This window comes from Anguilla anguilla, chromosome 5 (assembly GCF_013347855.1).
Source record: "Anguilla anguilla isolate fAngAng1 chromosome 5, fAngAng1.pri, whole genome shotgun sequence".
In the NCBI taxonomy this organism is placed as follows: domain Eukaryota; kingdom Metazoa; phylum Chordata; class Actinopteri; order Anguilliformes; family Anguillidae; genus Anguilla; species Anguilla anguilla.
The window spans coordinates 6,607,547-6,666,133 of NC_049205.1; the positions used below are offsets into that span (position 1 = coordinate 6,607,547).

Consider the following 58,587-nt stretch of genomic DNA (forward strand, 5'->3'; position numbering starts at 1 on the left):
CCGTACCGGGCTGTGCGCGGCTGGTCTGAGCAAGCTCACGCGGAACCTCATCACCAGGGAAACAGGCGGTAGGCAACATCGGCTTTCGCGTCCAAAAAAAGGTGCGCAGGACTCATGGGAGCATGTGATTGGCCGTGACGTGGAGGAGCAGTCATGTGATTACGTGCGCAACACAAAGAGCCAGATCGGGGGTTGTGCGTGTCTCCTGTGACCCTTTGGAAAGGAATCGGGGGTGGCGACCTCGTGACCTTGCGACCTCGGGTATTACAGTTGCCCCAGGCAACATAAAGTGCGGTTTATTGCTTTGCGAAAGAGAATGTGTTCCAGCTTTCCTAAGGCTTGGGACCCTGGGTTAACAGCTGTACAGAGGCCTGCACACTCTACTGTCCCTATCAGTGTATCAGAGTAAATGTGTTCGGCATTACTGTTGTCTTTTAATAATCTGTGTTTTCATGAACACGCTGTAGCAACAAGAATAGATGTCAACGAAGTGAACTGAACTGCATTAATTCAAGAGAGAGGGAGCGAGCGAGAGACAGAGAGAGAGAGAGAGAGAGAGAGAGACTTCCCCCGTACACAAGGAGAATGTCAGGTCTGATTATAGTACACTTTTCTAGGGTAGTCTGTGCCCTGCAGGGGCCTTCCTTAGACTCAAATCTGTGGAATGGGGAGATCCTTACTGTATTTATAGAACAGGCATTCAAATACTCTCTGCCACGCGTACACACACGCACACACCACACAATCATAATAATGATAATAATAATGATAATAACAATAACAACAACAATAATAATAATAATAATAATAATAACAATAATAATGCAGTCATGTGTCGGCACATTGGAGTCTGCACAGATGAACCAGTTGGGTGTGGGTAAGAGGGCTTGTTCTTCAGCCCTGAACTGCTGAACGATTGTCAGTGGCGCTGTTTATCAAATTTAACTGGCCCTGTCTCCACGGGCAACCACTCCATTCACGGAAATCAATAAAATAAAGACGGACGAAATTTAAATCGAGACCTAACCGAGACAACGTCTCACCAGGAAGGACGCAGTCTCTGATGTCAGCCGAGCACTGCAGGCTCAGCGAGTGGCCTGTTGCCGTGGCAACCTCTCTGCCATCAGTCGTACGACCTGTTAGTCATTCTGAAAGCTGGACGGGAGAGACATGCTCAGGACCACGGAACAGCTGGAGTCCCGAAGCCCTTTCCTCTCTAGGTATCGGAAGAAAATAAGCAGTATGTTTTAGACCCGTGACAAAATCTGCATGTGTTGACACAAGGTTTTAAAGAAGTTTGAAGGCAGACATTTGCAGATGGCCCCCTTACGCTATTACTTCAGCTTTCTAAAGTGGCTTTGCCTGTCATAAGAATGGCTTTTGCCTCTTGCGTTTCTTCTCCTGTCTTTCTTCCTTGACATCCCAAATAGAGACTCAGCAACCTTGTCTACTGGCGCTCATGATTCCAACCGATGTTCTCATGCGTCACACATTCGTGAATGCAACCCACAGCGCTGCCTTTCAGAGAAAGAATCTTATTTTCTGTGGAAATCACTATGTCTGAACTTTGTCTCTTTCTAAACCAAATTGAGAAACTTCACAGAGAATGTGTTGGTATAGCAGGCTCTCTTCCATGTTGTCCTTTCATGTCGAGATGAATTTCCCTTTTGTGCTAAGATCGTCGGCTCGGCCTTGTGCAAACAAGCCAGGGCACCGGACTGCATTGGTACCCCCGCAGTGAAAGCTGTGGTATGTCCCTGTCCCAGGGAGATGTATAAAATCTCCAATATTTCAAACACCCATCTGCTGTCCTGTCAAAGCTTGCAGATTTATAGACTGCACAAGAAAGGAATCAAGTTGGATTTACAGATCATTTGCCACCTCTGACACTGAGTTCACTTTTATTGCAGTTAATTAACTGTGAATGAGTGTTTGACTGTAATACACGGCCTATTAAATATGTACTGCAATGCATTAAGTATTTACATGGCAGTAATGCACTGTCGGTAAATTAGAAATTATCTGCGATGTATTGAACATAAATACTAATTTACAGCAAATACTTTGAATCCCCGGGTGTGTAAAACTGACTTGATCTATACGCATTCCTTTATGATCATGCTATACTGTATGAAGGTTCAGTATGCTGCACTATCAATACCGACCAGTAGAGGCCGATCTGCCCACACTACCTCTCATAAACTCGCGTGAGAGTCAATCGTGCGAGTTCACGAGTCCCTTTTAAAGGTCTTTACTCCTGTTCTGTATTTACTCGTGTTCTCTTCAATATGTAGGTGTCCTGTGTGATTCTATGTATAGAATGCTTTCAGTTCCGTTTGGAAACGCCTCTCATTGGAGATGGGCAGCGTGTCAACTCTACACATTAAAATTCCCTCAAGGGACAAGTTTAGATCAGAGGCAGACATTAATACCCTGCAGGCGGCCATGGAAATCTTTAAACCCAGAATAAACGTGGACATTCTGTAGATTGGAAAATTTCCACTTGAGAGTAAATGTTGGAGGTCTTTGTAAAACCCACAGCCGAATTTAAATGAACTGCGTTTATTGTAATTCCAGTGCTTGGTCCTCTGAGTATAATTACTGGTAAGTTTTTCTGTTTTTTTTTTTTTTGAGGATAATTCTATTTATTGATTTTATCTAACATGAGCCAATGTAACTGGAAAGGGAGTCTGTTTGATCACACTTGAGCAGTTTGTTCATGAAAATGGTGTTATACACACATACACACACAAATGGGCAAGCAGTCAGTCATGCGCGCACACACAAGTGCACAGATGGAAACATTTGATTATTTCCAGAATTATGAATCAGGAGAAATGACTTCCTTTGAGTTTCCTGTATGACACTGCTATTGAAATGGCATTAAAATAAATACAACAGGTCTGTATTAGAACTTCCTGAGCTCAGCAACGCAGGTGTGGTCAAGCGATTAGTACTAAAGGCTAGACTTGCTAGCCTTTGGGCGCATTTGAGCCTTTCAGGGGGCTGTTACAATACCCTGCTGGGCAGGGTAAACTTCACTGTCCACCAAAATCCATCTTTTATGCTTTCTCCCCAGCTCTTTGCTCAGGGGGGGCTAAATGATCAATTAGCCCTTATCATTTGCTTTGGCCTGGCCTGCGTCTGCTACAATCGATACTCTGGGAGAGACCCAGCAGAACCACAGGCTGTTAGGTGCTCAGCCAACCAGGGCCAGAAGGATGGACTGACGGACATGATGGATCGGTCCCACAGGGCTGGTGGAGGAGATACCTGATTGGCCCTGTCTGCCCCTACCTGATTAGAGCAGGACAGGGGTGCAGAGAATCTCTGCTTAACATACAATATCTGAGCAGGTCTGCTGGCCAGACTGTTCGAGAGATGAGAGAAGCCATTCCTCAGGAGCGGGGGAGGGGAATAATGAGCTGAGTAGTCTGAGGGACACAGAATGAGTGAACACGACAACTAGCAGAGGGAGCGTCCATCAAATACACACACACACACAAACATGCACGCTCGCGCACACACACACACCCACATGCACACGCGCACACGCGCACACACACACACGCTACTCCTCCCTGGTCTAAAGGAGAGGGAACATGTTAACGCACAATCGGCCCCCGAAGTTAGCGCTGTGCTGTCTCGTTATTTACGCGTGGGGGGCAAGTTTTTGGATTTTCGAAATACTAAATAGGCAGCTGTATTTAATTTTTATTCATTTTGTTTGAGTTTAGTTTTTAGTCTAAAAAGAGGATTCCCCATGGCTGCAGGTTCACTCATTATTTATGCAAATGACATCTCAGCATGCCTAGGGCCATTTATAAAAACACTGCCGAGGACAGGTTGCCTATGATCATGGCCGCCTGGCTACAAGAGGCCAGCTTAAAGACCCTGAATGTGGGTTATTGTTTGGGGGCCCTAGACAGAAGCTTCAGTGACTGACACAGCTCAAGCTTGCCGATGTTCCACAAGCAATAGTGTCTCAGATGGGTTAATACTAGACCTGGACTCGGAGGACAAAAACATCGTCACTTAACCAGGCAGAGGCGCATTGTCCTGGACTGTGATTTAACGATCCAATATTTAACTCCAACTGTAAGGGGAATACAGGTGAGCACCCACAGAGCAGATGAATTGACTACAAATTTCAACCGAAGGCGATAACAGCCAGTTTCATTATAATCTGTGGAAGGTCCAGGATGACATTTGTGGAAGGTCTGGCACACCATTAGGAGAATTAATGTTGACATTTCCTTTTTTTTTTGTCCACTACTTGTAGACTCAAACCGGTGAAACCAAACCCCAAGTAACATAGCTCAGTTTTACTGCCATCAATACTCACTGTAGACATACTGTACATGAATACAGAACTGCATGGATTGTAATTTATGGCGGAGGTTCATATCCCATGAATAGGAATATTATTACGTAACACGGGCATGACTTCCCGGAGCCTTACAGTGCTGACAGATTTCCCTGCCACTCTCGGTTAGTAGTCATTGAATAATGTGTCAACGGTGAAGACATTATCTTGAGTGATAGCTTCTCACAGGCAGTGAGGAGCATTCAAACTCGCCTGGAATTCAGCATTTGGCACCAATGAGAGAGTTTAAGGGACAGAATAAGTGCATCTTTTTATATTCACTTTTATTTTTACATTTTTGCAGAATTCCTTCCTGCAGCTGCAGCAACCTGTAGTCACATGGTGCATGTATGTTTGCTTAGTTATAGTTATAACCCACTGTGACTGATGATGGTCACAGTCACACACACACTTGTCTGCAGTAGTGAAACGATAAAAATAGAGGTGGTAATCATACATTGGTGTAGTGCCTCAAGGTGCACACTGGGAAATTCCAATTTGTGGAAGTAAAAATAAAAGAAATAAATTGTATTCTGGATCAATTAGACGACATACAAATGAACAGACTGGAGAGTTTGCCATGCCATGTCCAAGCTTTGAGGATTCAGAGGTATTTATGATTTCTGCTACAAATTTGACAGGAATCTCTCTCAAAGGAACCACTCCAAATATTTATTTATTTGCAAAATTCCAGCAAGTGCTTCAATGCCTGTAACCTTTCGTTGAAGGTTTAAAATCCATCCACATGTAGGACCGTTGGGGATTACATTGACAGGGAAAATTGGTTAGGTTAAGACTGTCGCATCCCATGAATTGATTAACACTGATGGACAGGCATTGATGGGGAAGCTTATAAGGTGAAAATGAAGGTGGAGTCAAAATCAAGTAGCCTTCAATTAAAACAAAACAAAAAAACACATATCCTAGATAAGAAATGAAATATTGGAAATAAAGCAGCCGGGTGATTGGAGGGAACTCCCTTTAGAGCCGTAGACCTCACACGCATTCTCACAATCGCGGCTCTATGCAACGGTTTCACACGTGCGAATCCATCACAGTCGCACATAATTTAATAAAGTACACCGGAGGTACGGTGGGTCCCCAGAGAACATCCGTCACATGATCGCGCACGCTATTCGGGCGGAGTTATTCCGCAGTATTTTGTCTGGGGGAACGAAGGAGCAGATTATTGCGGGTGAAACGGGTCGCGTCTGTTGTTTATGGGAAGCAGACCCAGTCAGAAAGAACATCATGCTGCACGTGTCATTGGTCACTGTCCTATGGTGGTGGGCAAGGCCAAACAGGCCATTCATCATGCTAATAGCATTACTTGGCCTAGCTTTAGGTTCAGATAAACTATCGTATGCTGCAAAACGTATTGTGACAAATGCATTTTTTATTAAAAAAAAAAAAAAATAATAAAAATAAAAAATTCATTTATACGCTATATAAATGAATTGGATTTGGTTCACAGCACCAGCATTTTTGGTATGAGCGCTGCAAAATGTTACGCATCTCTGTTGTTTTTACGGCCATGAAAATACAGCAAACGTTTCCCAGCTGGTGGGGGAAATGTTCAGAAAGGTCTGGGGATAATACACCTCTAATTACAAAGTGCTTCCGACTGGAATCAAGAGATTGCTAAAAAAATTACCGCGGTCTCTCAAACTGAAACGCTGTTGGCTCCGAAAATCTATCCTGAAATGCTTGGTAAATATGTGGGTGCCAGTCTGTGGATTTTAGGGCGCGGTATCCAAAGGAGGAAAACAGAGGCTTAATCGATAGCCATGCTGTCATATCAATAAGATTTTAATGCTTCCTTTCTAAGTGCAATCTAATTTTTTCCCCCTCATCTTTCTCTTTTTCTCCTGGGGAGACACTCCAATTGCTTATGGCTTTTAGCATGGTTTATTCACAATTGCCTACATTGACCATTAAATATTTATGGCTGTAGAGGCAATTCAGACCACACCATAAATACCAGCAGAGACACGCATCGTACAAGCTGAGAAAATACATTTAGAAAATATTTTTTTTTAAAGAAAAATTTTGTAAGGAATGCATGTGAAAACCAGAGAAGATGGCTTCTTAGATTTCAGTACAATTTCTACCGCATCCTGCTTTGGTGTACGCACAGAACTAACAAACCCATTTTTTTCTCCAGAATTTTGGGGAAGATTTTCACTAGATTACCATTTGATGTTTCACTGTGTTATCTGTGCTTCAGCTCAATAGCGATATAAGCGTGTAAAGCCTCACTCTGTGACCTGTGCTCCTGCTCTGTACTGGTAATCTAAAGCACATGATGAATGCCTCAGCATTACTCAATTAAAAAGCAGCATCATTAGTTAGCAAGCAGGACAACATTCACCCATGCTAATTAAATGGATATGCTAATGTTCTCCCTGCACTGTCGTTGCATCTCCATGCCAACCTGCTTTGATAGATACAACGTTCCCCAAGTTATGCTCTGCGCAAACTGAATCTACCCTGAACTGTGCCCTCCCCCCCGTGCACGCTTGTAATTGCTGATGGAGTTCATTTGTTACTAATAAGTGCCAAAGCGACAGCTCGCACAAGAAGGGGGTTGCAGGGTCGGATTAAATCTGATGAGAAAATGGTTCGTGACAAAACGTGAATGACATTTACGTGACTGAATGCCATCGGTGTTGGAACCCCTGTTGTAACTTTCGGGATTTTTTTTACAGTTGCTCTTATGTATTTTTATCTGACTGTATTTATTTATTACCTAATCAAATAAGTGCTTATTAATCAGACACTTGGTTATTTAAAGTACGTAAAATATAGAGCACGTTCTGTATCATTTGGCTCGCTGAAGCTGAAATGTCTCCTTCCCTCACTGTTTCAGCAAAAAGGCTGTTGCAAGACCAGACCTGAAACCGCCATATTTTTGTGCAAATGAACTCTTTTGGGCATCATAGACAGTTTGAGCTTAATGGTTCTAATCGCTCGAGCACTGCGTGTGCTGAATTAAAGAATCCCACGGTAGTATACAAACTGGATGGGGAAAAAAAAAAAGCGAAAATCAAATGTCAAAACCACAGCAACATTGGCTCCTGCAGACACGTTGCAGCAGTGGTGCTGACTATCTGGCTCTGCTGTAGAATTGGCTTTGACGTGCTCACAACAGCGTGAACCTGACACCTGAGGTGCTGCTCGGAGAGCGCCTCCCCACAGGGGACTCTGCTCCATCTTCTCCTCAAAGGCATTAACGACACTATCACAAATGCATTATTATTATTTTATTTATTTTATTATATTAATTATATATATATTTTTTTTTTCACATCGTTACATTTATTTGAACAGCTAGGTCAACCATGAACTGAAATCTAACTTGCAGCGAAGGCCTGGGGAGAATCAACGTGGGTGGAGAGAAGCAAGGGATTTGTGCAGCCAATCAGATGTACCGATTGAGGTTGCCAGATAACGAGAGCCAGTTTTAGTGGGGAATTTTGACTAGGAGACTGGGGTCACCAGCCCCTGAAATTTATAAACAGGTGCCATTTGAGCACGGGGGTTAATCTGGCCGGTAGGGACGAGACTCGCACTTCCAGTTCCACAAACACAAGTCAGCTCTCGTTTGTCCTTAACTCTGCCTTTTTTTTATGCGCTCTTCCATTTCCATGACTCATTCATTTTAGCAATCCCATTAACTCACAAAAACTGCAGTTATGAAGAAAACAACAACCCCATTGCATTCAACTGAGAGGTAAAGTTAAGGACAAGGAGATTGAATCCAGACCAACAACATAATTTGTTTGATGGCTCCTGATATAATGGATATAATGTGAAAACAACCGAGGCGTATTGTTATTAGTTACAAGCACAGGGCAGAAGTTACTGCTATCTTGTAGAAGCACAAACCCTCGGAAATAAACACCTGGTGTTATTTTTTCCATCTATAAACATAGCCGTGAAGGAAGCCAGGGTAATGAAAGGTTATATCCTTTCAGACACACATTATCAAAACAATTACAGGAGCCTTTAACACATTTAAATTATTTACAGGTACGTAGATGAAGAGGTGGCCTACCAAAAACAAGGGGGGTCTGATCAGTTACTCTCTTTTCACCTACGTAACCGAAACCGAAAATTTAATTTTTTTATAGAGGAAAACACAAACGTATTACCACAGCCAGGAAGTCATGTATGTTGAAATGAGGGTCTTGCTCTCTCGTCTAATTTTAGACCGCGATTTGAGTGACAGCAGGGTAGCAAAGCACGTCTGAAGCCAGCGCACGTAAACATCTCGGCCGGAGGCGGTTCGTCACGGAGCCAAATTTGAAACGGCGAAGGAAAACCGTCGGCCCGTCCGTTTATTTCAGCGGCGTCCATACATTTAGAAGAGCACGGACTGCCTGGCCCTGCTCCTTTTCATCCGGCGGTTCACCGGAGACGCAACACGTCTATGCCTCGGCATCTGGGGCAGGATGTGTAAATTTTATAAGGCACAGTTCCTGCCGCGGTCGCTGATTGGTCGACTGGAACCCCAAGCAGTGCCAGCATTCATAACTCAGAATGTTTGCACGGTCTAATCGGTTTAATTTCATTGCACTTTCTGTTAACATAAATATTCCAGCTATTTGAAACCACGATGAAATGAGTCTTTGAACCTCCTCAGCTGGAAGTCCAGATGTTCAAAGAGAGCTGTGTGCCGTTTCATTTTTGGTATGGAGAGAGGAAAATAGTAAAAGCAATTACAACAGTAAAAGCAATTACAAGTTTCAACATGAATGTCAGAAATGGAACTTTTCTTGTTTAGGCAGAAATACTTTGGTGAAGGACAGATTTAATAGTCCATTACATTTTTCTGTTCAAAAATATTTGCCATACTTTTCAGAGTCAATAAGTATATCCGTAGATCAAATGCATACAAGTGTTCTGAAACTCAAACCCATGTCATCCATGATTACATGACATCATGAATATTGCAATAAATTTATGTTTCTAGTAGTCTGCAATGTGTCATAACTGACAGCACCCCCTAACTGTGCTGATATCCATGGTAACACAGATTCCATATCACTTAATCACCATTGTGATGTCACTATAGAATCTATGTAATCTATGTAGTTCCTGTGATGTCACTCCTGTAACATTAACATCGGACGAGTGGCAGTTTCTCAGCACGAGCATGTATTGACACGGTGACCTTTTACCTCCTGAATTCACCAGAGAGTAAATTTATCCCCGGGGCGGCTGCTATGACTGTACAGCCGCTTCCTCGAGCTTACTCTAATATGCGCCGCGTGATCGCACAAAGCACGTGCCAGTGAGTCTCCAAATTGCTGAAGATTCCTTTCGCGTCTTGATGAAACGCTCAAGTAGAACTTTTGTTCATCTAGAAATTTCAAAACTCCAGTCCCGGCCGATAACCTATTTATAATGTATTACAAACACGTATTTTAATATTATAATAATTAGCGACTCAGTTATGGATAGTTGGCGCCCATTCATTTTCACTATGAAATTCTGAGAATGGAGACCTATCGACAGATGCATTAAAAACAGGTTAAAAATAGCTAAATAAGCGAAATAACAGGGACTTGTTTTTGTCTAATATTATTGCCGCCATGTGTTAGGCAAATATCTATGGTTTATCCTTAATGTCGGCTGAGCGTGCATGTGTGAGTGTGTTTGTGTATGCATAGCGTAGGCTACATGTGACAAAGGTCTGGCCCTGAGTCTACGTGTGGTGCTGAACGGACAGCTCCTTTCATTCAAACGAGACACTGCTTCAGTGCGGCAGCAGGTCGCCTTGACTCAAAACTGGCCACATTCAATTTGTGTAAAGTTCCAGACAGCGTCGTATAGCCTATATTTTAGCTCAGAAACCGAAATAAAGCGGCTTTCTCTCCGCCGACACCCTGGCCTGTTTCACCTTACCAATGTGTCATAGAGTTCTTAATTGGTGCAATGACAAATCCAAGATCGGTCAGATAAATAATGTCGTAGGGGGCAGAGTTGAAACACCACACAGAAGACATTTACATTCTGATCTGAACCTTATTGTACCGCTGGCATTTATGGATGCATTTCGCTGCAAAGGTTGCGTCCATATTAAAGTACTCAGCGTTAAAGTTAACCGATGAAGTTTAACTGAGCCATATAGGGGTCATTATATCACAGTAGAGTATACTCAGAGTATTTATTTATTTATTTTACACTGAACAACTCACAGTGTATCAGTTGGCACCAACCCTGCCATTTGCACGGTGCCAGTCTTTCTTTCTGAAAATGATAGCTTAGAGTTACCCTCCATCTAGAGAGCGAGGGGTTATTTATGAATGCCATAATCAGAAATTAACTATATTTTGCGTTCCAACCTTCCCCGGAATTCATTTATTAATACATGTTTTCCCTTTGACGCAAGCCCTATGCCCATGTAGCGACAGTAAAACAATATGCATGGCCCATTTCCCATTCATACTTTAGTGGATGAAGGATAGCCTAATTATATAGTAACTCACAATTAACTCTCGTCAACATAAGGGGACTCTAGCTCTGGCATTGTTGGAATTATGTAACGTCGGTGAGGAGAAAGGTTTGCCTCAAACTTTACTGAATACGTATGTCATTTAAAATAATTTAAAAAAAAATAACCTCCGAAGACTAGGCAAGCTCATTGGAGGAAACACACCCAGCATCCTGAGCAGGCTTTAGGACCCAGCATTGGTTTTTCCCTCTCCGTACTTTTGTTTCTTTGGCGTGAGCCACGGAAATTTGAGATCTGGAAATGTAAGTTCGTGAGTGGAACTAAAATCCGGGAAAGCCCCAAGCAAGGGTTAGGGCACGAACGATGAGAAGTACTCTCACTACTCTCGTTTCAAAGTGATTTCCTGGCGTTTGGAATTCGTTCCTGCTCGCTCTCGTGTGGTCCGCGCGCTCTCCGGGTCTCACCTAAACCTAACAGAACACAACCAGTGTAGTTGCGGCAGTGTTCTCTTCCGTGCAACTTTCACATATTCTCTTGCACAGGATCACACCAAAGGAGAGACACCCCGCAGATCAGGTAAGCTTCTCGCTGACGGTCGCTTCACATCTTGGCTCTCCAGGTCATTATCAGTTGTGGGTTCAAGCTTTGCGAGTCTATTGTTCGTTAATCAACACATTTGTGAATTCCCCATGCAACCAATAGACGAAGGGACACATGTGCAACAGTGTTAGCACCATTGCTGTTTATCTGGATTATTTTTGCACACAGTTAGTTGGTGTGTAGCGGAAACCTGACAGTTGCAAATTGATATTAACCGCGAACCGCATCCCTGGATCATCTGAAAAAAAAGTAACGTCACGTAACATGCTTGGATATTTCAGTATTCGCTAGCTGTACGTTTATTGTGTGAATGTGATCATTTTAACATCCTTGATGAAGTCTAAAGTTTACCATCTATAATTTAGCTCATTTTGCTAAGGATTACGAGAAGCCTAAATGATTTTGATCTGAAGGACTTAGATGTATGTATTGGGTGATCATGCATGGATCTTCATGCATTTGTGTCTTTCTTTTGTGTAGGTGGAAATATCAGCGATGGGGGAGCGGGTGGATTTAAATCACTTATTTTTTATTGGATTATCGGTGATGGTGTTTTTGCAAGCAAGGTGAGTGTTATCTCTGTTTTTATGATGTCATTTGCATTTATATATATCCTGCCGTTTATCCACGAGTAATCACGCGTGGGCTGAACACTCCGCCTGTCTGCGATGCAAGCACGCTCTAAGCGCCGCGACGCGAGACGACACACCAACGCGAAGCCGTGACAGTCGGATGTAATTAGTTCCCACCACGCGCGCCGTGAAGAATCGACCATAAAGGAAGAAAGAAAAAGAAAAAACTGGGTGGAATAAAACGGAAGCACGAGCTGGATTTGGTCGAAAGGACTGAAACTCTGGTGGTGTTGGGGACCGGCTCCTCTAGGTGGAGATAGCGCACAACTTCGTTGAGTTGGTATGACGGACTTTGAAATGTTTCTCTTTTAAAATCTGTTCCATGTGCGGTTGGTCTGAGTACGAATCCATCAATACAAAACACTCCAACCTTCTTATGTACCTCCTCTTATGTAATCTCCTCAAAGTTTCTTATTGTCTTGTCCTCTTTCTAAAAAAAATCCTCTGATCTTCTGTACAGTTCATCATGACTGATGCCCATATCACACTGAAAGGGAAGTTCTTTCAGTTACATTCTTAGTTATATTATAAAGCTCTTCCAAAGGTTTTTTTGAAGCTGGAACTGATGAAGGCTTCTCTGATGGTTCTACATGGGTGTATGAGCTTGTGTGTGTGTGTGTGTGTGTGTGTGCATGCATGCTTGCATGTGAGACAATGAGCATTTTACACACCCGGCCTGAATTTTGGGCGAATTTTAAACTGTTCAAGTTGATTTCACACTGAATATTTCACGGTGGCAAAGCCTTCGAACCACGTTGTCACTCAGCAATGCAGAAGCAATGCAGGTTAAGCACCATGCTTGAGGGTACAGCGGCAGTGTCCTACCTGGGAATCAAACCTGTGACCTTTAGGTTACAAGACCAGTGACCCATTATACTACACTGCCTCTACTCGGAGGTGACTTTTGAATATGGTTCCGGGTGTTACGTGGGCGTTAGTGACGACTTTGTGTGTCTTCGGCCTCCTCCTTCCTCTGCTCAGATCAAGAGCGGACGAGACGGCCACAGACGCCTTCAAGAACAACATCACCCTCTTCACCAGAATCTTGGACAGCCTCCTGGATGGCTACGACAACCGGCTTCGACCTGGCCTGGGAGGTGAGGAATTTACGCAGCCTTCCAGGGAATGTGATGCAGCCCCTGCTCTACACCTTTGTAACATTACCCCCGCTAACTCTGCTCTACACCTGTGTAACATTACCTATGCTAATGCTGCTCTGCACCTGTGTAGCATTACCCGCGCTAACTCTGCACCTGTGTAGCATTACCCACGCTAACTCTGCTCTGCACCTGTGTAGCATTACCCACGCTAACTCTGCTCTGCACCTGTGTAGCATTACCCACGCTAAATCTGCTCTGCACCTGTGTAGCATTGCCCACGCTAACGCTGCTCTGCACCTGTGTAACATTGCCTTCGCTAACGCTGCTCTGCACCTGTGTAACATTAGCCACGCTAACGATGCGAACGGTGCTAAAGCACAAAGGCAAAGGACAATGTTGATGTTCAGCATTGGGTAGACATTTCTAAGGTATTTTCACACGATTCTTAAGCATATACAGTCAGTGTGCCTTAAGGAGGAATTTGGACCAGAGTCAAATCACTATTTGTGCAGCTTATATGAAAATATTCTTTATCTGGCATCTCCCCCTCCTGCACTCAAATATATACAACATCTTGTATAGTGCTGTTGGTATCTCACCAATGCCTGTGGCATGATGGCATCTGTTTCCGTGATGATATAGTAAAGCAATATCACTGGCCTGGAATAAACTCACGGGATCTTACGTGGCTCCTGTCGCCAGACGGGATTTATTCCTGCTTGGACGCCCCCACTTTTCTTTGGCTGCTGAAAGGGTAGTGTCCCAAAGAGATCCCAGCTTGTTCCACCGGTTCTCTGTATACCGCTACTTGTACCGCACTGTTTCATTGCATTCAAGATGCTCTTGTTCAGAGTGACTTACAATGTAGGAGAGATATAAGACCCTTTGCCTGGTTTATATGAGCAGCAGAGTGCTCAAAAAGGATGTGTATCAGTGGTAACAAAACTAAAAGATTGAGTAAAAGGGTGAGTAGACTGTAGAAAAAATATGGACCTGTGAAGTCACTGTGACGTCACCCATTGGCTGTCCATGGGCTTGGTGAGTTTTGCCCAGGAAGTGCAGTTTGCGGGCATCACCATGCTGTAGATATTGGAGCAGTAGGGAAAAGGGCATGAAGCCCGGATGAACACTTGAGATATAGTGACTTGGCAGTGGCGCAAACTGTCCAAGATTCATCCTCAAAACTTTGTCCAAAGGACAACTGTGCACATGCTACACAATGCAGTCTACTGTATATTTACACGACACAATCACACAACAGTCCCTCGTGTTGTCCTATATTTCAAACCTTGCATGTTTTTCCACGTAGAAAATATTAGGCCAGCAAAAGGGAATCAAGCCTTTTCATATTAAAGCCAGCTTCTTCATCTTTCAAAGCCTGTTTCCATAGCACCGTGTTCAACCCATTTAAGCCTCATGGGCCAGAGTGGGTTTATTTGCAATCATCCGGTATTTTGTATGGTGAAATATTCAATCAGTCTGGTCACACGGTATACCGTTTGAAAGCATTAAACCTCATGGTTCTGTCTCTGCAAACTATTTTACGGTGCCAGTGTTTTTGCGACAACGGTTTCCTATTTTGTAACAAGGGGTGGCAAAACAAGCTTGGGGGTCCTCACCTTCTGTTAATAACTGTAAAGTCAGTATTTTTGTCATGGCATGGATCCAGTGAACAAAATCCACACTAATTTTTTAGTCTGAAAACGTGCCAACTCAGAGAAACATCGATAGAATGTCCATTATTTACTTGCCAATACTCCTGAGTAATTATTATTGTTGTTTGTTTCACCTTTATAAACAGTATACAGTATTGTCATTTTTGGTGATATTGTCATCAAATGTGAACCAGGATTTGTCCAGGGTTGTGGCTGTGGGTCCATTGTGTTTCTAAGCCCACCAGGCACACTCACAAGCATCAGTATGCATTTAAAAAATAGTCTTAGGTGAGAAAACAACTTCTACATCTACTGTGTTTGAGCTTCTGTGACTTTCTTTCAGAAGCATTTAGAGGAATTCTGACTCATGGACAACTAACTCCCAAGGGTTACCTTTCAGAACAGACCAGGATTATGCCTGTAGTCAAAAGGGTTCAAGAACAGTAACCATTTTATTTTGGGCATGTGATTTTTAGGCTTGTGTTTTAAAGAAGGGGACGATACAGAACGGGGTTAACACATTAACTATCCTACCATAACTCAAAGCTGACAAATGGCTTGCACATTCATTTGACCACGTTCCTCAAAATGTTTAAATCCTAGCTAGCTCGAACACAAGCTGTAGCAAATTGTTTCCCCATGCAGATAATTTTTGTGTGCTGTGCAGTGGAATTCTAATTACAATGCATCTGCCTGAATTATCATTTGCACACAGACGTATTCTGAATGAATAAATATATGTTTTATTGAATTATACAAAAAAAAAAGCAAGTAACATTTGCATGTGAACTGGCTTTAAAAAGTGGTTTCTTGTCATCAAATTAAACCCAAACCTGACTCATGCCTTTAGGTTCTATTGGATCTGGTTTGGTTTCAGAAACGTTAGGTAGACAGACATTGGGAGAGAAAAAGCTATGACTTAACCTAAGATTTACTCTCCTGACACTAATTGCTCTGACTAATTTAGCAACAGTATTCAAAGTGAAGTTTCTTCTTTCTTGAACTACAAATCGTCCTTGTGCTTTTTTTTTTTTTTTTGTATTTAACGACACAGCAGCCGAAATGTTCTTTGTCTTCTTAACCGGAGCGGCCCTCCCTATTCTGCGGGGATAATCACAGCCTTGTGTCAATACAAATGTGCGGTGCTGTTATTGACCCGGTCCCAAGTAGGTCCACATATCATCCCGTGGCAGCATAACAGTTTTATCAATCAGCGTTCATCTCCGTAATATGGATTCCAGCAGAGATGTGCGGGCGGACTGAAACCACAGGGCTGCTAGGGAATTCTGCATTGATCGGGTTCAGGCAATGCAAACCCCCCCCGATGGTCAGCCATTCACAGATTGTGTTGAATATGCTTATGGGCGCTCTGGCAGAAGCGTTTACACCCGCGGGCGACCCCTTGTGCCCATTTATCACCCTACGGAGTGCCGCGGCGGAGAGCTTCGTCCAGTAGGAGGAGAGGTTTATCTCCCGCTGAAGACAGCTGGTGCCCCAAGGGCAGTAGAAGCATGTCCGTGGGTAATTAAAGCAGAGATAACCTAGGGGAACCCTGACCAGCTATCATCCACTCTACCCCACATAGCCATTCCTGTGTTTCCTTATTACATAAAAACACGAAGGCGTACGACCCGTTTTTTTAGGAGGAGAGTGCATGCCGGATTGAGAGGCTAGGAGGAGCATATACACACATAAATTAGTAGAAACTAGGGGTAAAAAAGATTATTAGAAAGGTGGAAATGTGGTCATCCTTTAATTTTATTGGGTAACTTTCCAAAAACTCTGGCGTTTCTGTGCTTACATATTTCTCTTTATTTTCCCTGAATACATTATAGCTATCAGAGGACGTTACCTGCATTTTTTTTTTTTGCATTTCTAAATACAAGCTAAAAACTTGCAGGTAGCATCCTGGTGGTTTGCCTGGAACAATCATATGTGAGCCTGACCACCATGAGTGTAGTGTCAGACGTCTGGTAAACATTTTCTTCATAATGTTGCATGAAACCAGAATGGGAGTATGACCAAAGTGTTTCACAGCATTCTTCATAAATTGAGATTTTCTGGGCTTTGAGCCAATCAGAAAGCTTCTGGCTCAGTTGCCAGGCGGAGATCCAGTGTTCTGAAGCGTTTCTGTTGAAGCCCCACTATATAAATGGACGATATTTCATATAAATTAGAGCTGCACATGTCAGTGTGCTTTTAAGGCCAACTGCCAAGCAAATAAATGATAATAAAGAGTGGAACAGAGCAGGACAGCGTGAAACCAATATTTAATTTAACGCTTTGTCCTTGGGAGAAACCATTATTATAGCAGAAGGTCACGTTTGTACTGAGAACGTATCCCTGTAGCTACTCAATTAGCAAGAAAACAAACACAATCATTAAAAATGCGGAGCAAAGCATATATTCCTGCTGAATTAAAGAAAGATGTTTTTTCTTTATTGGCAACTTAAAATAAAATAAAAAGTTATATGAAACAAAGATTACTGTTTCATCCATCTTTGGAAATGAACTTTAGTTTGGTTTAAATTGCACCAGGGTTATTAGGTTTTATTTTTGTGCCAGTGCCCTTCAGAATAATGGCTTTCCACAAAACTGTGTGCCACTGGTGCTGAATTGTGCCAGAGCCAGTCTCAGGAGAACAAGTGTAAAAGTGATGTGTTATTTTCTCAGAGAATCTCGCTGATTAATGTTCGCAATGACATTTCCACCAAGCCTTGAAAGGTTGCAAACGCCTGACAAGGCAATTAAACTACGTAAAGACGTCCCAACCACCTCTAACTGCGCACTCCCGAGTCATCAGTTGCAGTTTTCATGGGGTGCGTCAGACAATTTTCCCCTTAGGTTCGGTACAAAATTCCCATTGACTTTTCTCAATGGGAAACACAAAATCAACTTGAGGCTTGAGTTAGATTTGCATGTCAAAATTATAACTGTAAGGTAAGCCACCGATTGGTTCATCAGGGAACAACCTTAAAAGACCCCAAACCTCTTTGACCAATGCTCCAACAGAGACAGATCAGGGAGCTCTTAACTCACAGAACAGTGTCGAAAGATAATTAAAAAAATTTTTTTTAAGTAATCATAGGTTTTAAAGATCTGTTTTGAAGATAACCCCCATGGCATATTTTTAAATAGAAAACAGAAAATGGATTGTTTTTAGTAAATGACAGGTACATGATGTTATGACAGGGTTAGAGCAGCACTAACACGTACAGTACTGTATATAGAAGTGTAGCACTGGGCAGTGCACCCATGTTGTGTTATAGAACCCCTCTCTCTCTCTCTCACATTCTTTCCTTTCCTTCCTTCTGTCTCTTCGTCTCTGTGTCTCACTTACTCTCTTTCGCTTGCGCTCTCTCTCTCTCTCTGACTCTCCATCTCACTCCCACATTCTTTCCTTTCCTTCCTTCTGTCTCTTCCTCTCTGTGTCTCACTCACTCTCTTTTGCTTGCTCTTTCTCTCTCTCTCTCTCTCCATCACTCTCTCACCGCATGATCAGAGTGCTGCCAGCTGGCAGTCCCGTCGTGATGAAAGGGGAGGGGGGGGGTGGGGAGTTTGTGTGTTTAGTAATGTCCGCTGGGGCCTGCTTCACAGTGCACCGCACTGCTGTCCCTCTGGGACTCGAGAATACACATGTATTACGCCTGCATTACACCTATATTACACCTTAATTACATATGTGTTACACCTTAATTATGCATGTATTACACCTTAATTACATATGTATGACACCTACATTATGCATGTATTACACCTACATTATGCATGTATTACACCTACTTTACACATGTATTACACCTAAATTATGCATATATTACACCTACTTTACACATATATTACAGCAGCAGTACGTATGTATTACAACTACATTACGCCTACATTACACATATATTACACTGACATTATGCCTACATTACTCATGCATTCTGTCTGGTCTGTCTTCAGCGTGCCTGTACTGTGTCTCTCCTCAGTTTTTCAAGCTTCAGCCATTAATGCATCACTGGCCACAGCAAGCTGCTTCATAACCCACCCTGACTTTGGTCTGTACCTCAGAATGATCCGCCCCCCACAGGGATCACATGACCTTATGACCTCCCCCTTCCCTGACTCCCCTTTCCTCAGGGACTGGAGGCTTGCTGGAGGCATCGGCTGTGACCCTCATCTGTCACACTAACTCCCACGACAGGGTCATTACAGGATAGATTCTTTTTTCGTTTTTTTTTTTGTTGACTCCAAACTAATTCCGAAATGCTGAAGTTCCTCACTTGCACTGCGGCAGGCTGTATTCATGCACATGGGTGGTGGTGGGGGAGGGGGGGGGGCGGGGGTGTTGGGGGCTTTGCTGGTAAAGTTGTTCACTACAGTATCTTCCTTGGTGGCGAATCAAGTGCTTCTCCACTTACTGTAATTCTCACTGAGAACAATGTATGCTTCCGCTAAAAAAAAAGTAGTCTGTCAACTGAAACGCCAAATGCCTGGTAATGGACTGACGGAAAATTACGGAAATGGAAATGACGTCCTTCGGGCTGTGCAGTTATTATTCTGAGGGCGGTTATTTTATGAGCATTTCAGGGCTCGTTTGCGTGGCCCCACTAGACTGCACTGTAAAGCAGAGTGGAGCGGTTGTCCGGGTGACCAAAGCTCCCCAAAGAACGATGTGACAAAATTATTATCATTACCGATCAGCATGGCGGAAATAGCCTGGAAAAAACGGGTCCAAGTCGAATAAAGCACCAGTTATCCTTTAATGTGCTTCTATCCACTTTGGAAACAGGCAGAGCTCACATTAAACAGGCTTAGTATGAGTCTTAGTATGCAGGATTAGTGTGGATGAAGGAGCTTCAGTGGTGACTCAGACAACATTTGTTAAGAGTTAAGCTCAAGTGTTTAAATTTTTTTTTTTTTTCTCGACAAACACAGTTTGGCAAGTTCCACCACCAGCGACATTGATTCACCAGCCTGTGCCCTGGAAGAATCAGATTAAAGAATCAGTTAGATTTAATTGTGAAGACAAAGCTAAAGACAGATGCTGAACGAATCCAGGATACTGCGTCTCCATGACCTGTCCGTTAAGTGAATGGGATTGTGGGGCCCACAAAAACATCACATCTTTTCATGGGTCCCTTTTTTTTTTTGAGGGCCCCTGTCAGTCAGGGCCCTAGGAATCGTCCCGAATCGGGGTTGCCTCTATCCGCCTGCCAGACATATCGAAAGATGTCCTTTAGGATGCACATCTGTGGATTGTCTGTGTGTGGAAGCGCACAGTCGAACCTCCGCTATCGCAAACCCCGTCCTGTCCCCGGTTTACTGAGTGACCTACAGTCACATTTCCGCCATGCTCTGTTCTACAGCTCAGAGTGCATTACAAGCTGCTTGAGTCGTGTCTGAATGCTGCACCTCAGCCGTCCCGTAGCTGTCTGCCAAGTTAGGGCACGTCCCCTTGGGTGTCCCCCGTGTGGTAATTAAAGACACGGGTCACTTCATCGATGCTGCAGGTGACTCTCTGCAGGTGAAGGTGTGGTGCGCCAGATCGTTTTTTTTGGCTGCAGTTTTAGTCACGCCGTGACTGGTTTCCCCTCCAAGGGTGCTTGTTAGGATGTTAGGGGACTTTGTCCTAAATAAAGATTCACTTCACTGCCCAGGGTGCCAGATTAACTGCAGTGTGATGGGTCTCTATGCAGGTTACCTGCACTGCAGTGTATTTGACGGTGGCCTAAAAGCGCGCGTGTGTGTGTGTGTGTGTGTGTGCGCGTTTGCGTGTGTGTGTGCGTCTGTGTATGTTTGTGTGTGCGTATGTATGTGTGTCCACATGCGTGTGTGTATTTCATAACAAATTGAATATTTGTAGAGTTATGCTCTGAGGGGTTCAGATTATTCTTTTTATGTTAGCATCTGTACTAATGTCTATGGACGCTTTTAATGAATTATGTTAAATTACTGTACTTGTTATGCATTTTTTCTGACCTCAATTCCCAAAGAATAGAAAACAGAAGCAAAATGAATACATTAAAAAAACAAGCATTGAATGCATTAAATTGCCTGAAGCTTGTAGTTGAGGTAAATTAGTACTTTTAAAAAATAATTAAACATGTATATGTTTTAGTCTATTCCTGTTTACTTAATATTATCTGAAGTCTGACGCACCAATATAATACACGCTATGGCTGAATTCCGTTCATCTTCGTATAGCTCTTCTTGTCATTATTTCAAAATAACAATATTCTCTGAACAATATGCCGAACGGATTAGCAATGAAAACAGCCTTGAGGCACATTATATAAGGAGATTTTCAATATGTACGAACTACGGGGATTCCAGATATCCCTAATGAAACTTTACACAATAGAATTACTGACAGTCATGCTTTCATTGTACTACTCATTACTAAAATTACCACCACTAATGCATCTCCAATGTATTAGCCCTGGATATTCTGACAGGGTGAATTTTCGAGCATTGGTGGCGTGATGCTAATATATCTGTAATACACTGAAAAGTCATTGCCAGCGTGTTAGCAGATAGCTTTCTAATGACTTGACTGTGCATTACATGCGATACTGCAACAGCAAGCAATGCACCAATGTGTTGGTATTGTATTGAACAATTTTTAATATAATACTGATGTGAAATTGGAATGTGATACCATCATACCCTTTAATGATTGCAATTCTTATTACAATTTACAGTTATAGTTTATTACAATTGGCAATTATGTATTCAAATTCTTACTCAGCAATCACCAAAACTGACTTGCCGATTCATGTTTACCGGAAAAGAATTCTAAATTACGGACTATACAAAGGTCGATTGAATCAAGGCCATTGTTACTCATGGAATAGTTTTAGCTATATGTGCTGATGTGACAGGCATGATTATAATCAAGCTTAATCATTACCATAATTATGTCTGTGTAGTATTTGTGTGCATGTGCGTGTGCATGTAAGTGCGTGCATGTTCTTGTGTGTGTGTGTGTGTGTGTGTTCCCATTATGGGTTGCCAGGTCAGACACACATAAAGAAAGAAAATTGCAAAAACTTCTAAAAATCAAGATGCATGGCTGAAAGCTGTTCTTTGACCTCTAAAATATACGGTGATATTAATGATGTTGAACAATAAGCAGGCAGATGCCTGAGAAAGTGTGAATGTAATCATTTCAGAAGTGACATTTGCAGAGTGAGACTGATACAGGAGCTGTCCCCGTCAGAGCACATAACGGTAACCTGGACTGTCACATACGTGGTTGTTACACTCTTCTCTAACTCGCTGTTAATCTCTTCTTTGGGATTCTTTGAAGAAGGAGACGTGTGTGTGTGTGTGTGTGCGCGTGTGTGTGTGCGCGTGTCTGTATGCGTGTGTTCCTCACACTCTGGGCCAGCTGTTCCTCGGGGTAAAGGCACCACTCACTAAGACTCCTGTACAAGCTCTCGCCCTGCTCTTCTTCTGCCTTTGCTTTCGCTGGGCGACAGGCAAACTGAAGATGAGGAAGAGGAACAGAGCACACCTTCCAATTATCTCCTGAACCCCCGCCTCCCCAACCCCCAACGCCCCCCACAGGTCGTACCCTTCCACCCCCCGAGACTGACCCATCGACCCACTGACCCCGAGACTGAACCATCGACCCGTGTCAGAGGTCACTGACTGCGACCCTCAGCCGAAATAATCTCAGCGCTGACAACTTTCAGTCAGAGAGAAAGGGAAACAGAGACACAGTGATAGAAACTGAATGAAAGAGACAGAGAGTGAGAGAGAGAGAAAGAAAGACAGAATGACAGAGAGAGAGAGAGAGAGAGAGAGTCACAGGGAGTCGGCCATTTGTGCTGTTTACATATTAAGCATTCACACGCGTGAGAGAGCGTTGTTCTGGGGGGGCTGGTGATTCAGGCCGTGGAGCAGGGGACCCCAGGGGCCAGGACCACTGGCGTTACGGAGCAAACCGCTCATCAAACATTTAGCCCGCTGGCCAGAGATGCCAGCTGCTCGAGCGTGCGCTAGCTCTGTACCGCACGCGCAAATCCCAACTCCTCAGCAAGATGCAACGGTCTCCTTTTTTACCACGTATTAATTCACACATTTTTTGCGTGTTATTCGGGTTTTTTGGCTCATGAGTGGCTTGTTTTCCGTAAAGAAAAAAAACATGAAAATATTTTCCTTTGAAATGTGGGTCACCTTTCACAGGCAGGAGCATTAGGGGACGGCTGAAGGGGGTGAGGAGAGAGGCACTCGAAGGTTTGCCGGAATTAGCCCTGGCTCAGGAAAACACACCTCATTACAGACCTCCTTTAGCGGAAAGATCTCATTCGCGGGTGAAAGAGAGAGAGAAAGGGAGGCGCAGGTACCGTTTCTTTCTCCTGAAAGGCCCTAATGCACCGGGCCCCCCCGTTTCTCAACAACGAGCGGACGGGGGGGGGGGATGTGGGCGGCGACTGAATTACAATGAAGCATTGTGGACAAACGGTTGCCATGGCGACGGTGTCATCTAAGTTTAATGCAGGGATTCGATATCGTTAAGATGCTGCAAAAGAGGCGAAGAGTTACAGAAAGCCACTCCAGGAAAATAGGAGTTGTAATGATAATGATAGCAGGGATGATGATGATGATGGTGATGGTGATGATGATGGTGATATTATATTTATAGTAACAGATACTCATTCTTTTTCTTTTCACGTTTTTGTTTCACAGATCGCGTCACAGAAGTGAAGACTGATATTTATGTCACAAGTTTTGGCCCGGTGTCGGACACGGACATGGTGAGTTCTGCTTGGTCGATGCATAGTCCATACAGTGTAGCTTAAGGACATGGGCCTTTGCCATCTACAGTGTGCTTATGGGGTCACTTTCCTGGGGTAACAGCTCCCTTCCCTGACAAGACCCCCCATGCCCCCCTCATTCCCCCTGGGGTGCCAGGTCACTTCTGGGATCCAATCTTTGCTGTACTATAAACAGCTGAGTCTTTTCAAGCCCCTTCAACTGCAGCCTCGTCGACCGTGCCCCCAAAACCACACCCATCTTCCACGACAGCCAATCGCAGTGGGAGCAGGGTCACCCGCGTTGCCATTCATGTGCGGAGCTTTTTTTCCACTGGTGAGAAGTAGGCATGTGGCAGAATAATATGGCGGATTAGAATGAAAACTGTACGACGGCAAGTCCACGTCGTGCCAGCACGGGCTGGGTGCCGGGTCTCGGGGAACAGTCGGAGGGAAGATTCTAGAATATCCCGCTTTCGTTTTTTTTTTTTTTTTTTCCCGCGCGCAGCCGTGCCATAGCCATAGCCATCCTTCTGCCCGGCCCTGTGGGAGATCGGTAATTCAACAGCCCGTCAAACAGATCTGGAGCTCAGAGTGTAAACAGCCTGTGAATATGACGGTTAGACGGCTGCTGCATGAATGTTGAAAATCGCGTTTTTAACCGAGTATGGTCAATTATGTATGAAACAGCCGGTTGAAACCTAAAGCAATGAGCACAAATAGCATTTTACGAAACGTTTTCATCATTTTAGTCCATTCAAAAATATTTTTGTTTAAATTTCAGCAATGATCTCTTTCCCCTCAGAAGGAGAGGTTTATGTTTCTGAATAAACTTGGTCTGAGTTTGCGTGCGTGCTCAGCATGTGTGGTGAATCTGCTAGTAAGCTAGCGTGCGGGAGGTTCTGTATAGGGTTTGCCAGTGTGAGTTTTGAGTAAGATCAGTGTATGTGTAAATGGGAGCTAGTGAGAAAGGTGTGGTTGATGTCCATAAAGTCAGCATTATTGTGAGCGTTCAGTACAAGAGATTGTGTGACGGCCAACTGTCAACTTATGTACAAACTCCCCAGTTTGGCCAGAGCTTCCATTCTCCTCCATAGTACTTCCCTACTGTGATCCCATCTCTTTCTGTAACCCTCTCTACCTCCCCCTGGCTGAATTCAGTCAAACATACGCTGGGGTAGGCTGTCCACTGCCTTCTAAAATTAAGGCTCAATGCTGAGAGGTATACATTTTTCTTTCAGAGGTACATTTTGTTGCCTTACTCCCAGGTAAAGCCCACACATTTCACTAATTAACTGCTGCTTTTTCTTTCAGCCATTATCCATTTCCGCCTATCAGTAAATCAATGGTGTTTTTTTTTTTTGCGAAGCCATTACCTTTGGTTGAAATTGGGATGAATTTGGATGGAAAGGCACTAATACGAGCTGTGTTTACCTGTCTGGTCTGTTCACAATTGCAGCTGCTGAGGTGCCGCGCAGTGGCTATTAAATTGATTTCTTGCTTTATTGTGTGCCGTTGGACCATCGCCGTCCTCTTGAGGAGCCTGAAAAGATAGACATGCGCTAGGCTGAAATCCTTGGGTTTCTTAGATTGATCTTATTTCCCCAGGAGGTGAAATGCATTAGGGTCTCAGAGCAATAGCCTCGCTTTCAGTGGGCAAAAGACGGCGCTAGGATTGGGGTAGCAGGTGCAGAGTGTGTGTTTTTAAATACCAAATTTATTTATTTCTTTGATTGTCATTGCGGTTTCTCGTTGTAGACCGGCTCTCGTAGATCAAAGCCAATTTAGCTAAGACACTTAGCCATACGCCTAGCGAGCTGGCAGTCTCTACAGACTCTACAGAGTATAGAAATGGTCCTTTGATCTTGTAATCTCATTGTGCCAATAACGAAGGGACTGAGATTTTTGTCGTTTTGAAAAAATGTCCTACTTGTAAAACCAAGATGGCACCATAATATTAGGGTTTGGTCTCACTGATATGATGTATTCTGTAATATCTTACTGTTAATATTTTGCATCTTTACCTTTGAATGTAAATGCGTCAGGAGGGTAATTTGTTTTTACGTGTTCTGGCAGATACTGGAACTGGAAATATTGCAAGTACTGGTTTCCACTGTGTTTTGTTGCTTACTTTTAAAAAAGCCATGTCTAGTGGACAACTGTGTGCATTATAGTTTTCTATTGAAGACCTTGTGTTTTATTCCAATGGAAAGACACCTCCCCTTCAAACAGTCACTGAATTCTCTTCCATCCAGACCCCTGGACACTGCCCAGGATCCCCCATTAATCTTCTCATGGCACGCAAAGCGTGATTTAGAGACATATATTCACTATTCATTGTTAACAGGTACCCCATGATAGTTGGTAAATGGTGGTTTAGAAAGCCACAGTCCATGATAGTTTATAAAGTGTGGTTTAGAAAGCCATGTTCTCTGTTAGTTTATAAAGTGTGGTTTAGAAAGCCACAGTCCATGTTAGTTTGTAAAGTGTGGTTTAGAAAGCCACAGTCCATGTTAGTTTGTAAAGTGTGGTTTAGAAAGCCACAGTCCATGTTAGTTTGTAAAGTGTGGTTTAGAAAGCCACAGTCCATGTTAGTTTATAAAGTGTGGTTTAGAAAGCCATGTTCTCCCTTGGTTCATAACAGACCCTTCAGGCACTTCAGCTTCCTATTAATTATTATGGAAGCTGTAGAGACCGGCGTGTCCCTGTTAGTTCAAAATAGATGTTTTCGAGGCCTACGTTTCCCTCTCAGTTTGTGTAATGGTTGAGTTCAAGGTCCGCATTTCCCTGGGTGTTTATAATGGAGTCTTTAGAGACATGCTTCCTGTTACTTTAGAATGGATATATTTTCAGACGTTGGATCCCTGGCTGTTTATAACAGATGCTTCAGGTGTGTACTCGATGTTCGTTTTCAGTGCTAGGGCTTAGCAGTCATGCTCATTCTGATCTGGTGAATTGCGTGTGTATGATTCATTCCCGATTGTTTTCACCTCGTCGATAACCCTGCTCATTTTGATTCGCTCCATCGCGGTTCTCCTCTCATCTCCATAACAAACACAACTATTCCGCTTTTCTTTTTTTTTCTTCTTTTTTCTCAGAGTTGTGCTGTGCAGCTTTGTTCTTTTGGTGGGGGGGTGGGTGGGGTCTCGCCCCTTGCACGCCTTTTTAATCGCGGCTTTTTTATAAGTCTCAAATTTTCGGCAGCTGGGCCTGTTTTGCTTTCAGGGGAACGTGCAGCGGATTTGTCATGCTGTTCACTCCGCTTCGGAGCTGATTTTTTAAATGATATGCAGCGGTTGCCCTCTTATGAAATCACAGTCGGGCGCCTTGGTAAATAGAACCGTGATTTCGCAAAAATAATTTCCGTATTTATTCAGAGGCGGAGTGGATGTTTGGAACAGGAGAGAGAGCATTTAAATACACAACTCGGCAAGGGACCATAACCGTTTTTGATTTTATATAGTTCTCGCTTAAAATAATTTTCTGTGGGCGTGTCAGACTGTGGGCTGATTGGTGGGGCACCGTCACCAAGGAAACCCCTCAAATAGATCAGAGTCACCCGCTCCACAGGTAGTGGGGCATGCAGGTTAGAAACAAGCAGTTGTAGACATTACCTGTGTGTCCTCCGAGCACATTACACTGCCTCAGAATTTGCTAGAAAGACATTGCCATTTATTCACCCCTCTTATTCCTGGTGAGGAATATCGATCAGATCTCCTGACTCTTGAGTTCATGACTGCCATTTGTCCAAATATACATGACCTTTTTCCCCCGAGACGATTGGATCGCACGTTGTCATGGTATTGACTCATAGGCTCTCAATCTGACGTGTATCATCACTGTTCCATCTCTGTCCGCGTGACAATCGCCATGGTCTCACGTTCGTTTAGAGGACAGTCATTATTGTCTCCCGTCTGTATACAGTACGGTCATTATTTTCTCATGTCTGTTTACAGGAGTCACCATTTTCTCATGTCTATTTACAGGACAGTCATTATTGTCTCACGTCTGTTTACAGGACAGTCACCATTCCCTCGTGCCCATCCACAGGACAGTCACCATTCCCTCGTGCCCGTCCACAGGACAGTCACCATTCCCTCGTGCCCGTCCACAGGACAGTCACCATTCCCTCGTGCCCATCCACAGGACAGTCACCATTCCCTCGTGCCCGTCCACAGGACAGTCACCATTCCCTCGTGCCCGTCCACAGGACAGTCACCATTCCCTCGTGCCCGTCCACAGGACAGTCACCATTCCCTCGTGCCCGTCCACAGGACAGTCACCATTCTCTCATGTCCGCCCGCAGGAGTACACGGTGGATGTGTTCTTCCGGCAGAGCTGGAAGGACGAGCGGTTGAAGTTCCACGGCCCCATGAACATCCTGCGCCTGAACAACCTGATGGCCAGCAAGATCTGGACGCCCGACACCTTCTTCCACAACGGGAAGAAGTCGGTGGCGCACAACATGACCATGCCCAACAAGCTGCTGAGGATCATGGAGGACGGAACGCTGCTTTACACCATGAGGTACGCCACCTTAACACGCCCGCCCACCCCGATTTCACCCTCGACACCTTTTTATGGCATTTATTTATTTTATAAGGGTTAGTTTGAGCCAGAGTGTGTGAGTGAATGGTGTGTGTGTGCCCTGCGATAGATTGGTGGCCTGTCCAGGGTGTATTCCTGCCTCTCGCTCAGTGCACGCTGGAATAGGCTCCAGCACCCCTTGTGACCCTGCCCAGGATAAGCGGGTACAGATAATGGATGGATGGATAGTTTGAGCCAAAACATTCACGATCCGTTAGCTATAATGGCAGACATAGTTAGCTAAGTACCCTTTCACTGTTTGCTCGTATTCATGATAATCTGTTATTACAACAGTTTGAGCAAGAAAACTGTCCGCGTTCATGTGTTCAGACATAATATAGAGTAAGTAGCCACAATCAATGAAATATGTAGCGTCAAATAACTCAAGCTGTTACGGGTAAATACAATTGCAGAACGCTCATCTCCAAACATGCGTACTTATGTAGCCAGTTCCAAGCCCTGAGCCCTGCTGATAATACTGTTATAAAAATAGGCATGTTTTGTCCCAACAGGGCATGAGTGTACTCTGCTCAACTTCATTTGTATAGCGCTTTTTACAGAGACACTGTAACAAAGATGCTGTACAGAGGAAATACAAAATTGGGCAAAAAACCAGGCCCAACCCCCCCCCAAAAGCAATTAATTGAGGTAAAAATAAAAATAAAAAAAGACTCCCCAGCGAGGAAAAAGATACTGTTGAGCATCCCTTTGGTTTTCTTGCAGGATGTGTCCATTCCATGACTGAAGGCTGTCTTCCCATACAGTACAGCCCACCATTGCCAAAATAGTTGATGACATTCCGGTTTCCAAAAAAAAAATTATCTTCCTTAAATGGACCATTAGCCATTTTTGATTTTTGTGTTCCCTCTGTGTGCTTCCATTAAACACTGCTAGTCAGTTTTAGACTGGGGTAGCCCTTTAGGGTTGGAGGACATACCGGGTCCCTTAAACAACGTGCAGTTGTTTACATGACAGGTCAATGACCTTTGACCCTTGGATGCTGTCATTTCTTGTTTGTTGCACTTCGCCAAATCCGTGCCGGCGTCGTTGCTATGCTGTTTGTTTGCGAATTTGCCGCGAATGTTTGTTTTCTGCGGAGATGAAATAAAAAAAAAATCAGTTGGCAATTAGTTTTGCACAACATCGCTTCAGGTGACAATTATTTCAGTTGCTTTGACAACGATTTCAAGCTGAACGAAGACTTTGCATTTCTCAGTTCATAGTTGCTCTCCCTGCTTCCAACGGGAATTATTTTAGCTGAGGAAGATTCTTTATGGGCATACATTTTTGTGCATTTCTAAAATAACATTTTTTTCTTTTCATCATCTATATAAAATACAATACCCATAATGTGCACAATATTTGTACATATAAATAATATCCCGGGGGGGTCTGATTTACCGCTGTGGCTCCTTTCTCTCAGGTGATGAAGGTGTGAGACAGTGTTCCGATAACCCCCCAGCCCCCCGTCCTTGCCCCCCAGCCCCCCCAGCCCCCGCCCCCATCGATCTGCCAGTTGTACGTGAAGCCGCCTCCTCAATAAAACTGTGACTTATGGGGGGAATATGAGCACCCCCCTCCCCATCTGCTGTGTCACTTCTGGGGCCAGAAGGCAAATGAGGTTCCTTTGCTGTTCGGGGAGAGGGGGGGGGGGGGGTCAGGTGGTAGTCTGCCCTCTATGAAAGGGAGGACTTTATCCCCTGGTAGAGCACTTATGCATGGTGATGCTAGATTAATCACATAAGGTGCATAAAGATTCCCAACACTGTCTGGGAATTTCCTTTAGAAATTCTGTGCATGCACACACCCCCAAATAATTGATTTCCGTAGTAACCTGAGGCTGCATGCCATAAACTTGTTAATTAACTTGCCCATGTTTATGCATAAAACTGGAAACTAAATAAAGCTGTTTATACATAAAAAAAGAAATCCATATGATGGACTTTTTATATGATTTTCTCTTTACGATCACATTTGATCGTAAACTGTGTGTAGGAATATTTCCAGGAACATTTTGTAATTCATATATATATATTTTTTAAATCTGTATTTGTTCATGGCTGTTTCCTTATGCTAATGCCATGAACATAATTGCGCTTGAAATGTACAAACAGTCAGCATTCATCATCGCATACACCTGGGATATGCACAAAAACAAAATGTCTGCGCGTGTCATGAATCCCATATTGGTTTTTTGTAGGAACCTTTTTTCAGAACAAAAGTAAGAATTATTTAAGAAAGGTTTTGTGAATGAGGCCCAGTGTCTTAACATCGGTATGTAATGCTAATTATAATAATTATGTGTGTGCCTTTGTGCATGTGTGTGTGCTCGTGCGTGTGCTCGTGCGTGTGTGTGTGTTAACCCAGGCTGACGGTGCAGGCAGAGTGTCCCATGCACTTGGAGGACTTCCCCATGGACTCCCACTCCTGCCCACTGAAGTTCGGCAGTTGTAAGTATGCACACAGGCGGCAGTCAGAGTGATCTCTGCGCCCTGGTCTTTAAAGCATGCGAATCAACAGCCTGCACTCACCATACATCCCCAAAGAGCTGCAGAACATGCCGGAGTTCTGTGATTGCTAGAACTGAAACTGAACTCGCCCTCACATCGTAATAAATACGCACTACAAATTTTATCCAAGGTTGCGGTTCACAAGCCAACGGGACTGTTCCCTGAGCACAAACAGGCTTTCCCTTCAGCACCTGGTGCGTTGGTTTTTTGGACTGTGGGGAAAAAAAAATGGAAATGAAAAAAAAACTGTGTATAGTGCACACTGCTTCAAGGTTATTTATATCAAGGTTATATAAATATTTCAAAAGGTTATATTAATATGCACCATTATTGTTCATCTTATGTGAAATATAAGCACATTTCAAATAGTGCACTTTGCATTATAAAAAAAAGAAAAATACAGCACAGATGCATACATGAAAGCGTGTTTTTCCAGAGCCGTCTCTCCCCTCAGCGCTTGCAGTAGGCTATTTGTCGGGTTTATTGAGCGCAGAACGCAGTCGCGCAGTGTGAATTAGCTTAGTCCTGACTGCAGTCCTTTTGTTCTGCGGGGAACATGGACCGGTTCTCTCCGCCGCTTCGCCAGAAAGCGCGGGAACACGCGTAATAGCCTTTATTCAAGCCATTATTTTAAGTAGACCGCCTTTAGTCGTGAAAATGTTATCCCTGCCTTTTCAGGAACTGAAAAAGCAGAGAAAAAAAAAAAACTGGCTGTGGAAGGTAACAGACTGACGTCTCATTTTAAAACTCTCACATCTTTTTAAAAAAAATTTTTAATATATTTTTGCCGTGGCTTTGGTGAGCGTTGCCGCAGACAGCAGCCAGCGTGGCGCCTTCCCATCCGTACGCCAGTCACAGCGGCTGTTGCCACGGCAATAGCCATCTCCACATCAGTAATCACTCAGGCGAATGTTCAGTCACCCTCCCCACCCCCCCATCCTCCACCCCCCCATTTCTGTTTTTCTAACCTCCCGCTTTACCTTCCGAAGGCCATCTGACACTTATAAACACGAGTGGCATCATTCCGACCGATGCACAGGTCAGAGGGGGTTATTTTTCACTAGCGTAGCCCGTTCGATTCGCTGCAGAGTAAGGACTGTTTTCCGCACCCTGGTTCCCGTTCCTGGACGAGCGGATGTGGGGGGGGGGGGGGGGGGGGGGTGTAAAAGTGTGACGGGGCACCCGTGTGTCTCATCATCGTCCCTCTCTCCCCAGGGCCCCCTCAGAAGGAAATGAGAAATGATTTCATCCCTGATAAACCGTTGTGCTCTCCCCTGTCATGCGTAGCTACGCTTTCAGTCGAAGCTCGGATTTTCACATGGGTTGCCTGCGCCAGGTTGAAACTGCTTTTAAATTCGGTCACTAAACCAACACTAAATCGGTGATGTGAAGTGAAGTCCTTTAATGGACTGACGTGTTTTTTTGTTTGTTTGGTATTAGTAATAATAATATTGTAGTCACAAGCAGTGTGGCAGGAAGTGCTCGCATGTGTTACATGTGCTTATGTTGGATTCTGCGTGATTCAGGGAATCTGCCAAAAAAAGACCATGCTTCTAGGCCTTATGGTTACTGAGATATAGGCCAAAATGTTAATCTCCCTGTTGTAGTGCCACCATGTGGTCAATGTCAATGGGTTTTGGTGACTGAATTGGTGCTGTCCGATATAGCCTTACAGCAGAACCACAGCTCAGGAGGAGGAGGCGGACGAGGAAGAGGAGGAAGAAGAAAATAAGAAGAATTACATCCTTTAATTGCTCACATTCCACCTAGTTTCACAAAGATGAAGTCTGAAGACATATTCTTCTGTGCTTTGTCGTTTCGAGTTTGGCTTCTTTTTTCCTCGGTTTCGTGTTGTTTGTTTGGTGAATCCGTTTGAAGAGCACGGTCTCAGAATGCTGCTCTCGTAAATCTCGCCCAAATGTTCCGCGTACGTCCGATTCCAGCGACATCAAGAGCTGCCGGTTTATATTTGAAGTACCACAGCATTTTGAATGCTTTGAAGGTGTGTTTCAGTCTACCATTTGTTTGCCATCAGAGCAGACCATCGAGGAACAAAGGATGCAGTTAGTCACTGGTTCAAAAGAACCTTGCAGAACCAGCCAGTTACTTATAAACAAATGAATAAATTTAATGAGGATAAACTAAATGAAGAAATAAAATCACAGCAGGCTCCTGAGAAATGAGCTTTGATCTGGGCTTTATAACAATTCACATTGAAAATAAATATGGTTTTGTGTTTTTGCCTACAGTACACACATTTAACATAAATTAACATTTTTCTACAGAATCTCAAATAACTGTAGACTGCAGAGACTCCTACTTTCCAATCGCACCAAATATTTTTCAGTGTTTTTTTCAAGTTTTGGAGATTTTCCCCTCCTAAGTCCGTCCCAGAAAAGCTTCCCCTTCACACAGATTGACTCAAAGTTGTGTCCCCCCATTTTGTGTCCGAGGTCCACGGTTCCGGACCTTTCTGACGGGAGCGGGTTTCCTCTTTTCGCCCTCCTCCGCAGACGCCTACACGATCACCGAGGTGACGTACGTCTGGACGCGGAACGCCACCGATTCCGTGGACGTGGCGCCGGACGGGTCGCGGCTGAATCAGTACGACCTGCTCGGACAGACAGTCGGCGAAGAAACCATCAAGTCCAGCACGGGTATGTTCCAACGCAGCACAGGTGTGCTCTGCCCCACCTCGCCCCACTGCACAGGCGGGCCCTGCCCCACTGCACAGGTGTGCCCCGCCCCACTGTACAGGTGTGCCCCGCCCCACTGTACAGGTGTGCCCCGCCCCACTGCACAGGTGTGCCCCGCCCCACTGCACAGGTGTGCCCCGCCCCACTGTACAGGTATACCCTACCCCACTGCACAGGTGTGCCTCTAAACGTCCCACTATTCCAGGGGTTATGTGGATTTTTAGACTGGATGGAATTAATTATGTTATTTCATCATTCCTACCCTACCCGGTTTCAGGGGACCACATAGATTACATTATTATATCCACATAGATCACGGATCACATCGTATTATTATTGTACCTCATAGGCTATTAATTCCATGTATCCATATGGATTGTCTCTAATTGTACCTTCAGGTGCCCCTGCTGTTCCTCCAGCATCGCAATTGTTATTTCTTAATGGGCGAAATTGTTTCTCTCGTATGCAGCACGCGGTGTTTTTTTCCACCGCAAACATAAAAAGCTAACCCCTGCGGAGCCTTATCCACGAAGCCCGGCGCAGGAAAGTGTGCCGGAAGCCGTTCGGCTAACCGAATGATTCGCTTTCACGCGGCGAGGCCGTCTTCACCTCCGACCTGTCTCTCAGGTGTAACCAGCGTTTCCGCTGCAGGGGGTCCCCCTGCCCCCCCTCCCCCGGCCCTCTGACGCGGAACACGGCCGCTGGGGGACGGTCTGGGGCTCTCTGCTTGTTAAAGACTCAGCGCTAACGCCGAGCGCCGTTCCCTGTGTCACTGGGACGAAGGGAGCAGGCGTTTATCCACGTCTTCTTTTATGCCTGAAGAAGCCGACTGGGCTGTCCACTGTAACGCTGCATTCACAATACAATTAATAAAGAATAGTAATCTGATAAAAACATTCAAACTCTTATTATTGTTTTTTTATCATGCCCAGGCTGTGCATGCGTATTTTGTTTTACTAACAACACTGTGATGAGATTATGGTGAAAAATTAATAATAATATTAATAATTTTAATGGCGTATATTTATTTCCCAACCCATAACTTCCTTCCTGGGTGCCTTCTGAATGGGTCTTTTTTCCGCCACACAATGAGAAAATTGTGAGACACATTTTCCACACGAAGAAATCCTGAGGGCGCAGCATTGTACGGATGTGTTTGCCACTCCAGGCAATTTCCGGACTGCAGCTTTGCAAGGATGTGTTCACTGCAGAGCATAACAGAGATATTACAGTACATTCACAACTTTTCATAACCTAAAAAAAAAAAAAGCTTTTAAAATGTTATAGTGGCAGCAAAAAACTGCTCGGGCTCAATGGAGTTCATCCGTTCCTCCTATTAGCACATCCTGGTGTATTTCAGTGCATTTTAGTGTGTACCTCAACATTTCAGTGTACATCAGTGGATTTCAGTGTACATCAGGGCATTTCAGTGTACATCAGAGCATTTCAGTGTGCATCAGAGCATTTCAGTGTGCATCAGAGCATTTCAGTGTACATCAGAGCATTTCAGTGTACATCAGGGCATTTCAGTGTACATCAGAGCATTTCAGTGTACATCAGAGCATTTCAGTGTACATCAGAGCATTTCAGTGTACATCAGGTCACTTTTGTGTATATCAGTGCATTTTGGACAGAGTGCAGGGGTGGAGCTCTGTATTGTTTTCCTATTGGATAAGTGCACAGGGGGAGGTTACGCAAGCCACTGCGCCACTCCACTGGGCTACTGTCGCTCCATTTTAGGCAGGAGCAAATCCACGCCTCTGGCTGAGCTAAAGAAAACCGAGTCGTGTGATTCACCATCGCCTTCCTTCCCTTTTTATTTTCCACTGATCTCTTAATCCTTTAGAATTTCTTTTTCTCTCAGTGAAAAAGACTAAGAAAAAAAAAAAAAAAAACCATCCAGCTCGAGATCCCTGAATCAATGTGAGCTTGGGATCTTTGGATCGGTGTTAGCTTGAGTTCCTGGGATCAAGCGTCGGCCCGATTGATTGATTTGGTCTTGTTTTTTCCTCGAAGCCGCATGGCAGAGAATGCGGCAGCGTCCCGAGCGCTCGGTACCAGAGGCCTCATCAGTTTGTCTCTAAGAAAAGCTCACACTCGAGGCTTTGTGCCCTCAGTAATGATGCACACGCAGGCTTCCTCCTGCTCCGAAGGGTTGTCTGCTCCAGTGCGCCATCTCCCCGCGTGCTCCGCTGCTATTGACGGCGGCCTGTTCGCCCGGTCGAACTAAAACCGCGGAATTTACAGACGCCCTAGATTCACAGCCCCACATTATTAACGTTTAATGCTCTGCCTCTCGCCACCATTGAAACCGAAACATCGCGAATTGATGCATCTTATGAATATTCATGGCGGCGCGTGCTCGAGAACAATACTGTGGCAATTGATATTCTGTGACAGGGCACACCTTCTCAAGAATATTCATGAGCGGTTAAGTCATACTGATAATACCAGAAACTGCTGTTGCCATCTTATTAGTTATAGATTCTTTGCCTAAACTACCAAGTTTTCCTGGGCATCTGATAAATCAAGAAAACACCTCCATTGTGACATCACAAAAGGTGAAGCAGGACAAGCAATCGAACCCAGAGTCAGTGAATGTGGTCCTTTGCACACAATGGTGCTGTGACGCATATCATTTTTTAACCAGGCGTGTTTGAACTTCTACTGTTAAATGGCCCTGGTTTATTTTTTGCTTTTAATGATAGTCTTTGTGCATGTGCACAGCCACTTTAACCGATGTTTCATTTATTCTGTTGCGTTCGGTTTTATTTATCCTGCTTCAAGCTATTTTTATTTTGCCAAGGGCTTTCAACACCAAGTAAGAAAAGCACTACATCCATAACATTATTATGAATGCATTATTAATAGCTGGTGTATACACAATAGTCAGGGAGCTCGGTTTGTTGAAAATGTACACAACTGAGATGCTGAGGCTTAATTCACAGGTGGGGCACTATCATTGTACCCCTGAGCAAGGTACTTACCCTTAACTGCTTTAGTAAATGTCCAGCTGTCTGAACAGACTGCGTGCACGCACACACGCCTGCACGCACGCATGCACACAGCCATGCGAGCTGTACAAATTCTCCGGATAAGAGTATCTGCACAATGCGTAAAATGCAAATGCTGTTAAGCAGCCAAAGCAAAACCCTGAGCTGCAGAGGTGCATGATGAGTAAGTCAGCGATTGGCTCGTTCTTTCTGCTTTTCGTGTTCGTCTCTGTCATAGACACAAGGCTCTCAGACGCTCTGACCCGCGGTACTTCCTGTCTCCGAAAGGCTTGAAACGATGTGCCCTTGAAACATTGTTGTTAATATTATTATACATTTGAAACTTGTTTAGCTTCGCCTGCTCTCTCCCACTTCTGTTCTACATTATAAAGTTGCTCAGCGTTGGAGTGGCCACTCCATGAATGAAATGTTAATGCAGTCCATTCACACTTGTAGATGTAATATATTCGTGTTGTTAAGTGAGTGCGCGTGTGTTCTTGAACCAGGAAATAGCTAGTTAACCCCTTAAGGCGTGAGATCACAAATATGTGATTAGAATGTTCTCACTACTGGTTATTGAAAGCAGTGGATTTACAGGAAACCTACTCTTAAAAAGGTTATTAATACTTAGCTGACCTTCAGCCAATGGCTAGGAATACCATATAATGGGGTATACAGAAATACTGAGGGTGTTGTTTCACATACTAGCCCCACCATTTGAGTCCTTTATGGAGTGAAATGCAGGAATGCGTGTTCTCTTCACACAGTAGGAACAGTTTTACTGCCATTCGGACATTCTACACACATTCAAAATCACATCTTCACACACATACTAGAATTTTTCACAGAATTACTTTTGCGCTGGCGCCATCGCGATAAAGGTAGTATTTGTATTTCCCGTTCTGATCAGAGAAATGGCCATCCGGACTGTTCGAATTTTATCTTCGTTTGCCCATTTTGATTGCACTTCATTGACAAATTAATGACTCAGTTGAAATGGCTATAGATGTTGGCTGGATAAAATGGTGGAAACTGTTGGAACTTAAGTTGCATGAAGTCTTGCTGCTGTGCATCATTATTTCTATGCAATCTCTGCAGAAATTATCCTGTCTCATAGAATTTTAAGTACCATATTTGGACTATTCCTACGTCTGATGTCCTTTCCTGAGAAGGGTACTCGGCATAATGAAAGTGATGTCACTTACTGGCTAAAGAAACTTGGGGTGACCACGTCCTTCTTTTCAGTAAAGAATTCTGACCACCGATTACTAAGCTACCTCAAGGTACCAGAGTATACACGTAGTATGTATGTGTGTGTGTGTGTGTGTGTTTGTACCGCCAGTTAAATAGTTTCAGTTTAAAAAACATTCTGTATAATAGATAACGCTTTTTTTCCCAGCTAGCTGGTTAGCCGTACGTTTGCCGCAATGTCGCCCAAACGAAGTGCTTGCCATTTGAAGCGTAGTGCTGCCACCCTGTGGTAACATGAGTTACTTCATGCTAGACTTGCAGGCTGTTCTTCCGTACCGATCTGTGGATGGTAGGGTCATCCTGTGGATGCTATCTGCCATGAGACTTGGGCTTTTATTAGAAGATGTGGTGGTAAACTCATCCATGTTTCTCTTCAGGAACTTTATACGACAGTGCCAAAGAAGCTTAAGTACAAATCATGAATTGAGTATGCAAAATCATAATGGCTGCCCAGCTGTTTCTAAGCAATACAATGTGCGAAAAATTGTGCAGCGCTGTGCGATGCATAAAGTATATTTCAGTCAAATTACAAATCAGAGTTATGCATATTAACAGCAATAATTTCCCATCTGTCTTAGAGAGCAAAATAACAGATGCCATTTTAATTATTGCCTTCACGTTTTATGAATCACGTTAATGGAATGCGAATATTGAGCTGTTCTGGCTACAGTTGTAATACAGGTGGTCATGGAAAATTCTCAACTATAATTATTAACAAAACTAAAATTAACAACTGTCACCAAGGAAACATTGACAGTATCTTTTTTGAGCACTCAATATTTTCCAAATCTGAACATTCTTTTCTCAGGTTGTGTACAAACACATTGCATAATAAAATTGTTGCAGGTGTTGCTATGGAAAAAGATTCAGTGTGCTATTAGGACCAATGGCCTCTCACTTCCCACACAAAGGTCTGGCAAGGAATAAAAAATTAATACATTTTTTTGTTTGTAGGAGGTAAGCCTGTCTGTCCTCATAACATCCTGCCTTGTTGCATTCCTGTGATAAACTGGCCAATCGGATTGCGAGGCCCGGAAGAGCAGAGGGCAGGCTTTTGAGCAGCGAGTCGAGATGGGAGATCAGCTCGGCTCCTGTCACGCTTAGCAGTCAAAAAAAGCAATTTAGCCTTGCGTCTGCAGTGCGCCGAATGAGAACAGGAAGCATCCACACCGCACAAAGAAACGGCGCCGACCGTTACCCGGGCTCCTCGAGCGGGAGAAGATGCCATTTCGGGGGACATTGTGCACATCATAACCTCCGCGTTCCCTCTCTCAAATAACCACAATTGAAGAGTTCCTTCAATTTCCCCCTGTGCCTTTTTTTCTGCAGTGTCAGTTACTTGCAGAATATTATTTAATATAAAAGAAAGGTAAAAAAAAAAAGAAGAAAAAAGACCACGGCGGATATTTCAGCGTCTGATTTATACAGAAGTCGAATAAAGACAGGGTTGCCAGGTGCGAATGGAATGCAGAACTGTAAATGTGTCACCTTGAGAGAGTGAAAACCCCGCACGCCTGGGGAATTGAAAGGCATGATTTAGATGGAAGCGGTCGTCCGACCGCGTCTGTGGAAAGTGCTTTATGAGCATGCAAAAAGCCACGCTTCAGGACCACCTGCTGCTGTAAAATTATCGGCGCGAAGCAAAATGTGTGGTGTAGCCAAACATCATGACGTGTCGGAAATCAATTCTGGTCCCCGGCTCCGTACGCGGGGGACCACACAGTCGATATACAAATCAAAACGAGACGTGTAACTGTTTATGGTACAGAGCAGTAGTTCAGTGCTTTAAGTGCGTACTGATAGATGCTGTTCCTGCCGTCTGATGCATAGCACTCCATGTTTCCATGGCAGCCTCTCTCCAATGACCTCTCTCTCTCTCCAGGTGAGTACACGGTCATGACGGTGCACTTCCATCTGAAGAGGAAGATCGGCTACTTTGTCATCCAGACCTACCTGCCCTGCATCATGACCGTCATCCTCTCCCAAGTGTCCTTCTGGCTCAACAGAGAGTCTGTGCCCGCCAGAACTGTTTTTGGTGAGTGGGACACCTAGTGATGCAGAGCTGTGTGTGTGTGTGTGTGTGTGTGTGTGTGTGTGTGCATATTTCTGCATTCACACAGAAAACTGTTCCTTATAGGTCTCAGGCCTCTACTGTAGTCATTGTTTTGACACAGAAATGGTGCCATTTGAAAGCCTTTAGAGAGATTTCTCATTTACAAAGTGTCATGTAACTCAGTCATAAAACTCAAGATTTACAGCATTTTTCTTCCACTGCAGACACCCGCTTCCAGTAAAAGTTTATTCACATCCGTCCACTCTAAAAAGGGGAGCTTTCTCACACTTATATTCTATAAAATATTCTATACATAAACCACGTCTGTACTTCGGACTGACAGGAAAGAATAGTACAAAAGACCAGCAAATGTTTATGAACAAACATTTCACCATATGTTTGATACATTATGTTAATATGGGAAAACAGCCAGCTTATGCCTCTTTATGCCAAAGGTAGCTTATTGTATCACGAGGCACACCACCCTCAACTTCCTCAACTCCTGAGGAGAGGAAAGTTCCTATTTCTTACCACACAAGTAAAATGCTCGTCAGTCAAGTTGGAAAAACTGTGTGAGCGCATGCAATTTGAGTAAAATCAATCTCAGTCAAACAGGAAGGCATTGGTGCAGTGCCTTCTTTATCTGGTGTAATTGGCTTACGGTCCTGCCATGCATATAATGATATCTGATGGAATGAGAGAATTTTCTCATTTCCTGAGTTCCAGAACTCAAGTGCGCCGCTTGTGGAATTTAGCATTTTAAAAAAATGTGGTATAGATTTATTAAAATAAATCTGTGGTTTCTTGCTTATATACAATAAAGTGAACTGTAAAAGACAGAACCCATTAAAATGTAGACAGATTATTATAAAATAAAAAAAAATAAAAAATCCATATCCAAGAGGACATCTGGTTCAGAAGGCAGTTGGGCTGTACAGATAAAAAATAAGGCCATATGACAGTAAAATGGGAATTTATAACACCGACAAGGTTAAAACAGCAGTTAAATTAGGTTTTAAGAAATGTTTAAAATTTTTCTTAAAGACCATTGGCTAAGTGACATTCAGACATACGGGAGGGGCCATTTTACACCTCAGATTTATGATGGGACACGACAGAGTAATTACCTGTCGAGTGCTATTGAGCTAGAGGGTATGAGAGTGCAGAATCAGTCTTGATGTACTTATTCATACATATTCTGTTTTACTGTTGTCCAAGTGAAACTTCCATGGATGATAGATACGTTTCCTCAAAGACCTAACTTCCCTAGGGCAATATTAAGGTGGAAATAACCACATATATGGTTAAGGATGACTGCTTCAATAGATTAGTGTGTTGTCAGTGGAAAGGGTGTATCTTGGTAAATGATTATGGCCAGACGGAAGCAAACAGTTGATAAAGAGTGGGACCTAAAACAGGTCCTTGTGGAACACCACAGGTGAGCATGTGAGCTTCAGCACCAGATTACCTGATGTGGACATGCTCAACTCTTCCAAAGGGGTAGGATCAGAACTTACTGAGGACTGTGAGAGGCCACTATTGTCCCCGAGGCACTGGAGGTGGATCAGTTATTTCCAAAACAGCACAAACAGGGGAGCCTGTGGCAATCTGAGTCATCAGCCATCAGACAATCATTAGTCTCCCTGAGGTAGTTCCATGGCTGTACATGAGTCTGAGTATGATGAAGTTTTCATGGAGGTGAGTTTGAGTTCAGATGGTGCTGTAACCGAATGACTACCACTCTATAAAACTCATCTTATATTACAAAGTCACACAAAAAAATCATAATCTTATATTGCACTGATTAAAAAATAGGCTCCTGTTGAAGACTGTGTTAGAAAACTGACTAGCTTTCATTATCGTACAGAATGTTTTGCATTGACAAGATATTTTCATATTTTTAAGAAATTTGGTCAGTGTGTTGGCATTAAGTCACATTAAATAATTTTTTTAATCATATTTTGGAACACTGTTTTACGTGAATCCTGATGTTCATAAAGCATTACATTTGCTAATGAATTGTTGACATGTGACAAAATGACATATCTTGTGTACGTCTGGTGTCATTAAGACATGAAGAAGTTTTTGGCGGAAGGGGTCTGAAATCTCAATTGGACAGAAAAATCCTTAAAATAAATGGCCCATCTGAACCTGATTATATGAAGGAGGGGCCACCTGAGGTTAACAAATCATTCAGCAGTCTGTTCCATAGACTTCCCACAATGCATTGCAGGACTCCCTCTCGTGGAACACGGGTATTAGAACCCCCTGGGGAGAGCTTAAGTGTGTCTGACATGTAGATACTTGCTGACTTGTCCATATTCTCAGCAATTACGCTACACAGCTGAAGCACTTTGCTTATGCTGAGAAGACAAGAATGCATCTGCCGTTGCGCCTTAGAAGTTCATTCATCTTCAGAGAATGAGCCAGCATTTTTTTTTTTTTTTTTTTTTTTTTTTTAAAGATAAACTTTTGTGATCATTTAAAATGTGGGTTTACGGTAGGAGCAGAGCATAAAGACGGCCGTTAAGTCAGCAAGAAGGAGTGAAGAAGTGAGCCGCCGTGTCTGTGAATAGCGATTGCTTATCATCAGACACAGTGACATCTCTGTAATATTTCCATAAATAGATTCATTTTATTATTCATTTTTTCAAATGAACGGCCATATTTGGACTGATCTGCGGAGAAAACTTGGAACGGGTTCTAAAAATACGAATCTTTTTCTCTTAGAAGAACGAAAGTGAATATCCTTATGACATAATTGTTTTACTTATGTTTGTATAAACATAAATTAATATTGGTAGAGAGGACCAGTGTTAATTTATCAGAGAAAGGCATGCTTGCATGTTATTAGGCAGCCCTGTTGTATGTTATTAGGCATACACAGTATTTTAGGGAATTATTGGGGGAGATATGTAAGGGGGAGAAATTCTGGGAGTTCTTCCACAAATTATATTATGTACATCTCAAAATTTTGTTCTTCTAAATTCCAGATGAAATTCCTGAGCATATGAATACATGATAATATACTTAACTTGAACCCTTCGACATGACATGACACCTTCATACATATTACATAACTGTCACAAGTTGGCATGACAGATGATGTCAATTTTTTGTCAAAATGACATAAAACTGTCATAACTTTATCAGTAAATGTTATGACAGGTGTCATACCAAGACAAGTGATGGGTTATGTCAGTCTTGTGTTGAAAGGGTTTAAGTAAACTGTTAAAGTTCAAAATAGCAACAGTTAAACTGGGGGAAAAATAATCATAACTTTCTTGCTCTCAAGGAACAGTTTTTATTTTTTGGATGTATTTAGTTATTTATTTATTTTTGCTGGGAATTTCCCTTGAGAAACCCATTTTCATTAAAGTCTTGCCTTCAACGACTAAAATCTAATTTTGTTGTAAGCTCTGTTTGTTTGAATTTTTCATTTTCAACAAACACAGTCCCTAAAATCATTTTACTATCACAGAGTATATTATCAATTCAATAAATTGTATTAGCCTCAGTAAACTCAAATTAAAGCAATTGCTTGTTTCAGCCTACGCTAACTCAACATATTTGCCATCAGGTAGTTTTATAGTGTGCCAGGTGCAGCTAAATGACTGCGCCCAGTAAAATGGGTACACATGTCTCAATCCATTTTAATAGGGCAGAACTACAAAGCGTATCTGCAGTGACTCTGTGGGCTCAGACACTGAAGGCTAAGGCTCTGTGCTGTGTACGTTTACACACAGATCTCCAAGCACAAATATGCATTAGGAAGGACTGTACCCCATTCAAGAAAAAGAAAAGAAAAGAGTATAATAGAAAAAAGTATGAAATTTCAAAAGCCTCTATTAAGGAGAGGCGTAAGTCAAAGCAACTTTCAGTGCATCTGGGGAAATAGATGGCAGCTTTTCCCAGATTTGATTTATCTGCTTCGATGCCTACTGACAGGCTGAAGGGAACCGTGGGCTCGGGGTAATTAGCCTCATTGATTACATCACTTCCTGAGGGGTACCAAGGCACGTCCCCCATAATGCACCACTGTGAGAAAATGAATGGAGTGATTACTGGTACATTTAATCTGGTAAACAAACCGCATGCATGCTGAGTAATCAGTCTGGGCATTTTCCCGGAATTGAAAGGTTCCAGCTCCAAGGAAGGGCCACACAGTATGGAGCTGAATATGTAATGGATCTGTAGACACACAGTATAGAGTTGATCAGTAGAATCTCTGTTCTCATTCACTCTGCTGGAGTCAACTTTCCCATGTTCCTCTGCATTTTGAAAGCAAAGGTTCAGAAGAAATCTTTGACGACCCCGTGGGGTCCTCTAAACGGAGGGCCGTTAGTTCCTTTGAATACCATCAGATGAAAAGACTCGTGTTCTTTGTGTCCCGGTATTGAGAATATCAAAGTTAAGAGTTATAGTCCCATTTCTCTGGAGATCGGGGAGTTGAAGGGTTTCGTTTTGTTTTTTTACTACACAGGAGTTGCGACTGTAAAGCATTTGCTGCTTGGAAACATAGATTTATTTATTTATTTTTAATTTGCAGCAATCTACCGCTGAGGTCTGATGCTTTGCCCCTCTCGTTCAAAAGAACAAACCGCCCTTTGAAACAGAGGGTATGTAAAAAAAAAAATAAAAAAAACCCAAAAACAGCAAGATGCTGGAATTCATTTATTGCAGACGTCTCCATCTTTGGAAGTGCGCACCGAGGGGGAAAGCGATTATTTTTAGGAAAGGCTGGTGATGCGGTTTTCCCCTGTAACAGCATCCACACATTTCCACTGACACTCACTGAATGTGTCAACGCTTTAAGTACAGAGAGCTTCACTCTCAGTAAGGACGCCTGGTGCAGTGTGGGGGGGGGGGGGTCTAAGCCATAGGGAACGCCAGGGTTCGCAGTTCTTTTATTTATTTATTTTTTTTATACAGTAAATCCCCCCTTCACGGGCACTTTATTGCTTCCATTTACTGTGAGGGCGATTGAATGTGTGAAGACGATAGTGCTTTTCTGACCTACAGGACAATGTATAGACACAGGTTATACAAGCAGTATATCAGAGAGCTGGGCCACTCCCAGAAGCTTTATAAATAAATAAAGCCAAAGGCTGCCTCCATCCCATAATTTTATCTCCATGGGAACAGGTGTGATATCTCACCGTGAAATAAGATGTCTGATGGCGCTAAGATGGCAGTCACTAGAAGGGGTGATTGGTTGTCTTGACGACGAGCTGATTGTTGTTGTGATTGTGCTCATTTTTCATGAATGAGGTGATGATGTCACAGTGGAAGCCGCTGAAGGATGTTCTTTGAACTTTCAGCGCCACATATTAAGCAAATGTTATGTTCTTTGTTTCATTCACAATACGCTTGATCCTTTCTACAGCTCAAGCATGAAAAAAGGAAAGACTTCCTTGAATGTGTACTAGACAATTTAATACAAAAATAGTTAATTGCGATTTAATAGAGGCTGATATATTCAGTATATTATGTATATTATATTGTACAATTGGTAAAATACAAAATACAAACATTTTAACGACACGAGGGTGTAGGAAAAAAAGACTAAAACAACCAATGCCTTGCCAGGGCTCAGACATTTAAAACTCATATTAATTTCATGTTGGGTGTGGAAGATGTACAGCACAATAGCATTGCAAATTCCATGCCACTCAGTATCGTCCGTTATGCTTCTACAGGAGTGACGACCGTGTTGACCATGACCACCCTGAGCATCAGTGCCCGGAACTCCCTCCCCAAGGTGGCCTACGCCACCGCCATGGACTGGTTCATCGCCGTCTGCTACGCCTTCGTCTTCTCCGCCCTCATCGAGTTCGCCACCGTCAACTACTTCACCAAGCGTGGCTGGGCGTGGGATGGAAAGAGCCTGGTGAATGACAAGGTTAATCTAAGTGTATATTATTCCCTTCGTTTTTTGATTTTGTTTTTTTATGATAAATCTCATGGGGTGGGACTGTGATGCTGCCCGTAAGGCGACAGACACCGAAACCCGTATACCAATCCCCCTGTGTGGCCAAGGGCTCGATTCCCAGTCACCACGCTTTCTGCACTGTGATCCCATCTCTAACTCTCTCTGCTTTGCCCCCCGTCTGCATGAGGTGGAAGAAATACATAAGGATAATCACACATTGTTGCTATATTATTTAAACGAATGAATAATGAAAGTGGCTTTGTAGCGTGATTACACAGTAGTATGATTACACACAGGGATAATGAGAGTAGCTTTGGTTATATTGATTAGCCTGGCTCTGCAATCTGGCAGCATGCAGGGAGAGAGCATGCATTGGAAAGACCGTCTCCTTTAAGGGGTTCATCGCTAGTCCAGTCTTTGAAGCTGAACCCGAACCCTGTGAAGCATGGCGAGGATAACGGGCCTGAGATTAAAGGAAATGGCGAGGACGAGAGACAGAGTGACCGAAAGGAAGATGCCTGGCAACAATATCAGAACCTTTTTTCCGGGAGGCTGAGTTCACACACGTTTCATCAAGAAACATTTCATCCTGCTACAGTATGTAGTTCCACCCCAGCTTTCTTAAGACGCATTTAATGTTTGAGGAAGAACTCTGTGTGGGAGATTAATGCCTTCATGTGTGACATCACAAATATAGGATTAGAATGTTCTTAAATGAAAATTCTAATGCCGATGTTACCATCAATACTGGTAACTGAAAGCCATGAGGTTATGGAACACTGACTTACTGTAGAATGCTGAAAAAAACATAACAGAAAACCTGCTCTTCAATGGATTACTAATACCTGATGGGTGGAAATCTATGTGTGGGACTATAAAGCCAGATCAGCTGTGCAAGAAACAAATCTATGAATATGAATGGATTACAGATGTAGGCTCATGTTCAGTCAACATTAGCATTTTATGGGGCAAATGTGTATCAATTCAAGGGTTAGTTACCTTATTGATTATGAAGAAATGTCATTAATTCCACAACTTTAATTACTGTTAGTCTGTGTTATTATTGACATAATTAATCCCTATAGATTATCAATAAGATTTCAGTGGCAAACATTAGTCATAATGCGTGGTACGTTGGTGCAGTGGGTAGCACTTTCCTCTCATAGCAGAAGGGTTCTGGGTTCGAACCTGGGCCTGTCTGTGTGGAGTTTGCATGTTCTCCCTGTGTCCGCATGGGTTTCCTCCAGGTACTCCGGTTTCCTCCCACAGTCCAAAGACATGCAGGTTAGGGCTACCTGGGGACTCTAAATTGCCCATAGGTATGAGTGCGTGAGTGAATGGTGATTGGTGTGCGTACCCTGCGATAGATTAGTGACCTGTCCAGGGTGTGTTTTTGCCTAAACACAGCGGGATAGGCTCCAGCACCCCCCATGACCCTGACCATGAATAAGCGGGTATATATAATGGATGGATGGGTGGGTGGACGTAATTCTCAGCTTGGTGATGTACTTTGATGATTTGTTGCTGTGCAGACAGCATAAAAGATCTGGCACCTTTCATTATTTTTATTAAATAACACACTGTCTGTTGTTATGTCAAGAAAAATGTTCAGAAGAATAATGAAAAGAACATTTTTTTTTGTTAAAAGCATCCATTGAAAAAGTATCGATTGAAAAGAAAGATTGCGATATTTAAAAGAATGAAATTTGTGCCTGCGAAAGGACTTGAGGGTGGTTGCCCTGGAGACAGAAGAAGTTCTAAAATGTGCCTAAAAAGGTACAAACACTTGTCACTGGGGTGCTACCCCATAGGTACATAAAAGTGTACCCCTTGCCAGCAATACTTTGCTTCTAAAAGGTACTTAGTATATATTTAGTCCCTAAATATAAACATTATTGTGCTTTCCGGGTAGGTTTGGGTGATTTGTTCCTTAAACAAAATAATTGCTCCACCACTGAACAGAAATACTCCACTGCCGGTGAGCATTGTTCAACAAAAGCCCTGATAACTGGTTTGAAATCAATGAGAAATAAGGATTGCCACACTTTCTTGTAAGCAGTTGAAATTGTACGGTTGGCCTGAGGCTTAACACGTAAAGCTACAGCTGTGGTCTGATTGATCTGTGTGTGTCTGCATCTATTTAGGCTGTTTGTGTGCTATTCATTTGACTTTTGGATTGAAAACCAGATGTAAGCAATACGATTATGGATTCACTCAGTCCTGGGATTTGAGTACGAGCTCAAATTGGGTGGATTTTGGGTTTGTTCTGCCTTTGGGTTTTGATTGGGTGCGCTATATGCCTTTGTGCTTGATGCTAGAGGCTTTTTGCTTCGGTTTCTTCTTTTTTTTTAAGCTTGTGTGAGCGACAGTTAAACCTGACAGTTTAAATTTGCCACAGAAAGTTGAGTCATGGGGAAATAAAGGAAAACTCAGCTCAAAAGAGCCCAGCGCGGCAGTATTTCACGGCGAAAGCAGATGGTTTCAGTAAAGCTGAGCAGCGTTGCCTCACAGGAGGTGAAGCGGTGTGTTACCGTTATTAAAGGCGCCAATGCTGAAGGTTAATGTCGATCCCAAGGTCCCTATGAGACGAATGGCATAGAAATCTGAGACACAGACGAGACACACACAGCTCAAACTGCACGGGTGTGCACTGCTTTCTATGGAGCTGGCCGATAAGAGCGGTGTTCAATGCCCGAGACCGTCCATATCCCAGTTTAATAGGCTTATTAGGGCAACGTGTTCTGTTATTAGTGAAATAAATGAACTGCCGCATTTCAAAGGATGGCTGACTCTGAAGAGATATTGACGAGGAAGGACAGAAAATGTTTTACTGTTCTGAGTTTGGGCACCGGGATAGAGAGACCGGAACACATGCCTAATGTGTACAGATGGAATATTGACGTTGATGCAGCTTTAATGCTTGATACAGCTGGCCTGCATTATCTACAAAGGCTTTCACATTCTCAAAGTAGCTAATGCATGTCTGTCACTGTGAAGTGGTTTGCCTAATTGCCTTGGTGTGTTTATGATTATCACTTGATTGCTTTAGGCCAGTCAGCTGGTTGATGTTGTAGTGGACTAACCCCGCGTTAGGATTTGTTATATTTTGGAAAACAAACTGTCGCACGTAAACACAGCATTTTGATTGGCTAATGAGGCTGACTTATATGGAGGTGGAAGTGGTGAGTTTTGGGGAGGGTGCTGCAGCAGGAGTTATCCTGGGACATAGCTCAGAATTCTGGTTCCCCTGAAAGAATGTTGCTCTAGGCCCGCCTTTAATAAAACAAATAGATTTTGTTTTTAGTTGTGGATCCCTAGAATCGTCACTACATTTCACCCCACTTGCAACCGCCCTTCGTCCAGTAGGTCTGCAGTAGTCATGTGGTAGGGCTGCAGTAGTCATTCAGTAAGTCTGCAGTAGTCATCCAGTCGACGCTGTAGTTGTCATTTATCGGAGGCTCAGGAGGGTGCCGTTTTTCTTGTTTCTCTGCCTTTGCCCCCTGGGTAATTCCAGCTCCCCTGCAGACTCAGCAGGCCTTCTGTTTAACTGTAACTGACAGATGTGTGCCTCCGTACGCATGGAGAGACTGAGCACGTCTCCCGCTTAGCACATTCACCAGAATAAAACAAACACAAAACACCCATTATTCTGTGGGGTGAAAATTCAAAGCAGTTGCTCTCGGTATTTTTGGGAAAAAATAATTTGGATTTCTCTCTCTCGCTCTCTCTCTAATGGAAACTTTGTGGCATATGTGAGTCATATTTTATGAAATTCCATAAATACTTTATGAACAAAGCAGATAAAGTTCTAACTCAAGGTCTGAATTTGGTCACATTTGAGTTACCGGGTTGGATGAATAGTTTCCAACACGTCAGTCAACATGTGTCCTTCACTTTGATTTGCAGTTAAATTCACATGTTTTTATTGTTTGTTCTTGTCCATCGTTATTTTAAAGTTAAGGGCGTGGTGGCTGCTTTGTCACCCTTAGCTTTTCTCAGAGAAAAAATCTTTCACCACCTTTCCATGGCCGTTGTTCCTTGACCCTAGTCCCTAGAACCAGACTTTTTCTTTCTTTTCCCGCAGAAGAAAGAGAAGGCCTCTGTCGTGAAGAAGAACAACGCGTATGCTGTAGCCGTGGCCAACTACGCGCCCAACATCACCAAGGACTCGGCCCTGCCCACCATCTCCAAGGGCGCGACCCCTGACCCCTGCAAGGTCAAGTCCGAGGCCAAGCCGGCGGAGAACAAGAAGACCTTCAACAGCGTGAGCAAAATCGACCGCATGTCCCGGATTATGTTCCCGGTCCTGTTCGGGACCTTCAACCTGGTTTACTGGGCCACTTATCTCAACCGAGAACCAGTCATCACGGGTCTGGTTCCCTCGAAGTAGAGGAGCAGAGCACAGTTTGCAGTGTTCTGGGCAAGAGACTCCAGACGTGCCAAATACAGCCAGAAATCTCCGAATTTCGGTCAACTGGCCCCCAAGACAACGACAACAGTGACATTTTTTAAAAATCCTTTTTACTTCCACAGTGCTATTAAAATGACATCACTGTAAATATCGGTTTACATGTGCATTTATCTATAGTTTGTACTGTACAATGTTTGGGTGACAGTTCTGGAAAAAAAAAAAAGAAAGATCTTTAGTCACGCTTTTGAGGTTGCACCTTCTACACCTGTAAGCACTCTGTCAGTCATCTATAACTGCTGTGAGGACACTCTGTTACAAAATTTGTAATGACACTAAATCTGTGATGAGGGTAAATGCAGATTTTGATGCCATTTTAAATACATGAAATTGCACAAGGTTGTTAATACAGTTATGACAGCTGTAATTACCGTGTAATTATATAGGAATTACAGCTACGTAATGTAATGTCTTAACAGATACTGGTAGGCTGGTTTGTGTTCATAGTTTCAGTAACATGAAGACTCCCTGCACTGAAATCCACTGCTCTATTACAGCTGTAGATGGGGAATTGCAGTACAGTGTGTATTTTTATTGTGTATATTTTCGCCTGTCTCTCTGAATTCATTACTTCTTCTTTGAAGCAGTGGTATAAAACGAGAATCTCTGTTCTTTTTTTGTTCAGTAAGAGAAAAATATCAGTGGACCAAAACATTTGCTGCAGTTGCTTCAGCTCAAAGCCTTTCATTTTTAAATTTTGAAGTCCTCACTTTAAAAGCATCACCTGCACAGATCCTAGGTATACACCATTTTCAGATCTATTTTATTTTTAGATTGCACTTTTGACAAGATTTTTGCCAAAAAAAAAACAAAAACAAAAGCTTCTCATCCTTTTATTATTCCATTTAATTTACATTTTATTAATCTGTTTGTGAACAACCGCATTTAAAGGCCTTCATAGTTGCATTTGTACATATTCGACAAAGTAATATCAGTATTTTTATATTTACACCCTTGTCTCATTTTCCCAGACTCAATTTCCTGGTTTGGGCCAAATATTTTGTTACAGTACGTTAACACAGCAAGAAAAACAACATTGCAGGGAAAAGCTCTTCTTAATATTTATTAACTCTTTTCTTTTTTTGAAATTGAATATCATATCAAACCCAGGAAGCAGGAAGCCTTGAGAACAAAATCTCTAATTCAAGTTATGATATCTTTTCAGTACATATGCTGCAGATCTTTGAGAAGCAACCATTCTGTATATTTATTTGGTTTTTAATTAAAGGTTTTAAACACAGTTGCCTTCCCTTTTATTTATTTTGAAATATTTTTGCTGTTGTTAGTTGATGGAAATAAGGGAGAAAAAAAAAAACTTTGTTTAAAACATTTCTATTGTAAGTAAAATGTGGTATAGCTAGAATTGTTGCTGTAGTGTGCACTTAATGTTAAAATGTGAAGTGCACAATATTAAAATTCTGAACACTGTTTACTTGAAATACACAATCTCACAAAATGACTATTTTTTGATTGTGAAAATAAAGTAACTTCACTGTGAATGGAAATTTTTTATTGTATTTTTTGCTTGAGGAAAAAATCATTTTGAGTTCATTCTTCAGTGCTTGGCATGCTGATATTGATGGTGAAGTTACACAACTTACAGCTTCAGTGGAAAACAGAATTTTGATATATACAATTATTTGCATTTCAGCTGTTTACAGTTTTGTTCCTCCACTATTTTACAGACTTTTGCGCTGAAATTCACAGACATTTTTGTACAGTGTAGCGGTCTTTACAAGGTAAAAAAAAAATGGCTTCACTCTCTAATAATAACCATAATAATAACAGCAACAACTGTTTCCAGGCCATATTAAAATAGCCAGGATTTAAATAATACTGTGGGTTTTGTTCAGTCGGAGAAGAGACTCAGCGAGGTAGTGGTAGTGATCTCTTTCCTGGGCCGTGGCTTCACAGATCTGCGGTGCGTGTGAAAGACAAGTCGATGAAACAGTCGATTAAGCGTACACACAGCTCAAGGGCGTTCTGAAACAACCTGTTTAAGCCAGGAGTCCTGGATTACCAAACACAACATAAACGCTCTCGATGAAAGCGGTTATGGGACGGGTTTGTGTCAGCGCAGTGACATTACCGCACGCGGTACGTGTGACCGTATGCACACCTCCCAATAAAGCACGACTTTCAAGGGAGATTAATTTTACACTGCCGTCGAAAGGTAATTCAAATTTCATCTTCGGCATAGAAGGCTCAAAGAGAAACCCCTTTCCTGGCAAAGTGGATTTCTTTTTAATGTGAGTATTCTGGACATCTGCTTGTAATTTCTGGAGCGAGAGGTAGTATATCAGCAAGGACGTGATACCCTTTAAAGTGCCTTTACCCTCTACCGAATTTGGAAAGTTGGGTTTCAGATATTTTTCACCTTACACTTAATCTGCAAAACAATCTTATACTTGACAAAATAATTTCAGTTTCTGACTTTAAACATGTAATCCTTGTGTCTGGGACTGAAGCATGCTCCTGCTTTTAACCTTTGCTCTGCTTTTTAATTAATGCTACACTGCTGTCTTGTTCCCCATTTGATGTTTGTAAATATTTTGTTGTGCAACTCTGTGTTTTATGTGAGGTCCCACTGTTCTTTCAATTGGCGTTGTCCTGGTTAAATAAAGGTTAAATAAAAAATAAAAGGGTTGATAAGCTTGTTTGAGGGAACTTGGGTCAGCACACCGATTAGCTACATCGTGTGAAGCGGAGCGCTTTGGTACAGAATTGAGTCCATTAGGCCTATAGCACAAATATCTCCAGCCCCACACTGAAAGAACCAGTCAATAATAATAATAATAATAATCATAATCATAATCATAATCATAATCATAATCATAATCATAATAATAAGCAAGACTCCGCGTAGCTCTTGAGAAACTAGCGAAATACGTTCCCATCAGATAATGACGCAGACGCACGAGCTGTGTAGCGGTAAATCACAAACAGCGGCACGCCTTCAGCGGTCTTCCAAAAACACCGTGGCGCGCCGGGTCAGAGGGCGAGACCGGGACCCCGTGTGCCGCGAGCCGCAGCGAATCCTCCCCCCGATCGATACCGCCGTGAGACGAGACGCACGGAGGCGGCGGAGCTGGGCGTGTCCCGCCGCCCGCGCGAGCACCGACGGCTCTCCGTCGTCCCGCGTCCGGGGAAGCTTCGACAGAGACAGATTCGGATGTGAGCTCACTTATGGGTCATTATGAGCCTTTCAATAACATCACGAATATGCCAGTACCGCAATGCCACCATTATATTAAAGTGATTTATCACTGTAAAATATTAATAACAAAACAAATATTGACAGCAGATTTGTTTTGTGATGTTAAAAAAAAAATGGTGTGAGATAATTGGAAGAACAATTTTCTATCTCTGTTCATGTTAAACATTTTAATAAAAACAATATGCAAGAAATTTGCACTTTATTATATGAAAAACATAAAAGGCATGCATGCAGTGGTTGACCAAAAGGAATTCTCTCCTGTGGCTGATTAGTGACTGGAGTGATGACTGGAGTGTGGATTTTTCAGTTTCACCTGACTCCAACAGAAGAAGAGCTGATTGAGTTCTGATCTGACCCAACAGGTTCTGATTCAGCCCAATAGGTTCCGATCCAGCCCATACAGTTTGGGATGTTACAAGTGGGTAACGCTTTGCACATTGTCCATGTTGGTCCCAGGCTTCCATGTGCACACAGAAAGAGTTTGATCCTTACAGATTTATCTGACATTTCAGAGTACAGTAATTATTTGGAATGACTAACTACATCAGGAGGCAACCATTGTATTTGTTTTTGTGTAGTTCTATTTCTAGTCAACATCACATGCTGATTTGAGGTCACACTGTCTATGTTATTTTGAAAAATTAATTAATGCCTTGTCATACAACTTTATCCTTAGGATTGATGTGCTTGTGTCATCTTAGAGGTCGATGTTCCAAAATAAGTTTTATATTTCATTTACTAATGAACAGACAATAAAGTAGCCTATTGAAAGCTATACAATCTGGTACCTGTGGGAAACTGTGGAGGCAGGACAGTACCCTAAGCTTAAAGACAAAGCTTTGGTACCTGTTCAGCCACCCTGGCGGAATCTTTGAATGAGAATAGATACCGGATCTGCCACCTGACCAAAAAATATGTAGATTTATTTTAAACATGTAATTTAAAATCACTATTGCCCATGGATAGGGACATGCTAATGGCAATACCTGCTAATCAGAAAACCATGTCATTGTCCTCATTTTAAGTAAGTTATGAATGCAGAGCTGAATAATTTTCAAAGACACTTGCATTCAAATTACTGAATTTACATATAGATCTGTTCTAGTTCACTTAAATTGTTCAGTTGTTTCTGGGCTATAAGGCTTTTCTTTATAAACAGTTTGTTTTTCTACATGCCCGTAATGATGCAGAACAGGCTTCAATCCACAAACTGTGCAATATTGCAATGGCCAGTGGTTTAGTAAAATAGTAAAATAGTGCCATCGTTCAGGATCAAGGACAGTGGTCAAGTTCAGAACCATGGACAGTAGATTGGTTTAGTACAGTGGAAGTGTTCAGAACCATGGGCAGTGGAATGGTTTAGTACACAGTAGAGTGGCAATGTTCAGGACCACGGACAGCAGTAGCATTCAGCACCATGGACAGAGGTAGTGATATATCACCATAGCCATCTGCGAGTAGTGTCAGTCTTCCACCCATACAGTACACTCCCCTTCCTTTACCAGTGTTCACACGTACAGCTATTCATCTAAGACTCCACATAAGGTGATAAGAGCGTGGATAAAGACCAGGACAGGCCATTCTGCACAACTAGGCTCACCGTTAATCTACAAAGACCCTGAGCAGAAGACAAGGCCGGGAAAGATCCCAGCTCACCCAATGACCGCTTCACTCCTTTTCACAAGTTTCAGATTTGGCTGGAGGGTTACATCTCTCCCAAGGCGCCCTTCCGTCCCTAATAACCCGGCAGAGCGTACAGTAAAGTTAATTAATCAGAGTGGCGATGTCAAACAGAGAACAGTCGAGTCAGAGCGTTTCCGTCCTCTCGTCTGGGACACAAATCAGCCACGGCCAAAAAAATGATTTTTATGCTTTCCTCTAAATCCCAGCGCGATTAGACAACTATTCAGCGTGAGTGTAAGCAGTCAAGGTCTGAATGAGCTTGACAAATTAAGCTCTTCACACATGGTTACTTGCCATCATTCAACTTAATAATGAACCATCAATTATTGCTAAATCAATCAATCATTAATAGTTAGTTTTTTTAGAAAGGAGCAAAACATAATAAGCAAATCTGGCAGTTCCTTTGGTGATTAGTCTTTGGCATTTGCTAACCCCAGCACAAGGTGTGACTAGAAGCATACAGATAGTGGCTTGTGCCAACTGGCCATGAAAGAACTGCCAGCAAGGTGTCCTTCTCAAACACTGCACTCGTTTCAGACGCACCCTTAGCGACATTTCCGTTAAATAAGAAGGAGCACTGTGCAAAGTGTGAGTGTCGACAGGGCCTGGGCTGCACAGGAGTACTTCTCCCCAAAGAAATATACAGGAATAAATTACTGCAAGCCAAACTTTGCAAACATTGCAGTTTTGTTAATAGTTCTTTATCGCTTGGGATATATATATTTTTTGTCATTCTATTTACAAATGATTGATGACAAAGCAAGCAAAGATTTCTGCAATGCAGAGCGTAAGCCATAACGCCACAGGAATCTCTTCACTTTAAACAGTTCATGCGTTTAAAAAGATCTCTGTGCAAACCAGGTAATAATATTACCATGGTGACAAAACGTATCATAACATTTATTGCTGTGCTGTAGTGTAACTGTTCACAGACTGAAAGGGACTGAATTACGAGCAATCACTAATACACAAATATTCTTTTGGCAACAAGGTTGTGTACGGTCATTCAAGTGTGGCCCCTATCACGAGCTGCAATCAGGTTTGAAAAAAAAAAAAACAAAATAGCAAAGGCATTGGCTTTTGAAGAAAAGAGTAGGAAGGGGGGGGGAAAGAAAAAAAAGTAAAAGCATGACTCAAGATTTTGCCAGTCAAGCGTGACAGAGATGTTGATATGGTTGCCTAGCAACAGGATAAGCGCATTAACCGTACCCTGATGAAGGGGAGGGGGACAAATGGCACGGCCTCGGAGATCAGCGTCGGTCCAAACGGCATAATAATCTTTGTTTTTATCGCTGTAATGATTATTATTTTATGAAACGGCTGCTCATGCCGCGGCTCGATTACGGCTGTCTGGTCAGGCCCCCCGCACCCCCGGGCTGTGAGGACGGGGGCGCGCCCCCCCCCCCCGCGGCTTCCGGAACAGCACCCCTGAGGAAGGAGTCGTGTCCGTTAGTCATCTGTGCCCCCGGCGCTGCGGCAGCCTCGACCCCCCCCCCCCCCTTCCGCACGCCCCCACGCCCCCCCCCCCCCCCCCCCCCTCCGCACGCCCCCGCGGCCCAGGGGAAATGCCGCAAGCTTCAATTTTTTTTTTTTTTGGTCCTGTAGCATTGCACGTTGTTAACCATACCCATTGTGTTTCGCACGAGATTAAGTGAAATCCGTTCAAAAAAAAAAAAGGCAAGTGAATACTCCGGTTTCCTCTCGCAGTCCAAAGACATGGAGGTAGGCTAACTGGAGGCATAGGTGTCAGTGTGTGAGTGCATGGTGAGTGTGCCCTGCGATAGATTGGCAGCCTGTCCGGGGTGTATTCCTGGTTATAGCGGGTATAGGTAATGGATGAATGGACAAGCAAGCGAAGAAAACCATATGAACAACACACAATGGCCCTCTACAGAGGGAGCTGTAGATGGCAAAAAAACTCTGTGGGGAAAATTGGAAAGGTAGCCAGCCTCTTGCTCCCCTCACCCCACCCCCCACGGCGATATACGTGGAAAAGAACAGAAAACCGACTGAGAGCACCGGAATGAAATAGAGGCAAGTAAAGAAATAAACTGCATCCATCAGATACACTGCATAAATCAAGGGCCTGGAGAAATAGCAGTATGGATCAGAGGTCTTCTTCTGGAGATTTATTTTCATGTGACACCCACAATCATGGCCGCCTCTTCACCGGCAAGATACAATCGCCTCGAGGACAGCGACGTGAAGGTATAATCCATGACAAGAAGAACCTGGCCATGAAAAACCCAAGAGAATCCGTCGCGTCTCAATTCCCCAGAGCTGTCGTCAGGAACGCAAGTGACGGGAAGCTACGTCGACTCACGGCGGAATAGGCGTGGCTGGGACCCGCTTCAGAATAGTCCTGTGGAGGTTAACACTGAGTGTGTGAGGGTTAGAGGGCATCACGGGTTCTACTGGGTCACTGAATGCAGCTTTTTAACATGAGATTAGTGGGTTAGGGTAAGAAAACCACTAACATCTTCACCACTGCACTATTGTTTTTTTTTTTTATAGGTAGAGGACATATTGCATTTTAATATTGCATAACAGTGACATCTGTGGAATTGGGTTAGAGAGCATAAAGTATCTCGACGGAATTATTTATAAGAAAAAAAGAAAAAAAACAAACCTGAAAAACAAAAGGAAATTAATACATTAATACTTGAAGTAAGTGAATACATTCATTTTAACTAGAATGCAATAAGGTTGCAAAGGTCCCGTAAATCAGAACATTGCAGCAAAATTTTCACAATGTTTCTTTGTTCACCAACCCCAAAACAAAACTTTCTTGTTACTTAATAAAAAAAAGAATCAGATCAGAGGAAAGGTTTTGAGATTGTGTTTGGGACTTGGCATACGCAATTATGGGAATGAACTCTGAACTCTCCACAAAGTAAATTTGAAAAATAAAAATTATTTTAAAATAAATAAATAAATTAAAAAAAAAGTTATTTGGCCAGCTAAAATCTGCCATACTACTCAAGTAAACCCTGTTCAAGGTTAAGTATCTGATCACACAGAATGTGAGGAAAAGCTAAATACCCCAGGCAGTGAGCATGTAGGCCAGCCTTACCGATCTGCCAGACATAACTCCCTCTGGAAAATGAAATGAACAAATGAAAATAAATATACATTTTTTAAATAAATAAAACATTCCATCACCAAACCTGTTAATCCATGTATGGTGTTGGGATTCTGAAATGCACTGAGATATAATTGATGACTACAATGAAATAGCAAAATTCTGGGGGGAAAAAAACAAAAAAAAAACAAGTCAACCCAAAAAGGGAAAACATTTCACCAGGACACACATTATAGAATGACTATTATCAGAATATTTATATAAATTGAAGACTGAGATCAGTTTGAAAACAGCAGGTATTTATTTTTCTAATGTTTGTGCAGGGAGAATGCTAGGAGGCATACCAGTTCGGAATGTGAATGGCAGGGATCACCATGGTAACATATCATCACTACTGATCACGTCTCCACCCCCCCATCATCCCCACAACCCACACATCGCCGCCCCCCCCCCCCCCCCCCCGGTGCTTCCCACTGCTTGAATACAAAATATCTGGTCCAACTATTCCCTTGATCTCTTTTCATTAATTTAAGGACTGAAGCAAATCTGAAAAAT

General features: G+C 43.0%; 1 protein-coding gene across 3 annotated transcripts; it reads left to right on the top strand.

Moving 5' to 3' along the window:
• The first annotated feature begins 11,040 nt into the window (after window positions 1-11,040).
• gabra2a (gamma-aminobutyric acid type A receptor subunit alpha2a) lies at window positions 11,041-51,555 on the top strand. Of its 3 annotated transcripts, none has more exons than XM_035420089.1 (10): window positions 11,041-11,402; window positions 11,907-11,992; window positions 13,040-13,155; window positions 23,496-23,563; window positions 27,867-28,087; window positions 30,515-30,597; window positions 33,171-33,314; window positions 39,480-39,632; window positions 45,350-45,552; window positions 49,667-51,555. In XM_035420089.1, the coding sequence occupies exons 2-10, from the start codon at window positions 11,922-11,924 to the stop codon at window positions 49,970-49,972; spliced, it is 1,365 nt and encodes a 454-aa protein (XP_035275980.1). In that variant the 5' UTR covers window positions 11,041-11,402; window positions 11,907-11,921; the 3' UTR covers window positions 49,973-51,555. The 3 variants fall into 3 exon arrangements, with proteins under 3 accessions (XP_035275980.1, XP_035275982.1, XP_035275981.1); XM_035420091.1 differs by having other exon boundaries at window positions 49,670-51,555; XM_035420090.1 differs by lacking the exon at window positions 11,041-11,402 and adding an exon at window positions 11,610-11,675.
• The last annotated feature ends 7,032 nt before the right edge of the window (window positions 51,556-58,587 follow it).

What these genes read in the sequence shown, in the direction of transcription:
- gabra2a (XM_035420089.1), top strand. Translation starts at nt 11,922, where the DNA reads ATGGGGGAGCGGGTGGATTTAAATCACTTATTTTTTATTGGATTATCG. An exon ending in ATGGTGTTTTTGCAAGCAAG is followed by an intron (nt 11,993 to 13,039) that starts GTGAGTGTTATC and finishes TCCTCTGCTCAG; the next exon opens with ATCAAGAGCGGACGAGACGG. An exon ending in CCCACTGAAGTTCGGCAGTT is followed by an intron (nt 30,598 to 33,170) that starts GTAAGTATGCAC and finishes CCTCCTCCGCAG; the next exon opens with ACGCCTACACGATCACCGAG.